This window comes from Sapajus apella, unplaced genomic scaffold, assembly GCF_009761245.1.
Source record: "Sapajus apella isolate SASKATOON/1434 unplaced genomic scaffold, GSC_monkey_1.0 scaffold32, whole genome shotgun sequence".
In the NCBI taxonomy this organism is placed as follows: Eukaryota; Metazoa; Chordata; class Mammalia; order Primates; family Cebidae; genus Sapajus; species Sapajus apella.
In genome coordinates, this window is record NW_022436972.1 from 4,353,259 (window position 1) to 4,424,644 (window position 71,386).

The 71,386-nt window shown below is 40.2% G+C and overlaps 1 protein-coding gene and 2 non-coding genes across 6 annotated transcripts; 2 read left to right on the plus strand and 1 right to left on the minus strand.

Moving 5' to 3' along the window:
• The first annotated feature begins 15,363 nt into the window (after nucleotides 1-15,363).
• USPL1 (ubiquitin specific peptidase like 1) lies at nucleotides 15,364-54,573 on the plus strand. Of its 4 annotated transcripts, none has more exons than XM_032294411.1 (9): nucleotides 15,364-16,070; nucleotides 19,404-19,571; nucleotides 20,095-20,223; nucleotides 28,423-29,062; nucleotides 35,051-35,164; nucleotides 36,917-37,046; nucleotides 41,184-41,309; nucleotides 47,382-47,539; nucleotides 52,379-54,573. In XM_032294411.1, exons 2-9 carry the CDS (start codon nucleotides 19,473-19,475, stop codon nucleotides 54,253-54,255), a joined length of 3,273 nt encoding a protein of 1,090 aa, XP_032150302.1. In that variant the 5' UTR covers nucleotides 15,364-16,070; nucleotides 19,404-19,472; the 3' UTR covers nucleotides 54,256-54,573. The 4 variants fall into 4 exon arrangements, with proteins under 4 accessions (XP_032150302.1, XP_032150303.1, XP_032150304.1 ...); XM_032294412.1 differs by having other exon boundaries at nucleotides 19,404-19,535; XM_032294413.1 differs by lacking the exon at nucleotides 19,404-19,571.
• Nucleotides 54,574-60,403: 5,830 nt separating this feature from the next.
• Nucleotides 60,404-60,543, plus strand: LOC116562549. Its single transcript, XR_004274004.1, has one exon. It is a non-coding gene; the product is annotated as a U4 spliceosomal RNA (small nuclear RNA).
• Nucleotides 60,544-69,042: 8,499 nt separating this feature from the next.
• On the minus strand, nucleotides 69,043-69,116 carry TRNAN-GUU. The gene has a single exon. It is a non-coding gene; the product is annotated as a tRNA-Asn (tRNA).
• Between the last annotated feature and the right edge of the window lie 2,270 nt (nucleotides 69,117-71,386).

A 71,386-nucleotide genomic window follows, 5' to 3' on the forward strand; every position in this document is an offset into this window, starting at 1 on the left:
CGTGAGAACAATAAGAAGAATGTGATGAAATTAACATTTTTTAGTATCTGCTAGGAATCAAGTATTCTGCTAGATATTTCAGAAATCATCTCAATTCAATTCTAAAAATTATTTTGTGTAACAGTACAGGTTGAGTATCCCTAATCCAAAAATCTGAAACTTTTTTTTTTTTCTGAGATGGATTTCGCTCTTGATGCCCAGGCTGAAGTGCAATGGCGCTATTTCAACTCACTGCAACCTCCACCTCCTGGGTTCAAGCAATTAGGGATACTCAGTTGGCTAAGTAAAATGCAAATATTTCAAAATCTGAAAAAAAACAAATTTGAAACACTTCTCATCCCAAACATTTCAGGCAAGGGATACTCAAGTTGTATTAATCCCATTTTACAGAAGAGGAAACAGGCTCAGATAAATGAACATCTCAGAGCTTGATGACAGCAAGGGAGACTGAAACCCCACCTGGTTCTGTGGCTTACCTGTTAGGGGCCTGTGGTCAAACTACTAGTGCTGAGTTTTACTGTCCTCACTTTAAAAATTAGGATTATAAGGTACCTACCTACCTTTTATAGCACTGTAGTAAGGTTGAAATGAATTAATCGAGATACATTATAATGTGGTAGAATGCAACAGAACTGATGATATGTGACTTCTAAGACTAGCTTTAAGAGACCTGCAGTTTTTGCTTTTGCCCTCTTGAACCACTCCTGCTGCCATGTTAAAAAACAAAAACAAAAACAAAAACAAAAATGGAAAGACTATGAATGAAGAGAGAATACTGGTGTTTTCGCTGTATTCGGAGATACCAGCCCCACAGCCTCAGACATGTCACCAGGGACACCAGCACCACAGCCTCAGACATGTCACCAGGGACACCAGCACCACAGCCTCATATATGTCACCACAGCCTCAGACATGTTGCTGGGGACACCAGCCCCACGGCCTTGGACAAGGCCCCGAGGCCCACTTAGACCCTTCAGTCCCAGGCTAGCTGCTGACTACAGACATGAACAGGACCAGGTGAGATCAGAGGAAACTTCCAGTCACCTACTAGATCATGAAAAATAATAAATCATGTTTTTTAAACCACAAAGGTTTGGAGTGGCGTTTGTTACACAAAATTAGACAACTATTACGGTTTGACTAAAGACATATTCGTTTACAATCCTAACTTAAATGTAAGAATGGGAGAAAAAGAACATTTTATACTTTTAAAAATCATTTTTTCCTCCAAAAACTTCCAACTTTGAAAAACTGATTTTTTAATGCATAAAAATTAAAATAACCTTGGAATTTATGAGTAGCATAGCCAGCTGGCTTTATCTGATGTACTCAACACCTCAATAATTACTGAGGTTTTAGAATTCTTCAGATTTAGAATTCTTTCCCTTGCTGCTTTAGTCTGGTTTAAGCTAAATAATTGTTCTTCCTCAAGAACAAATGACCTTATCTCCTTTTGTTTTCTTCATCTGAGAGAAACATATCAGCAGTCTCCAATCTTGTTTCTTTTTTTTTTTTTTTCCCTTTTTCTGTCTCATAGGCCAAAGGGCAGTGGTCTGATCATGGCTCACTGCAGCCACAACTTCCCCAGGCTCAGGAGATCCTCCCACCTCAGCCTCCCAAGTAGCTGAGACCACAGGCACATGCCACCACATCCAGCTAATTTTTGTACTTTTTTGGTAGAGATCGGGTCTTGGCTTATTGCCCAAGCTGATCTTGAAGTCCTGGCAATCCACCTGCCCTAGCCTCTCCAAGTGCCAGGTTTAAGGTGTGAGCCACTGTGCAGCCTTCTATTTTGTTTTTAATTTTCATCTTTATTTTTCTCTCCGGCAAATTGTTTAGGGAGTTTCTTTAGTTTATCAGACTAAATCTCAAGGTTTTTCTTCCAATTTTGACATGTAAATAGTCCCCATTTCTGTTTATCTACTGATTATTCCCAAATCTGTGTTTACAGTCTGACTGTCTCTCCTAAAATTAAGACTTGTTTCTCTTAACTACCTGACAGCAGAATCTTCTCTTGGAAGTATCAGGAAAACTGTTCAAAACTGAACCAGTCATTGGCTCCACTCCTTCTCCGTCTCCTTACTATTAATACCCTTTCTCTCCTACATGACCATGCTAAGTCTTATTTAGGCATCGTTTCTTCTGGGAGACGTTTGTAGTATCTCTGAGGTTACGTTAGGTGCTAAGCTTTTCTTAACATTCTCACACTGGGTTGGGTGCACTTCTAGCAACTTATCTTTTTACTAAAAACAGTCACTCGTCATTATCCGTGAGGAATTGGTTCTAGGATGCCCTAATACCAAAATCTGCATGAGCAGCCCAGGTGGGACCAGCCGAAGCACTTTACAGTCACCTACAGAATCATGACAAATAATGAATCATGTTTTTTAAGCCACAAAGACCTTTATATAAAATGGTGTAGTATTTGCATATACCTACACGTCTTCCTGTATACTTTTAAGTCATCTCCAGTTTAAAATATCTATACAATGAAAATACTACATAAATAGTTGTTATACTACATTGTTTAGGGAATAATGACAAGAATAAAAGTCCACACACGTTCGGTACAGATGTTTTTTTATCTTCTAGTATTTTGGATCCACAGTTAGTTGAATCCACAGATGTGGAACCCACAGATACCAAGGGCTGACTACATACATTTTGACAATTACACTTCTCATCTTACTATGCATTCAACAAATATAACATGTAAAGCAGTGATAATGCTGTGATGAAAAATAAAGCAGGGGGAGGGGCTGCCTCCATCTAGTGGAAAGGATGCCCTTTTCAATCTGCACAAAGGAAAAAAACTGCTCTCCAAAAGTTGGGGGTGGTGGGTGGATGAGGCATGTAAATTGGTTGGTAAGGGATCTGTAGGCACTTACAGATTTGACCCTAATGAGATGGGAAGCCACAGGAAGGTTTTGAGGAAAGAAAGAACATGATCTGATTCATGTTTTGACCCAATACATGGTTGCTATATGGAGCATAAGCTCTATGGAGGCAAGAGAGGAAGCTGAGATAATAGGAGAATATTGCTATAATCCAGTGGCCCATAACCCAATGTCCCCAGGGAACATTTTGGCAATGTCTGGTGACATTTCTGGCTGTCACAACTATTGGGACAGGTTGCTACTTGCATCCAGCAGGTAGAAGCTAGGGATGCTGCTAAACATCCTGTGATACACAAGACAGCCCTTCCCCCCAACGTTACTGGCCCCAAATGTTGATAACACCAAGGCAGAGAAACTGCTATAATCTATCCCGGAATGTAGCTTGGATTAAGATGGTAGTGGTAAGAGCTGGAGAAATGCTTAGCTTCTCAATGTTTTTAAAGTGCGGCTGACCATATTTGCTGATGGATTAAATGTAAGGTATGAGGGGAAAATAGGAATCAGACACCGGGGCTTACTGCCTGAGCAATTAGAATAAAGTTCCTCATATGGAGATGAGGAAGAATGTGGAATAGCAGGTAAATACCATGTGCTTGCTTTTTTTGGGAGTATGCAGAAGAGACTGATTGGACCAATGTGCTCAGTTCTGGATATATTAAACTGGAAATGCCTATTTGGCATCAAGTGAATGTATCAGGTAGGCAGGTGGATAAACGAGTCTGAATTTCAGGGGAGAAGCTGGGGTGGCAATATGAACTTGGGAGTCTCCACATCTAAATAGTATTTAAAACTATAGAACAGGATAAGGTGATTTAGGAACTAAACACAAATTGAGATGAAATCTGAGCCCAGAGGCACTCCAGTGTTTGAAAAAGAGGAGGAACTCCCAAAAGATACTAAGGAGAAGCCAAGAAGCAGAAGGAGAACTGAGAGTCTGAGAGAATCATCATACTCATTTGATTGACTGCATCAAATGCTGCTTAGAGGTCAAGCAAAATGAGGACTAAGCAAGGACCACCAGATCTGGCAACATGGAGGCCAATGCGGACGTGGAAATGAGAGCTTTGGTGGGAAGACAGGAATAAAAGTCTCACAGGTCTGAATTCAAGAGAGAGAACAGTAGAGGAAGGGTAGAGGTGGTAGCCATAAACAACGATACATTCTCTTGAGACCTTTTCTTCCAAAGCTGAGTGAAGAAACAGGATTCCAGAGAGGGATTTTCTCCCAACTTATTTTACATATGCAAACATAAAAAAGTGGAAAGAATTGACAACTACCCTTACTTTTACCATGGATTCAGCATTTAATGCCATATTATATTTGTTTTCCCTGCCTGTACATGTCAAAATTATTTGAAGATAACTTCCCCTCCAAATATACTTCAGATATATCTCCTAAAATAAGTCCATTCTCCTACATAACCATAATAACCATGAACACACCCAGGAAAATTAAAAATATATTCCCAAATATATTATATAGCTGGGTATATTACAATTTCCTCAATATGTGATTTGCAAACCAGGATCAAATCAAAGTCCGGCACGGCATCTGGTTGTAATGTGTCTTTGGTCTCTATTAATAATAACAACTTTTGAGAAGACCTGTCTTGTAGAATAAATTTGGCTGACTATGTCCTATCATTTAACTTGCTTCTCTATTCTAGAAGGGCAGTTTTTAGGGCAGTGAATACATTTGTTACTCTTAGCACAACAGTCTATAATTAACATTTCCCAAATTCCTTATATCTTTCTGCCCTTTCAGTTTTAGGACATCAATTATTCCAAGATTTTTGTTTCATTTTATCACTTAATAGCTCTGAAGACTCAACTGAGGAACTTTCAGGGTGTATATACTCTATATTCAAAAAAAAAAACCACTACCGTCTCTCATTTACCACAAGAATAGGAGCATGTCTTAAAGCTGATCAACAACCAAACAAAACATTTCATTGTTCATGACAAATTACATTTGGAAAGTAAAATGAATTTCCTAAAATTTCTTCCCCGATTAGCAAAATAGTGCCTCGTAACACTTGAGGGTGAAAGTTGATGTTAAATATGCCTACATGACTGGAAATTATGACATCCAAATGAGTTCACTGGGTCTGGTAATATCATGCTCTACACACTTATGTCTATGTAATAAACAGCTTACACCTGGATGAGAAAATTGATTATACAAACATTTGGGCTTCCACAACTGGTCATTGATCTATAAGCACTTAAAGCAACATAAAATGCAAACTGACCTAACAATGCTTATGGTTAGACTTCCAAAGACCGTTTAGGCATTGTCAGGCTATGTTAAAACATCTCCTGCCACAATCAAGTTATTATCCTTTCTATTGTGTTGAATAGCTATAGAGGACAAATGAATTGTGCACTCCTAAATTCAATGAACATTTCGTTTCCTCACTTACACTGCAATATTTTTTGCTATTTTACAAAACCTAAGATTTAGCATATTTTAATAAATAAATTATATTCTTAATCATTTTATTTCGCTTACTGAACTTCTTTTAAGCTTTGGCATCAGAATTTTAATCAAAGCATGGCTACTTGCTTACCATGATGCTTTTCAGCTCTTTTGGGCCTATGGACTATTTATTTCAATGACCTTCACTAGCCATTGAGTCTACCTTATGCTAACTATTACCACTGCAAAAAGAAACTCTCACTTGAATAAATCAGTAGATGGAAATCAGACTTCATGGGTCACCTTCCAGGAGACCAAAAGTAAATTTTTAACTCGTACTAAAATCAAGATTGTAGCTATTATCACTGATATGGTTTAGATTTGTATCCCCACCCAAATCTCATCTTGAATTGTCTTGAATTGTAATCCCCACGTGCCAAAGGAGAAGCCTGGTGGGAAGGGACTGGATCATGGGGACAGCCTTCCCCCTTGCTGTCCTTGTGACAGACTTCTCACAAAATATGGTGGTTTAGAAGTGTGGCACTTCCTCCTTCTTGCTGTCTCTCTCCTGCTACCATGTAAGATGTGCCTTGCTTCCCCTTCACCTTCTATCATGGTTGTTACTTCCAGAGGCCTCCCCAACCATGCAGAACTGTGAGTCAATTAAACCATTTTTCTTTGTAAATTACCCAGTCTCAGGTAGTCCTTTATGGCAGTGTGAAAACAGACTAATACAATCACCTTTTGGTAAGTCTGTCTATAGATCACCTGAACTTTCAGACTATCTGGAAGAACATGCAGAGTAATCCTTGACCATACTATGCAAATTACTGATTCAGAAACAGAACTAGACAGGAAGGGGCTGGTAGCAGAGAATCATCCTCTGGACATATTCTCACAGCCTAATTTCTAGCTAGAAAATTTTATAATATATAAAATACAATTATTTCACAAAATTACCAATTAACAATTTTATTGGGATATTAGACATTATTGAATTACTTGTTCTGTGAGGTATAAAGTGAAACTAACATGTTATAAAATTGTGGTAGCCAGCCTCCAAGATGGCCTCCAACAAATCCTATCTCTTTGTATTCATACTCTTGTGCAGGTACGTCTATGTAACCCATAAAATACAGCACAGTGACAGGTCACTTCTGAGGTTAGGTTATAAAAGACACTGTGGTTTCTGCCTCTCTCTCTCTCAGACCACGTGTTCTTGGGGAAAAGCCAGGTGCCATGTTGTGAAGACACGCAAACAGCCTTTAGATGACTGCAAACACGTAAGAGGCTCTGAACTGGAGCCACTCAGCTAAACCACTCCCAGATTCCTGACCATGTATGAAATGACAAATGTCTGTTGTTTAAGCTGTTTGGGGAATGATTTATTACATAACAAAACATAACTAATATAATAATATATACTGATTTTAAGTTGCAACTTCATAACTTATTTAGGTACTAAAAATCAGAGCATCCCGATGCAAGGTATTAAAAAAATCCATTAATAAATACCATTGAGTCCTGTTGAGGGCATGATGAAAACCTTTTCATTCTCCACATAAAACTTCCTTCCTGTAATATTCACTACTCTCTTAACTCCTTTCTAGGATAGGAGGGGCTAACTGAACTGATGGCAAGTTTGGGAGAAAAAATTCTGAGGCTCAGCCAACTTCCTCTCTCCTTTCCATTTGGGATTTGGCTGACTGAAGAGGGTCATCTGTTTTGACCTGCTCTGTCACACAGTAAATGTAGTGGGACAAGCTCTATTCTTATAATAGAAAAACTCAAATTTTAAATCTGCCTAATTCTGGAAAGCAGTACTTACCAGAATTCTGGAAGCTTGTTGCTGCAAATCTCAGCTACCTTTTCCAAACAACTTTTGCAGTAATGAAACTTACATTTCAATCTTCATCTATCTTGATTTAACTGGATCCAAACAAAGGCAGATAAAAAAGGTGGGGCATTACTTATCAACCTCTAAACTAAGTTTAACTGTGTACCCTCAGGGAGTTTATAGTTTAAAACACCTGAATGGTTTTAAATATAAACTATAAAAAACACACAATAAACAAACAGGTGAAAAACCATGACCATTGGTAAGCATAAGAAAATCTGAGGGAGAAAAACATATAGATGCCCAGGCCCCATGCCAAATTCATGGAATCATACATAGGACCCAAGCAATTGCAGTTTTAACAAGTTCCCAATATATAGCCAACCCTTGAACAATACAGGTTTAACCTGCATGGGTCCACTTATAAATGCATTTTTTTTTTCAATAAAAGTTACACTAGGTGTGCCTGCCTCTCCTCCCTCCCTTCCCAGAACAACCCGTCCTCTTTATTTCAATAGTTTCAGGGGGTGCAGGTTTTTGGCTACATGGATAAGTTCTTTAGTGGTGATTTCTGAGATTTTAGTGCAACTGTCACCTGAGCAGTGTACACTGTGCTCAATATGTAGTCTTTTAAACCTCAGCCCCCTTTCAACCTTCCTCCTCAACCCGAATCCCCAAAGTCCATTGTATGATTCTTATGCCTCTGTGTTTTCATAGGTTAGCTCCCACTTTTAAGTGAGAACATACTATTTTTGGTTTCCCATTCCTAAGTTACTTCGCTTAGAATAATGGCCTCCAGCTCCATCCCAAGTTGCTGCAAAAGACATTATTCCATTCGTTCGTATGGCTGAAGAGTACTCCACGGCATACATAAACATTTTCTTTATCCACTCGGCTCCTCTTCTTCACTCTACTCAATGTGAAGGTGACAAGGACGAAGGTCTTTATGATGATCCACTTGCACTTAATGATTAGTAAATATATTTACTTTTCGTTATGATTATCTTAGTTAACATTCTTTCTCTTATTGTAAGAATATAGTATATAACAGATGACGTATAAAATATGTGTTAATCAACAACATATGCTATCGGTAAGCTTCCAGTCATCAGTGGGCTATTAGCAGCTAAGTTTTTTGGGCAGTCAAAAGTTGTATGCAGATTTTCAACAGCATGGGGAAGAAGGAGGTGGTCTCTAACCCCTGTGTTGTTCAAGGGTCAATTGTAATAATACCCACTTAAGAATCCATGGTATATATGGTTAAGTGCAACAACTCTAGAAAAGGGCAGAGTGCTAGGAGATGACAAAGGAAAGGAAAAACAGAATTTAAAGCAATCTCTAAGGGACATGCAGGGTCTAGATGCGGTAGAAGGACGAGGGAAAACCAGCATCTGCTGTGAGGGCATATTAACTGCCAGATATTGTTCTACATCTTACCTCATTCAAGAGAGTTTCATTTCCTATATGGAAAAACTAAAGCTCACAGGGTTAAATAATTTGCCTGAAGCCACAAAATTAGTTAAATGACAGAAGTGGGATCAGTAGATATTTTATCAGTGAAACTGAGCCTCAAGGAGGTTAAATATTTTGTATGAAGTAACAAAATCAGGATTAATATAGGCCAAGTTTAAATCAGATCTGTAAATCTAATGCCTACACTTAAAATAAGAGTGGAAAGAAAAGGTCCATGTTGCTTAGCAAAACAGAGGCAGGAAAGCAAAAATAAAGTTGAAAAATCAGATTAGACCACCAAAAACAATCCACATTTTAACTTGTTAAGTGGTCACAGAAGCATATTTTAAAAACCAACAATGGCTTAAAAAATCTCTTTTTAAAAAATGAGTCTGTTTTCATTATTCAATAGTTTTTCTCTTAATTGATACATTTACTAAACAATTACTAGCTCCAATTAAGACTCAGTTACACTTCAATCATTAAATTGAACCTCAACTTAGCTGTCAACTAAGTCAAAGCTGTCAAAGTGATTTTACAGTTATCTTCAATTGCAGAAGCATAATGTTTATGGTTGGAGTCATTTTATTTTTAACTAATATTTTTAAAAAGATTGCTTTATAACAATGCATTATTTAAGAGTCCTTTGTGGTCAATACTGCTATTTTAAGGACTTTTTAAAAAGTAAAGCTAAACATTGATTCATCTCTATTCTCCACCTACAGGGACTTGTGTTCTGTTTTTCTTTCAAGACCAAAGCAAAAATTCACCTTTGTGAGGGCCTTCCTATAATTAGAATTAATCATTTTTTCCTCCATAGCTTCTACAAAACATTGCTTGTACAACTCTATTTAGCACTTATTTCATTCTGCCGTGTATGAAAGCTATTTGTTTACAAACGTGTCTACTTCTCTTTAGGGATAAGGACTATGCATTATTCACTGCTGTATTCTCCCTGCATTTATGGCAGTGCCTTGCACATTCAATACAAGCTTTTCGGCCCTGTGCATCTCTTCATCTGGCTGTTCATCTGTACACTTTAAAACATCCTTTATAAAAAAAAAAAACCAGTAAATGTTAAAAAAAAAAAAAAAAGCCATTGATAGGTTAATAGCTTTCTCAATAAGATAAACATATCACTTATGCATACATCTGAACTAACAAATATGAAGGAACTAGGCTGTTTAATACATTCTGTTCTAAAAGTAGGTTTGGTCAGTCATGTAAATTGAAAATTGGGAGCCACCAAGGTAATTAATCAACAAATATACACTATGTACTAGGTACTATACATACGATGATAAACCAAACAGATGTAGTCCTTGCCTTCATAGATCTCACAACCTAGCATGGAGCCAAAAACATGTGTGTTTACACATACACATATACGTGTATGTTTATATGTATATATAAATACACATATACATGTGTATATACATACACATATATACATACGAATACATACATGCATATATATATACACACACATAGATATACTATGAGAAAAAAAACAGGTGGTAAGGAAGAATTAGAGTCGGGGTAGAGGATAGAGGGCTCCTCAAACAGGGTGGACAAGCTTGACACAAGACACTTGTGCTAAGACTCCAAGGAGGAGAAAAGTCAGTTATGTAAAGAGAAGGGGACTAGCATTGTCAGCAGGCAGCTGAAGTCCTAAAGGGGAGGGTCATGTGCTGCAATGCCAGCTTCAAGCGAATACAGTTACTACAGCATATCCTCCAACCTTCCATGTGAATACAGTTTACTAAAGCATATCCTCCAACTTTCTATTTCAATTCTTTTTTTCTTGAGACAAAGTCTCACTTTGTTGCCCAAGCTGGAGTGCAGTGGCGTGATCTTGGCTCACTGCAACCTCCACCTCCTGGGTTCTCCTGCCTCAGCCTCCCTAGTAGCTAGGACTACAGGGATGCATCACCATGCCCAGCTAATTTTTGTGTGTGTGTGTATATATATATATATATATTTTTTTTTAGTAGAGATAGGGTTTTACTATGTTGGCCAGGGTGGTCTTGAACTCCTGACCTCATGATCTACCCGCCTTGGCCTCCCAAAGTGCTGGGATTACAGGCATGAGCCACTGTATTTTCTTTTGCTGTTGTTTCTACCACCACTTCTCCTTTTCTGGTGATAATTATTTTAAATTTCCTGGCTAAATTAAATGATGGCATGAATCTGGGGAATGTAAGACTACCTATTTACAAATAATCCTAAATTCCTTCCAGTACTTATGACTGATCAATTCATCTTGGAGTGACAACGAATATACCATTTAGGAAAGAATGTTTCATTATATGCATTTAATTTTTTGATTTGGAGGCTTCCTGATTGCTAATCAGCATGTTGTATGATTACTTCAACAAATACTTATAGGACGTTATTTTGTCACTGGAAAAACGCTCTGCTGCTTTCTTAACTTTAGGTTGCTCTAGAGTCTAGGTAGAGTGAATGTACCTAAAGCAGTTCCTAATTACCGGGCATTCTCAAATCTACTACAAGATCTCATGTCCAGTTATGAGAATATACTGGAAAAAGCCCTGGATTAGAAAAGAGAGGATGTAGGTTTTAGTACCAGGTCAGCCACCTTGTTAACACAAATTTGAGTAAACTGTTTACTTCTTTTAGGCCTTTTTTTTTTTGACAGAGTCTCATCTCTGTGGCCCAGGCTGTAGTTCAGAAGCATGATCTTGGGTCACTGCGGTCTCACCTCCCAAGTTCAAGCCATTTTCATGCCTCAGCCTCCTGAGTAGCTAAGATTGCAGGCATGTGCCACCATGCCCTCAAACTCCTGACCTCAAGTGATCTGCCTGTCTCAGCCTCCCGAAGTGCTGGGATTACAGGCTAGAGCCACCGTGCCTAGCCTTAGACCTTGTTTTCTTACTGGTAAAGTGAGAATATCTAGAAGTTGCATGTTACACAAATTCAACCATACACGCTTGGCAAAAAAATTTAAAGGAAAATATCAGCTTAACAGTACTAATTGAGTACGTGCCTTGGAATGAGCATGAGCTGGAAAGAACAAACTGTTGTTATAACAATCAGTTGCAGTTCTCATATGCCACTTGTTGTAAATCTTGCTCAGTGGCATGATTTTAGTGTTTAAACATTTATTTGTTTGTTTGTTTAGGACAAAGTCCCTATGCATAATCTACTTGTTTCATCTATATATGCATATGCATACTATGGGTGTATATATATATGTATGTATACATGCTATCAGGGGTCAAATGTAGAAACAGCCATTCAGGTGATGTGATTTATCTCATACCATACTGGCATATCTCTATGCCATAAGTCAAAGTACAGGACCCAGCTGTGCCAGTGGCTAGAGCATAAATATATTCATATATGTGGAGACTGATGTACGTAGAAAGTTATTCATTGCACAATACACTTTAATAAATATCTGAAAAAAAAAAAAAACAACGCCTAGATGTTCAAAAGGGTAGGGTTGATGAAATAATGGTACATTTTAAAATGGAATATTATGCAGCCATAAAAAGAATAAGAAAATACCTTATATAATAAAGAACAACTTTTAAGGCAAGTGAACCAAAAAGGTACATAATCACTATGCATGATATGTACCATTTATACAGAAAGAGGGAAGAAACATTATATATATTTATTTATTTGCTCATATATGTATAAAATTTTTTCTGAAAAATATACCAGAAACTGGTAGTGCTGGTTGCTTCCTAGGCAGAGAATGAGATGGCTGAGGAACAGATGTGGAGAAGACTTCACTGAGTATTCTTTTATACCTTTTGAATTTTGAACCATGTGAATGAATGTGTTACCTACAAACAAAATTACAAGTTTAAATCAGCAAGACAGCAGTTTGAAATGAAATGGGATCATATCATTGGCAGGAAAAACTTAAAATAAGCGGTACTCCTAACAGTAAATATCTGCACATGGAATGTTGGAACCGTAAGGAACTGTCCTTAAGAGATCCATCTGGGCTGGGCACGGTGGCTCATGCCTGTAATCCCAGCACTTTGAAAGGCCAAGGTGGGCAGATCATAAGGTGAGGAGATCCAGACCATCCTGACCAACATACTGAAACCTCATTGCTACTAAAAATACAAGAATTAGCTGGGCATGGTGATGCATGCTTGTAATCCCAGCTACTAGGGAGGCTGAAGGCAGGAGAATCACTTGAACCCAGGAGGTGGAGGTTGCAGTGAGCCAAGATCACGCCACTGCACTCCAGCCTGGCAACGGAGCTAGACTCTGTCTCAAAAAAAAAAAAAAAAAAAAAAAAAGAGATTCATCTATTCTAAACTTCTCATTTTATGTATCTGTAAATTGAGACCTTAAAAACTCAGTGACTTATGTAAGGTCACAAAGTAGATCCCATAGATGGGATCAACTTTATTACCATACCATCTTCTCATTTTCTGTGGGGAAAACAGAGCCAAGTTTGGGCTACATTATAAGTTGTCATGTTTTATCTAAATTTTACAGCCTAAACTATAAACTAACTTTAAGCCCTTAAACTACTAACTTCTTGTTTGGATCACTATACGGCTACACTTACAAATAAGCTGCGCACACGTCTATCATTTAATGTATACAATATGATAGATGCATGATATGACAGACACACAATATGATACATGCATTTTTTTCTATCCCAACACATCTAAATTTACTGAAAAAACTAAAATACCTTGTTACTTTAATTTTTTAAAATATGCACAAGTGTGTTGCCAAAAACATTAATACAGGTTTACAATTCCTTAACTAAAACCCAAGGGTTGGGTGTGTTTTAGAAATAAGAATTTCATACAGTTTTAAAATGTTACAAGGTATACAAACCATTATAGAACACCCCACATACTAGGGGCCAAGGGCAGCCCCCATAATCAAATATACTAATATAGTTCCAGCAAAACACATGGGACAAAGACTATATACAGCTTCTCAATAGTTCAGGTCATATTTTGCTATCAAATGACTTTTGCTCCTAAGCTTAAGAAGTTTTAGGTTTCCAGTGCTTTCTGAATGTTAAGATTGAGATGTGGGATTACAGATTGTATTCATAAGGGTGCTTCTAGAAAGTAAAGTCAATCACTTCAACTCTCATATTTTTGATGAGACTAGAAAAAGGAATCATAGCAAGTAGCTTTTATATCCCAGGTTTGGACCAAACACTTGTGTTGTGGTTAAGGAACCTAACTTCGCAGAGGGTGCAAGAGCTGACATCATGAATGGCAAAAATGAGGGAAAAAAAAAAATTCTAATTGTACAGCACTGAACTATTGCAGCTGTTTGTTAGTTATTAATTTAATAAAAGCTTTCTTCCTTTAAATCATGTGAGTTTTTAACTGGAAATAGGTCAATAAAATTTCTGTCCCACATCGCTAACAAGGGGAGGGAGGCAATGAGCTCTAGTCTCACTGGAAGGTACTGCGCTCTCTCTAGGACCAGGGTATGTAGACAAAAGCATTTCAAATATACAGAAATAAGCAGAAATGTATACAGTATTTTCAACTTGGGACCGTTACTCTATAATATAAACGAAAGGGGTTTTCTAGTCAATCTCTGCTGATCTCCTATATCAAAGTTCTTCCCTTTATCTTAAAAGTCTTGTACTACCTTTTCCAAGGGGAAAAAGCTCTGGAGATAAAACATTAAAATCCCTTCCTTTCTCTTTACATCTCAAGCCCCACCTCCACTTTGTTTGTTACTAATAATTTTTTTCTGAAAAAAATCAAATTTACACTAAAAGACTAAAATTCAACTTGGCAGACAATGTTTTTGAAACAATGTTTTAAGAATATAATCCAGTTCGGTGATGTTGTTTTGCAGTCTTACAATTTAAGCTACATTTTAACAGAACCAATTGTTTAGTTCAATTTGTAAGTTAATACTTAGCAAGTTTTTTATTTTTTTTATTACAAATAGCGTATTCCATTCTAAAAATGGAAATAGCAATGGTGAGCAAGAAAACCCTCTGAGTTCTGGCTATTTTACGAGAAAATACTACTTTCTCAAATTTTAATTACAATACATTTTCAAAACTAGCTAGATCTTAAATATACAAATACATTAGTAAAACAACAGAAAAAGGTAAACCAACTAACCAGCCTATTTTTATCTGGAGAAAGCCCAACAAACTGTTGGATTCCTTGGCCATTTGCATTCAGAAGTACCAAAAACTAAAATCCTTTTTACTAAAGAATTTCTTCTACACGATACTGGTTTCCTCCATACCACCGTATCCAAATTATCAGCATTAGCCCAGAACATAATCATTTAGTTTTAGACCACTAAAAACCCCACAGTACAAAATGCCAATTGTGGTTAGTCTGTAAAGAAATACAAAGTACAAATTGTTATCCTAAAGCACCGAACCAATCGACCAAAAGGACTTCTGGAATATGCTGCCCCCAAGATTTAGAATGCACATGCAGAAATAGCACAAGCGGTCACGATGTCCCTTAAGCCACATGACCTTCCTACGAAAGCAGAGGCTTAAACTTATCAAATGAGAACTCCCCCTTTCTCTGAAGTTAAAACAAGGCAGGGCAGCTGGAATTAGTGCAGCAGGGACAGATCGGCTGCTGACTAGTCAGAACGGGTCGTGGAATGCAAAGTCCCTGTGTTTTCGCTGCTCCCCTTACCGTGAGAAGATCTGGGAGGGAGGAAGGGAGGAGAAACACCCCAGAATCCTGGTAGAAAAGCCCCTGGCTCGAAGGTGGGCTCTAGGGAGACAGGGAGGGGCAGCTCCGTGTGTGATGACCCTTTGTGAACATGCACTCTGTAGCAGCTTTGGCTCCACCGAGGCTTTGGGAGAGCTGACTACGGATGCCCAGGGCGGCCGAGTTCCTAAGGCCGAGCTGGCTGAAAGCCTCCATGGCAGCCACGCCGGCTCAGGGAGCCCTTCCCTCTCCCACCTCCGCGGGTCACTCCAGGGCCCAGCGGTTCCCAACCACGCTCGCGCGGATCAGGAAACAGCGGAGCGTAAGCAAGTCTCTTTCCTTAGCGTAATCCCTCCGCAGCAGCCGCGCACTAGTTTTAATCACGCCCCACCCCCTGGCCGCTGGCGCCACCTCCGCCACTCGAGCGCTTTCCAGCAGCTTCCAGAAACGTCGCCTCCCCAAACCCAGCCACTCACACATGGCGGGCTCAGCAGTCACCGGCCCCGCCCCTACTTGTCGCCGCAGAGCAGGCAGCCACGCCTCTGCGGAAAGCGACCGGAAGTGCTCCCGTCTTCACTTTCCCTACCGCGCCCCAGTCCTTTCTGCCCCTGCGTGCAGCAGGAAGGGGGACTCTTTTGCTGCGGACTCAAGCCGGAAGCCGCCTTCCTAGTGGAGACGCGAGTGGGGGAGGAGCAGTCCGAGGGGAACGTGGGTTGAACGTTGCAACTAGGTGGTGTGGAGATTAAGCTGGAACAGGAGTTCCGAACGACCCGGTACGAAGAAGGGGAGTGCCCATGGCAGGTACGGGAAAAGAGGGAGAGGTTCCTTTCCGCTCGCGAAATAGGGAAAAGGGACAGAGCTGGGATGACCTACGGGGTAGTCGGCGCGCTGAAAGGATGGGCTGGGCTCGGACGGGGTTCAAGTGGGAAAGGTTCATGATGAAGGTACAGAGTTGGACTCACAGATCCGTTTGGGCGCAGAGAGGTGAACGCTGAAGAGAAACCAGAGTTTGTTTTCGTTTTCCAAGGAGCGTGGAGTTGAGCAGGGTTAACGGACTGTGCGCCTCCTTAGGCTTCTTAGGTTGGGTCGAAACTCAGCTCTTTTGGTCCTGTTCATCTCTGATTCAAGACAGTTGGGTTTGGTACCAGACAGGGCTCGGTGCAGAAAGCCGACTCTGTTCCTCGGCTTCCAGGTTGGTTTGGCCTCGCTTTTGACAGTTCACGTCAAAAGCTACTAGCTCTCGGAGGGCAAGCTCAAATGGGTGGTTATAAGGTCCCCTCTTCTAGTAGCTGTTTCCCTGGGTTTCTCCATTTCGCACACAGGAATGTGAATTAAGTTTAATTACATACCTTTTGCGATTCCCGGGGCCAGCTTGACACGTTCATTGTGCTGTAACTGGGTTCATGCTGGGCTAATAATTCACATTAGGGATTCTGGGTATAAGTGGCTCATAAAAGTATGAAAAGGGGATGTTAGAAGAAAGATGCTGGGGGTGAAGTAGAGTTGAAGATAAAACTGGAAAGCTAGGTTGGTTTCACAATACGAGTTTAGGTCATAGTACTACCTTTAGGTTATATTGGGCTGTTTGGACTGACTTTGCTGTAATCAGGCTGAAGTAAATAGAGAATTTTAAGCTGATCATTGACAGGCTCAGACTTATCTTACAGGGGCATCATTTTGACAGTGATATGGAAGGGGAAGAGGTGGGGATTTGAGACCTTTCCAAACAACTGTCCACAGAGTTTTGTGACTTACTGTGTGAAGAGGGAAATAAAGAATATGGAACAACTCAGACTTTATAGTCTGGGTGTTTGGAAGGATGGAGGCGCCCACATTTAAGTGAGATACGGAAAGGAGGAGGAGATTGCTTTTGAATGGAGAAAGAGCAATTACTTAGGGTCAGATTAAGTTGTAAAATCCACCCCAGGATTTTGTATGTAAGTCAAAGTGAATTGTATTTGGAAGAAGACCTGGTGAGCTCACCTCTGGTATTTTTTTATGTCCCCCATATGGACAAATAAACCTCTGGTATTAAATGAATTTTCTTTTGGGGGATTCTACATATTCAGGATTTCAACCACCAACCTATCTGTTTTTCCCGTTGAAATGTTGGGTGATGGAATTCAGAGAGCAGATTTGGAAGCTCTTTATCTCTTATAATTGAGAGAGACAAAGAGAAAACCGTTTGACTTGAAAAGGTTTTCTAAGCTCTCTCAGGTAGTTGGAAATTTTCATCAAAAACAGTTTATTCAGGGTACATAGCCTACTAGTTTCCCTTTTGAGAGCACCGCAGAATGATGCAAGTTGTACTGCTTTTTCTATACGCAGAATGAAGTATAAAATTAGTACCAAATAGTAGGCTTAATTTATCAGGTGCTAAGCTTTTTATGTGCTTTACATCATTTAATTCTTAGAAGAAACCAATTTTACAGGTAAGTTTCTGGACCAAAATCCGCAGGTACACAGCTTGTAAAGCAGGAGCCATGGGAGTTTGACTCCTACCGAGTTCCCTGTTGTTGTTGTTACTGCTGTTATTGTTGTTTTTGAGACGGAGTCTTGCTCTGTCACCCAAGCTGGAGTGCAATGGCATGATCTTGGCTCACTGCAATTTCCACCTTCTGGGTTCAAGCGATTCTCCTGCCTCAGCCTCCCAAGTAGCTGGGATTACAGGCGCCTGTCACCATGCCCTGCTAATTTTTTGCATTTTTAGTAGAGGTAAGGTCTCGAACACCGGACCGTGTGATCCGCCCACCTCGGCCTCCCAAAGTGCTGGGATTACAGGTGGTCACACCTGTTCTCTAGTTCCCTTTTGTAAGTAAATTATAAATAGAACCAGCCAAAGGTAGTAAGTTGTCTGTGCCTAAAAAGAAAGAAAAAAGCACCAGTAGTTCTCACCAGAAGGGGTGATTTTGCCTACCAGGGGACATTTGGCAAGTTAGGAAACATTTTTGGCTGTTGGATCTAGAAGGTAAAGATCAGTGATGCTGCTAAACATCCTTCAGTGCATAGGACAGCCTTCACAAATAATTATTTGGTCAAAGATATCTGTTCTGCTGCCGCTGAGAAACCCTGTCTTATGGTTATTTCTTCAGGAATAGGAAATTAAGATTCACTGATAACTGACTTTTTCAAAAAAGCAATTTTATTTTTGAAATTATTCCTTGGCTTGAAAGGTTTGTGAAGTTTATATAGCTGAACCAAAGTAGCATAATTAGTTTTTAAAGTGAATTGTGAGCCATCGATTCCCAGGAGATAGTTGTCATAGAATCATGGATTCTTGGATTTGGGAAAGACTTATGCCTAGAATTATTTTACAACATTTCTGCTAAGTGGTAATTCGCCTCTGCTCTAAAGGTCCTCTGTATTTTATTTCCCTATAATTGTAAGCCCTCAATTAAACTGCTCTTAATTATTTTTTGCTTACATTGAGCTCCAGTGTCTCATAATTTTGACTATTAAATATGGTTCTGTGACATGGGACTACACTCAAAACAAGCTGGCCACATGTGTAATTTGCACTAGGACAGTGTTTATATTTTTGTTTTGATAATAACAAAATAAGTTAAATGTGGTGTAAATTAAATCATTTAAAATAATTTGTTAGCAACTTTTAATAAGTAGTATTGTAGTATTTTCCCCAGCTGGTGAAGTGTTAATGTTCTTGGTAGTTGAAAACAATAGGAATGTATGGAATATATGGTTCATTGGTTCTTTTGTTCCTGACAAATAATGGCACAATGGATCTGGGATTTTTTAAGTACTTTCTCAGTATAATGCTGGCATATTTGTTTCAAATTGTACATAGACTCTAAAAAGTGAGGTTTTCAAATTCTGGTCGATGTAGTTTGCTTTAAATAGTAGCTACCTCTACTACAAGTTTTATTTAATTTGTTCACAAATGAGTCTGCTATGAAAACTGGTCCTGTTGCCAGTCACTACCCTCTGTCCACAAACTTGCTAGGTTTATAAATACCGGTATCATTTTCACATCAAGATTATACTTTTAGAATATGTTTATTCTAGGACATGTAGCCCTCAAAACCTACTTAACATATACGTCTTATAAAATAGCATGGTTCTTTTTTATAGTAAATAGAATTTTTATTTAATTGTCTATTAACTTCTTTTTTCCAGGGTTCATTGAAAAAAATCCTTAGTGATATTGACATGTTTCAAGTGACATAAATTAGCCAATGACTCGGAATGATGGATTCCCCGAAGATTGGAAATGGTTTGCCAGTGATTGGACCAGGGGCTGATATAGGGGTATCTTCACTCCACATGGTGGGGTATTTGGGAAAAGTTAGTGAACTTATTTTTTGCCTGAGTGCAAAGTGTTTTTTTTCTCTATTTTTGAGACTTAAATTCAGTTTTGATGTTACCAATTAACTTCTAAAAAATTGTATCTTCCACGGAAATCTTACAGTAATGGCGAAAGATTGTTTTAATGTGTTTTACCTCTCTGTCTTTTATTGATATATGAAAATAGAAATAAAACATAGACCTTATGATTTACTGCTCTTTGAAAATATGGAACGTAAGTTCTCCCTGGCAGTTGATGTTACTTTTTTTCTTGCAAATAAAATTGATGCTGTTCTTAACACTTAAAATTTAATATTTAAAACTATAACATAATTCTTTTTGGAATAATAGCTGTATTTAAAGGCTTATATGCATTTCTTTTATTTGCCATGTTTAAAATATCTTGCCAGGATGCTTATAATTGAAAATTATAATTTTTTCTGGTTACCTTTCCATTTAACTTTTAATATTTTGATATGTTCTAAGAATGTCTATATTTTAATTTGCTTTATTTATCTTTTAGAATTACGATTCAGCTAAAGTTCCATCAGATGGGTATTGCCCTGCTTGTAAAGAGAAGGGAAAGTTAAAAGCCTTAAAGACTTACCGAATTAGTTTTCAAGAATCTATCTTTCTATGTGAGGATCTGCAGGTAAAGTATTAATCTTTTATAGTATGTAGTTTTAGCCTTTTGCTTTTTTCTTAATTGTTTTAAAATTTTACTCATTTTTTATTTTTTAGACTAGATTTTTAATATGTAATCTCAGTTTCTAAGCCTGTCTGGTATACAATTTGAAATGTATGTTATTTTTCCACCTACTTTTCCTTGATTGCATAAAGATGTTTGTTTTTATTGCAATTTGACTTGTGAGAGGAGAAAATACATTTCAAGATTTTTTTCTTTTTTTTTTTTTTTTTTTTACCTTGTGGAGGTCCCTGTTAGCCATTAGCATATAGTCGTTACTCTGTCATCTCTTTGGTTTGCCTTGGAACTGATGGGAAAAGTTATGAATCTCTAATGTACCTAGAAGAGTATTTTGGAAATTGGTTAGTCCAAAACCAATATATATGCTCTGAACTAAATAGAGCATAGAATCTTGTAAATTCTAAAAGATCCTTTTAGAAGCTCTAAATATCTTTTAGAATTATAGTAATTTGTACCCACGGGTACAACTTTTATATAGCAGCTCATTAAATTCTGTGATACTCTACATTTTATTGTATTTGACTATGAAGCTGTCTTATACACGTTTAATTCTCAAAACTTTGCAAGATTGGTATTCCTATTTTATGAATAAGAAAATAGATTGATTTCAGAAGGTTTAGAAATACAAGATCCTGTTACAGTGGCAGAGCTGTAGTTGGAATGCAGACTTCTAATTTCAGATCTGTTTACTCCAGCAAAAAACTAGCAGTTCATCAGAATCACCTGGAGTGCTTTTAATAAATTTAAGTATCACCCCCAGATGCTGATCAGTAGAGTTGGCACAGAATTCTGTAACATTTGAGGATGAGTCTGATGATCAGCCAGGTTTGGAAAATTCTATACTAAATCACATGGTTCTTAATAGATACTTACACTGGGTATAATTTGAAGTAAGGTAATCCCAGGCATGTCTACAAATATAAACAAATTTCTTTATGCATACATTCAATAATTTTTTTATGAGTGCCACCATTTGGCACTGTTCCAAATACAATGTTAGGTAGGATACAGTAATAAAACAAAAATTTCTTGCCCTTAAGGAGGTGATGTTGTAGAGTGGAAAAGGCAACAAACAAGTGTGTGTTTTTGTGTCAGGTAGTAAAAAGTGCTGTGGAGAAAAATAAAGCAGTAGGGACTGGAAGGCCAAAGTAGGGGGAGTTTCCGATTCTAAATAGGGGGGTGAGGGGAACACCTCATTGAGATTGGCATAGAAGCCTGTAAGAGGTGAAGAGCAGTCAGCCTTCTAGGCAGGGGGAGCTAGTTCAGGAAGGCCCTAAGAGAATGGAGGCTGCCTGTCATGTTGGTGCTACTGCAATGAAACCAGCAGAGTGATAGAAGGTGGCAGAAAAATAATGGGGGAGCTGGGCTAAGTAGGGTCTTATAGGCCATTGTAAGCTTTCTGCCTCTTACTCTGGGTGAAACAGGAGCCATGGCAGAGATGTTGGCAGAGGAGTGACATAAATTGACTTCGTTAAAAGCATTACTGTGGCTGTGCTGTTGAAAATCATATGTAATGGGCAAGACCCAAAGCAGGGAGATTAGTTATGGTATAATATGAATTATATTTGGTCCTTGTCTCTGGTTTCCGTCACAGAGCCAAAACTCTTGGAATTTCCTTAGTGATAAGAGCATCCTGTTATTCATAATGAGCCTGTTTGCTAACACCGGAGTTCATACTAATGTGGTGATATAGGATGGAGCCCTGGATAGCCTCAGATGGGGCAAGTAGCTAGAAGGAACACACGGATTAGAGAATTAAGAGGTTAGAACTTTTAGCCCCACCCACAAGCCTCCAGGAAAGGAGTGGAGGGGCTGGAGATCAAGCTGTATAAAAATATCGAGATTTGGCTGGGCGTGGTGACTCTCGCTCGTAATCCCAGGATTTTGGGAGGCTGAGGCAGGCAGATCACCTGAGGTCAGAAGTTTGAGACCAGGCTGGCCAACATGGTGAAACCCCACCTCTACTAAAAATATAAAAGTTAACCAGGCATGGTGGTGGGTGCCTGTAATCCCAGCTACTTGGAAGGCTGAGACAGGAGCTCTGACACTGTCTCTAGGTAGATAGCATCAAATGGAATTGGATTATAGGATACCTGTTTGGTGTCCTCTGGAAGAATTGCTTGGTATAGGGAAAAAGCCCCCACAACTTTGGTCACAAAAGTGTGCTGGGAGGATAGAATATGTGAAAACTGTCAGAATCAAAATAGAGTCACTTGTATTTAAAAAAAGAAAAACATGAAAAATCCCCCAACTGGCCAGGCACAGTGGCTGACAACTGTACTCCCAGTACTTTGGGAGACCGAGGCAGGAGGACTGCTTGATTCCAGAAATTAAGAGACTAGCCTGTGCAACATAGTGAGACCCTGTCCCTGCAAAAAAAAAATTTTTGTAATTAGCTGGGCGTGGTGGTGTGCATCTGTAGTCCCAGCAATTTGGGAGGGGGACTACAGGCACACACCACCATGCCCAGGAGGTCCAGACTGCAGTGAGCTGTGATTGTGCCACTGTACTCCAGCTTGGATGACAGAGTGTGAGACCCTGTCTGTATTTAAAAAAGAAACAAGAAAAAAATAAAGCCAGGAAAGGCTATGAAGAGAGAGTTTTCATGCATAAATACCAAAATATCTCAAAAGATCCTGCAAAAAACACAACCTTGCACAAAGGTCATCATGACTTACACAGAAAATACCTTTGCAAGGACATCTGCCTAGCAACTGCCTGGTCCACCCTTGGACTGGTGTCATCCTTCTTATTGATGCTTATAGCCAAGGATAATTATCTCAAAACAAGTATGTAATCCTCCTCATTTCCCTTTAAAAACCTTTTGTCTTCCCTTAACCTCACTGAACACACACAGTTTACTATGGCATGCGTATTCCCACTGCAATACTTTATTCCTGAATAAATACCATTTCCTTTTCAAAAGCTTCTCCCTCTTTCGTTTTTTTTAGATTGGTAAGTAGAAAGGAAAAAAAAAAGCTTTTTTCCCTTTGGACTAGTTGAAGGCAGTTGCAGTATTCCAGGGGAGAGGGTGGTAGCAGAGGTGTTGGGACATTGTTGAAGTTTATTTCTATTTTGAAGGTAAAGCCAACAGGATTTGCTCAAAGATTGGGATATGGGATTGGAAAGAGGAATCAAGGATGATTCCAAGATTTTTGGCTTGAGAAATTAGAAGACTGGAATTGCCGATTACTAAGCTGGGAAGACTTGGAAGAGCAAGGTTTTGAGGGGAAGATTAGGAGGTCAGGGCCAGTCAGGCTTGAGGTTTACATTTAACATCTGCGGGTAGGTGGAGTAAACAGTAGGATTTATGCATCAGGCATTAGAGTTTGAGATGAGAGATACAGTTTTGGTAGAAATAAATTTTACTGAATCAGGCAAAAATTACTGTTTTTCTTGTTTTGAACAAGACAATATTTCAGTAGAGTTCTTCAACTAAGGACCATAAGAATAGAGAAGTCCTTGTCCTCAGGAGATAGATCTTGGCTGTTAAAGTTAGATGTACTACATGGATTTTTTTTGTTTTTTGGTGTATTCTTTTTTAAGTGATAAAGGAAAAATGTATAATCAAGAATTTTAAGTTTATACTTTGGAAATGTTAAAAAGGAGCTTGAGTAATTTATTATTAAAATTTCTATCTAGTTAGCAGTGAGAGCCCAGTGTACTTTATGAAGTAGATTAGTTTATACCAGGGGTGAGCAGACATTTTGTATGATGCATAAGCAAGGAATGATTTTTATGTTTTTTAAATGGTTAGAAAAATATCAAAAGAAAAATACCAGAAAAAATCAAAAAGAAGAATGCCCTTTCATAATACATGAAAATTAAATGAAACTCAAATTTCAGTGTTCATAAATAAAGTTTTACCGGAACATAGCCGTGCTCAATCATTTATTATTGTTCATGATTTCTTTTGCATACAACAACAGAGTTGGGTAGTTGTGGAAGACTGTAGCTCACAAATCTGAATATTTATTATCTAGCGTTTTATCAGTAAACTCTGCTGATCCCTGTTCTATAAGACCCCTGAATCAAATGATTTCCAAAGAGTTTTGTTACAAAATATGGAGTCTGCTGTGCTATAAATTGCACAGAACCATTTGGAAAACCCCTTTTTGTCAGGTATTTACATTAAAATGTTCCTTGATTTGTTAAAAAAAAAAAAAACCACTAATATTCAAGACTGGCCCAAAATTATACCAAATTGAAACTCTCAAGTGTATTTAAACAGTAGGAAGTTTTAACTTTTTTTTTTCTTGGAGTTGTCTGTCGTTCATTATTTACTTTGGAACATTTATTTAGGTTTTTTTTAAAAAACCCATGAAATTTGTAATAAAGTTTTTTAATCATTAGTGTTAATCAAAGAAATCGTTTTTTTTTTTTTTTGTTCATTTGTAAAATGAATACATTGTTGTTATAATTTGTCTTTGGCCATACCTTGTTGATAATTACTTATCCAAGTATAAGAAGACATGATATGTTTTCCTTATTCCTATTTTACAAGAATAAGTACAGGAATTTACGTAAGCTGCTCCAAAACTCAGTGACAGAGGCAAGATTAGGTTTTTTTCAGCTTTGGATTTTAAATGATACTAGATGGTTGTGCTGGGCTAAAATACTAATGGTTTGGGTATGTTTTTATGAATTTTTAAAAGACAGCTTAAAAGCTTTACGTATTCTAGTTATAAAAATCATACATGTTCATTGTAAATAGGAGTCAGGTATAAAGAGAGAGATCTTTAGAACATGTGGAAAGAGGCAACAAAATTTTAAAAAAGAAAAAGATAAAAATCTGAAATCATTAATTTACAAGAGGGAAAAATCAGAGCAAGGACCTCAAACTATATTCCAGATTGGCCCTGTGGTGGGAGCACAGATGATATAAAGAGAAGTCATTGAAGACGCTTGCAAAGAGTGTGAGTGGAAACCACTAAGTTTTGCAGCCCCAGGGACTCTTATGGTTTATTACTTTTTTTTTTTTTTTTTTTTTTGGTTTGTTTTTAATGTACATTGCTTTGGAACCAAAGGTTTATTACTGTTTTGAATAAAGTAGAGGCGTTGTAAGTAGGATGTGTACACCATGATCTTGACTGCTTGAGATTCACCAAGGGTTTTTGTCTCAGGACTTTTTTTTTCCTCTTAAAAAAAATTGTTTTAATTTTAAAATTGTAAAAAAATTTATCATCTTGACCATTTTAAAATATAAAGTTCAGGAGTATTAAGTACATTCACTTGTGCAACAGGTCTCTAGAACTTTTTTGCATCTTGCAAAACTGAAACTCTGCACCCATTAAACTACTACTTCCCATTTTCCTCTCCTCCAGCTTCTGTCAACCATTCTAGTTTCTGTTTCTTTTCTTTTCTTCTTTTTTTTGCCTTTTGAGAGAGTCTTGCTCTGTCACCCAGGCTGGAGTGCAGTGGCAACGATCTGGGTTCACTGCAACCTGCCTGAGGGTTCAAGCAATTCTGCTGCCTCAGCCTCCCGAGTAGCTGGAACTACAGGGGTGTGCCACCATGCCTAGCGAATTTTTATTTTGGTATTTTTAGCATTAACGGGGTTTCACCATGCTGGCCAGGCTGGTTCCGAACTCCTGACCTTGTGATCCACCCGCCCCGGCCTCCCAAAGTGCTGGGATTACAGGCTTGAGCCACCGCACCCAGCCTCTGGTTTCTGTTTCTATGAATCTAAGTACCTCATATAAATGGAATCATACAGTATTTGCCTTTCTTGTGGCTGGCTTATTTTACTTGGCATAATGTACTCAAGGTTCATCCATGTTGTAGCATGTGATAGGAGTTCCTTACTTTTTTTTTTGAAGTCTTAATCTCTAGCTTATTTTTATTTATTTTTTATTATACTTTAAGTTCTGGAATACATGTGTAGAATGTGCAGGTTTGTTACATAGGTATACACGTGCCATTGTGGTTTGTCGCACCCATCAACCTGTCATCTACATTAGGTATTTCTCCTAATGCTATCCCTCCCCTAAGCCCCCACCCCACAACAGCCCCGGTGTGTGATACTCCCCACCCTGTGTCCATGTATTCTCATTGTTCAGCTCCCACTTATTAGTAAGAGCGTGCGGTGTTTGGTTTTCTGTTCCTGTGCTTTTATCCATTCACCTGTCTGCAGATGTTTGAGTTACTTTCACTTATTGGGTATTGGGAATGATGCTGCAATGAACGTGGGTGTGCAGACATCTCTTCAAGATTTTGCTTTCAATTTTTTTTTTGGATATATACCTATTTATGATGCTTTGAATACGTAAATGCCATTTTTAAAGCATTCTCAGTTTTCTGACATATGGTAGGACTTAGGAAGTAATTTCAAAGCGTAATGTTGGCAGGTTGTTAGCTGTTGATGACTGCAGCTAGTTGGAAAGTCAGAAGAATCTAGAACTTGTCCATTTATGCTAAAGAATTTCATAGTAAGTGCAGTATTATGAGTGTACTGTTCAATTGTGTAGAAAAGGCTCTGTGGGGGGATTTAGTGCATTTCAGTTACCTATTGGTGTGAAATGAATACCTTAAAACTTAGTTGTTCAAAAATTTGAATGGCGGCTGGGCATGGTAGCTCACATCTAGAACTCCAGCATGTTGGGAGGCCAAGGCCGGCAGATTGCTTGAACCCAGGAGTTTGAGAGCAGCCTGGGCAACACGGTGAAACCTTGTCTCTATAGAAATACCATGGCAGGTGCCTGTAGTCCCAGCTACTTGGGAGGCTAAGGTTGTAGGGTCACTTGAGACCAGGAGACAGAGGTTGCAGTGAGCTGTGATTGTGCCACTCCAGCCTGGATGACAGAGCCAGACCCTGTCTCGAAAAAAATTTTAATGGCTTCATTTATTATTTCACATAATTATGTGAGTCGACAAGGGAATTCTTACACATCATACCATGTCAGCTGGGACAACTGAGACGTCCACATGGCTGGCAGTTGGTACTAGCTCCTGGCTGGCAGTTGAGATCAAGTAGTCAGCCAGGGGTCTCAGTTGTTTCCTATGAGTTTCTCTCCATGATGCCAGCTGGGACCTGGGACTAAGAAGGGGTGTTCCAGAAGAAGGGCTTGTGTTCTTGAGCCAGTGCTTATCAGGCCTCTGTGTGTATCATGCGTGCTAATGTTCCAGCAAAGCTAGTCACGTGGCCAAGCCAACTCTGTACAGTGAGGGGCCTGGGTACAGGAGGGCATGAATTACCAAGAGGTGTGGTTCTCTAGTTCACAGGAGGGCCACCAAGGTAATAGTCTACTATACTTGTATAAAAGAAGGCATTAATTAACTTTTTATTATTATCATTATTTTAGAGACTGGGTCTTGCTCTATTGCCCAGGCTGGAGCAATAGAGTGGGGCAATCATAGCTCATGGCAGCCTCCAACTCCTGGGCTTAAGCTGTCCTCCCACCTCCGCCTCCCAAGTAGCAGGAATACAGGAGTGTACTGCCATGCCCACCTGAAAAAGAAGGCAGGTTTTAAAAGCACACCTTTAGTGTAGAGGGTTCTTGAATTTGTTATTTAAAATATTCTGGTAGTTTTTAAACTTAGGAAAGATCCAGTGATTCTTTTAGTGATTTGTTTGCATTGTTGTTATTTGGCTGAAATTGTGTTAATGCACAGTAAGATGTGATGAAGTCATTAAAATTCAGCCAGTAGGACTTGATTGAAACCCAATAAGGATGTAAAACAGCAGTGCTCTGAGATGCATATTCAATTTCAAAATATAGGAAACCTAGAAATTGCTCCATGTATTTTTAATTTGAAAATACTTTGAAAATGTGTAGGGCTATGTGGCGTCTGTCCAAAAGAGTAACATTCATTATAGGGTGTTTCTTTACATTGTTGAAAATTTTAAATTCACTTAACATTAGATTTTTATTAAAGCAAAAATATGCTTTCCTTATTCGCTTACCCTTGTGTAACTCAGATTAAACCCTTGATTGTTCAGATTAACCTGAAAAAAAAAGATTCTTTTGGAGGCTACATTTTTGATTAAGTAGTTGTCTCTAATTTTTTCAAATTTATGTGTATAAATATAACCTATCTTGAAATTAATGCTGAAATTCCATACATATTTTTTTATGATATGAAAATTATAGTACATGAAGTTACTTGAATTTCTGTGGTTTTTACCATTTTATTTTTACTTTACAGTGCATTTATCCTTTGGGCTCTAAATCACTTAATAACCTAATTTCTCCTGATTTGGAAGAATGTCACACTCTACATAAGCCTCAAAAAAGGAGGAACTTGGAAAGCAGCTATAAAGATTCACTTCTTTTAGCAAATTCCAAAAAGACTAGAAATTATATTGTTACTGATAATGAACAAATTTTGAACAGCAAACATAATGGAGAAGTATATGATGAAACCTCATCAAACTTACCTGATAGTAGTGGTCAACAGAATCCAATTAGGACAGCTGATTCCTTGGAGCCGAATGAGATTTTGGAAGCTGAGACTGTTGACGTGGCCACTACAAAAGATCCTGCTACGGGGGATGTCTCTGGAACTGGCGGACCTTCCCTTCAAAGCGAAGGATGTACATCTAAACTGGAAATGCCGTTGGGGAGGAAATGTACATCATTTCCCCAGACTTTATGTGTCCAGTGGAAAAATGCTTATGCTCTCTGTTGGTTAGACTGTATCCTGTCAGCTTTGGTGCACTTGGAAGAGTTAAAGAACACTGTGACTGGACTGTGTTCGAAGGAGGAATCTGTATTCTGGCGGTTGTTTACAAAATATAATCAAGCAAATAGACTTCTGTACACCAATCAATTGAGTGACGTTAAAGGTTGGTACTAAAATTTTATTTTTATTTACTTATTTATTTAGAGACAGAGTCTCACTCTGTCACCCAGGCTGGAGTGCGGTGTCATGATCACATCTCCTTGCAGCCTTGACTTCCACAGGTCAAGTGAGCCTCCCACCTCAGGCTCCCAGATAGCTGGAACTACAGGCACACACCACCATACCCAGCTAAGATAGTAAGATGGGGCCTCACTGTCTTGCCCAGGCTGGACTCAATTTCCTGGGCTCAAGCCCCCTTCCTACCTCAGCTTCCCAAAGTGCTGGAATTACAGGCATAGCCACCGTTGCAGCCTATTTGTCTTTAATTCTTAAAAATATTAATGTTGAGTTTTGTGTCCCAGCATGTGGGAAAGATGTCATCTATTGTCTCTGTTTCTGGAGGCCTGGGAGCAAGGAGCCCAGGAGCAGTATCACGAAGCTTGAGATAATACCATTTACATTATCCTCACTGCCAAAAAGGCAGTCTTTTTCAAAACCGAAACCGTGGTTGTGTCTGTCTTAGCCTGTCAGGGTAATAGTGGTTAGTTTTAAGTGTTTAAACTACTGAAAAGCAGTTGAAGAAGTGAATAAAAATCACCTATAATCCCACAACCTCCTAAGAGCTCTTGTTACAATAAGGGGTATCTTTTTCATTTTATTTTCTGTAAAGTAGGATACTTATGAACCTACCTCCCAACATATGAAGAATTAAAACATTCCCAATAACTTACATTTACCTGTGTGTTCCTTCCATCCCATCCTCTACCTCCTCCCATAAGTAATCATTATCTGATATGTGTTTTATCATTCTATCTTTTCTTAGTTTTTCTTACATGTGTATATCTAAACACCATATAGTAAGTAGTCCCTCCTTATCACAGTTTTACTTTTCTTGGTTTCATTTAACCCGATGTCTAAAAGTAGGTAATTATAGTATAGTAATATATTTTGAGAGAGGGAGAGACCATATTTACATAACTTTCATTACAGCATATTATTATAATTGTTCTATTTTATTATTAGTTGTTGTTAATCTTACTGTGGCTATATGTAAAACTTGATCATAGGTATATAGATATAGGAAAAAACATAATATTTAAAGTGTTTAGTTACCATCCAAGGTTTTAGGCATCCACTGGTCTTGCAAGTTATCCATCTCAGATAATGGGGGATGGATAGTACTGAACCCTGTATATACCATGCATTTCCCCATATATACATAATTATGGTCAAGTTTAATTCAGAGTAAATTAAATGTGGACCAGTTGCAGTGACTCACACCTGTAATCCTAGCAATTTAGGAAGCTGAGGCAGGTGGATTTCCTGAGGTCAGGAGTTCAAGACTAGCCTGGCCAACATGGTGAAACCCCATCTCTACTAAAAAATACAAAAATTAGCTGGGCGTGGTGGCACACGCCTATAGTCCCAGCTAGTTTGGGAGGCTGAGTCAGGAGAACCGCTTGAAACTGGGAGGTGGAGGTTGAATAATCATTTGAACCTGGGATCACGCCACTGTACTCCAGCCTGCCTGGGTGACAGAGTGAGACTCTATCTCAAAAAAAAGAAAAAAAAAAAAGTAAAGTAAATGTGGCTCAACATGTTGCTGTCAATTGGAACATTTGTTTCTGATCGTGTTTTCCACCCACAAATTCAGTGCTTTTTCCATCTTAACACTTATCAGGTACTGTGGCCGTAACTTTAGCAGTTGAGATGCAACAGCTAAATTAGCACAAATTTATTTTTCCTTCTTCACAGTTTCATGGATAAGAGATTTGTTCTTAGACCTCAGCAATCTCAGCATATGATTTTTTTCTTTAAGTTGAGAACTTTGACTTTTCACTTAAAGAAGCATTTTACAGCTTCTCTTTGGCATATCTGAATTGCCAGCATCACTACTCTTGTGCTTTGGGGCCATTATTAAGTCACATAAGGGTTCCTTGAACGCAAGCATTGCAATACCATGGCAATAGATCTCATCATCAAGATGGCTGCTAAGTGAACTATGGGCGGGGAGTGTAGACAGCATGGATACACTGGATGAAGGGAAGAGTCACGTTGCCAGTGGAACACAGCATGACGACAAGAGTTCATGATGCCACTCAGAATGGCATGAAATCTAAAGCTGATAAATTGTTTCTGGAACTTTCCATTTAATATTTTCAGACCATGGTTAACTTCAGGTAACTGAAACCACAGGAAGCAAAACCACAGATGAGGAGGGACCACTGTATTGCCTAATTTAGTTTGTTTTGAACTTTAAACAAGGGGGCTGTACAGTAGGTCTTCTGGGACCCTTTTTTCTCTTTGTAAAAATTTATGAGGCTGTTTGTAGTTGTGGCTCATTGATTTTCATTGCTATATAATACTTCCATTTTGTAAATATAACAGTATAGTTATCTACCTGTCAGTGGACAGTTTTTTCCGTTATAAATGCATCTGCTGTGACCTTTTGGGGGACAGTATAAGCGTTTCCCTTCTGTATACCAGAGGAATGGAAAATCGTGGACTCAACTTCCTAGACTCAAGCACCCTTCCTGTCTCAGCCTCCCAAGGTGTTGGGATTACAGACATGAGCGAGCGCTGTAGCCTGTTTGTCTGTAATTCTTAAAAATATTAATGTTGAGTTTTGTCTTCCTGACTCTGGGTCCAAATTTACAAGGTAATGACAGTTGTTTTCCAAAGTGGTGTTACCAGTTAATTCTCCCATTAACAGTGTATGTAAGAGGTCTTCCTGATCCATGTATTCTCCTTGGCGTATTTTCACACTTTGAGATTTTTGCTATTTGAGTGGTATAAAATGGTCTGTGATCTTGATTTGCCGTTTCCACATTTTGAAGAGGTTGTTGGCTCTATGTGTATATATTTGTCGTATTTATTCCCTCTTCTATGAAATAGGTTTTTTTGTCTTAGCCCTATTTGTTCTGTTGATTGTCACGTTTTAATTGATTTGTATGAGTTTGTTCCTTGTATCCTTGTTGCTAGAGTTATGTCAGATGTGTTGCTGAATCTGCTCCCAATTTGCACCTTGTGTTTTTACTTTTTAAAAGCTATCTTGATTTTTAGGGAAGTCTTTATCGTTCCATTTGGAGCTAGTAATGTGTGTGGCTTTTTAAAGAAATTACTGCTATTCCTAAGGTCAGAAAATCAGAAAATTTTCACAGAAAAGTTACACCGTTTTGCTTTTGACATTGAAATTCCTCACTCAGTTGGAATTCATATTTATGTGTGGTATGAGGTAAGGATCCATCTTTTTTTTCCATTTGCGAAGCTCCACTTTATTTTCTCAGCTGATCTGGCATGCTACCAGCATATCAACATTTCATTTTTGTGTGTAGCCATTCCTTAACTCTCAGTTTCATTCTCTTCGTTACTTTGTCTAACTCAGCAACCATACTTCTTAAATTATTATGGCTTTTTAAGCCTTGCTACCTTGTAGGGCAAGAATCCTCACTTTTATTCAACTTCATTTGAAGTGTCTTGATACATCTTTTTTCTGATCTTCCTTGGGCATATATACTTTTTGGACAGATGTGACGTAATACCAAGCTTTCTTCACTTGACATTGTAGGTATTTTCCTATTCATTAATGTACTAAGAATTGTGAGTTTGGTCATACAGCCTTTTATATGCATCTTATACATTGATTCCCTGTTGTTAATCATTCAGGCTGTTACTAGTTTTTGCTGTTACGAATTAACACCAGGACAAATATCCATTTGTCTTTTGAGTTTATTACCAACTAGAATCCTAGGAGAGATATTAAAATGTGAATATTAAAGGTCTTTGCTGAACATAGTTTTCCAGAATGGTTGTGCCAATATATAACTCCATTTTCATTATGTAGAAAAAAATACCTCAGAGCTTTCTAACCACGTCTTTGGAACATTCAAGAAGTTGTGGTTTTGTTAAGTAAGAAATATGTCAAGTAAGAAATGTAGGTTTCTCTGAGACTGAATTTTTTTTAATGTCAGTCAGTTACAGTTTTTTGAAATTTTTCAAGTTCAGTTTCTCACAAACATTTTTGCCTTTGACTCTTCTTCTATTTCTGCTTTCTCTAATTACAGGAACCCCAGTGTTAAATAGGTTACAGTTCAGTTGTTTGTTACAGAAGAGCAGCAGTTCAATATCAGAATTAACTTTATGTTTGTATCTGTTACTAATTTTTTACAGAATAATTTCAGTTTTTATAATCTGGTTGTTAATTATATTTGTTTGAGCTGCATTACTTTGCAATGTAAGTTTTCTTTTTTTGGCATGGTCAGATAACAATTCTGGTTAATGCGTATTTCATATTACAGGAGAATCTAGATATTTTCATTAGGGAGGCATATAAGCAGAGTGTGATCAGGCTGTATGAATTATTTATAAGAGATGTGAGTGAAAAGATGGGTTTGTAGCTTAAGAGTAAGTAGAGACCGAAACGTGTGGAATCTTTTCTTCAAAATAATTTTCTTATTAACTTGGATAGTTTCTTGTCACAGTAATTTCATTTTTCGAGATGATTTTTACCATAAAGAAGTGATCAAAAACATAGATACATGCCCAAGGTGTTTATCACAATAGTATTTATAATAGTGAAAAAAGAAACAAATGTCTAGCAATAGCAGAATGATTACAAAGCAAGGTTTCAGCTGAATATAGTGGCATGCGCCTGTAAGCCCCACTAAGGAGGTTGAGGCTGCAAGATTGCTTGAGCCCAGGAGTTCATGACCGGCCCAGGCAACATAGCAAGACCCTGTCTCCAAACACACACACACACACACACACACACACACACACACACACACACACACACGTACACGTGTAAAAGTGCTGTTTCAGTCACTGTATAATAATAGCAACTAACCAGGTTTTTTGGGGTTTTGTTTTGTTTTTTGTTTTTTATTTGTTTGTTTGAGAGAGGGTCTCAATTGCCCAGGCTGGAGTGCAGTAGCATGATCACAGCTCACTACAGTTTGGAGAACCCTAACCCTCCTGGGCTCAAACGATCCTCCCACCTCCTGAGTAGCTGGGACTGCAGGCGTATACCACCATACCCAGCATTTTTTTTTTTTTTTTTTTTTTTAAAGAGATGAGGTTTCACTGTGTTGCCCAGGCTGGTCAGAGTTTTCAGTGAAGCAAATTTGTGTGGATAGAGCAGGATATGGAACTGAATAAACACTACGATGCCATTGAAGACCCCTTCAAACCCCTCAAAAATGACACAAAAGGGAAATATACGAGATATTAGTTTGGGAAATAATTGGAACTTTATTAAGACTCCTTATAAATTTATCTGTCCCTGGCCAGGCATGGTGGCTCACATCTATAATCCCAGAACTTTGGGAGGCTGAGGCGGGCTGATCACCTGAGGTCAGGAGTTTGAGACTAGCCTGGCCAACATGGTGAAACCCCATCTCTACTAAAAATACAAAAATTAGCCAGGCATGATGGTGTGCAACTGTGGTCCCAGCTACTCCGGAGGCTGAGGCAGGAGAATTGCTTGAAGCCAGGAGGCGGAGGTTGCAGTGAGCCAAGATCGTGCCATTGCACTCCAGCCTGGGGGACAAGAGCAAGACTCTGTCTCAAAAAAAAAATATTATCTGTTCCTATGACCTGGCTAAGTTCAATAAAAATTACACAGAATGCAGTAAATGACTAGACATTGTAGTATAAGTGATAATTGCACATAAAGAGGTAACTTCTTTAGCTATTTTATAGATAAACATATATCTGAAAGGTTAGTTATTTTGCTATGGCCTGTGATTATTTGGGCGAGAAACACTTTGATTGAGATTTTACCCATTCAGTAAGTACTAATGATATTGTGCTGATAACATACATTAAGGGAATATGTAATATACTACAGAGAAATTATTAAGGATCTGTTGTGTTTTGCTTTTTGTCTCTTGTTTGCAAAACTTACTCAGCTTTCATTCTTGGGAATGTCTCAGTTTTCGGTGGGAAGATATACATTGATGAGGTATTGATAATGTTCTCTGTATTTTCTTAGATGGAGATTGTAAAAAACTTACCTCAGAAATATTTGCAGAGATAGAGACCTGTCTGAATGAAGTTAGAGATGAAATTTTTATTAGACTTCAGCCCCAGCTTAAATGCACATTAGGTAAGTAATTGGTATAACTTACTTGTATTATACTCATCTACCATGTAGAAATATTCACATCATATGGAAATATAATACCTTTTTATTACCTTAGATTATCATATTCTTGGGAGAGAGAATCTGAGTAGTTTGACTTAGGAATCTACCACTGGGTAAGCTATTGTTGGGCAGAGCTGTTCCATATAAATACGTAGGCTAGTGTTTCGCCTCTTGAGAGTGGGTGCAGTTCTCAGAAAGAACCAGGAGAATATTTCGGTGGCATATCGTTAGTACTTCTCTAGTACTTTTCCCCATAAACAAATCTAGCATTTTTAACCTCACTTGTGCATTAAAAAGCACCAAGGGAATTTAAAAGTAAATGTCAATGCTAGGGGCATTTAAATGATAATCTCAGGGGTTGGGGCGGGGGGTGGGGGGGCTCAGGTAATCAGTAATTTTTAGAAACCCCTCATTGACAATAGGTGTTATTGCTAGGCAGTAACACTTACTGTCTGCCTTGTGGTCCTGCCAAGGTAACTGTTCCTGGCCATGTTCCAGGCAACTGTAGTTCCAGGCTCGGGGAAAACTGGACCATGGAAGTGAGGCTGTGAACTCAGACTCTTGGGCCAAATCAGTAAGGCAGCATCTAAGCTCCTCTGAGAATAGGAAGGAGAGAAACCAGTCGGAGAAAGAATGTAAGAGAAGTTTGTAGATTCTCCTCCTTAACTTCCCAGTCTCAAAGCTGGAAGCCAGCATTCAGTGTTCACTTTTTATTTTCAATGACAACGAAATTCAAATCTTCTTCAGTCAGAAAGTTGTTAAAGGAAAGGATTGGACTGAAAAGTTGAGAAGAGTGGTAGATGAAGAGTCCAAAGAGTTGAGGCTGGTCATTTAACCATTGTTTGGCCACGCCCTCCACAGGTGAAACAAGATGATCAGAATAGAAATGGCCAATTCTGACGTGTTTCTACAGTGTTTCACTGGTTATGTGTTTTTTTTTTTTTTTAACATCTGCAGCAAACCATTTCCATATATATATATATATATATATTTTTTTTTTAGAGAAGGGGTCTCACTCTGTCACCCAGGCTGGTATGCAGCAGCATGATCATAGCTCACTGCAGTCTCAAATTCCTGGGCTCAAATGAGCCTCCTGCCTTAGCCTCCTGAGTATCTTAGACTACAGGTGTGTAGCACTGCTCCCAGCTAATTTATTTCATTTTATTTTTTGTAGAGACAGTGCCCCACTATACTGGTCAGGCTGGTTGTGAACATCATAGAAATTGATCTGAAGTTTCTGGAGGCTGGTAGCAATTGTCAGAGGTAGCACAAGCAATCCTCCTGCCTTGGCCTCCCAGTGTGCTGAGATTACAAGGTGTAAGCCACTACACCTCACCAATTTTTGTTTTAATATACTCTAAGGCTATTGTAGCTCTGATGTGTTGTTTTTTGTTTTTTGTTTTTTTTCCTGAGAAAAGCTAGAAAGGTAGAAAACAATATGGGTCTTTTGTGGTTTTTCTGTCTTAAGGCATTTTCATAAATGTCTGCCAAGGAAAAGGAAAGAGATTGAAGTGGTAATTAAATCTCTAGGCTGGACGTTTTCAGAAAAATGCTTTATGTACTTTCCCTGTGCCAACTCTGACTTACTGTGTCATACAGTATTAACACATACTCATGCAGTAAATATAGTAAGAAAAGACAATAGTTCACAAATCTGGTTTAATTTTTGCTGTTATTAATTATGAGCAGTAATTTTTCCTTTTCTTTTTGAAGGTGATATGGAAAGTCCTGTGTTTGCATTTCCCCTGCTCTTAAAACTAGAACCCCATATTGAAAAGGTCTTCTTATCTTCTTTTTCATGGGACTTCAGATGTTCACAGTGTGGACACCAATATCAAAACAGGTTAGTTTCTTTTGTTTTTTAACATGGCTTCTTGTAGTTTCTCCACCACTAAGGTTAAGAGAACAGTTTGAGCACCAGACACTGCAGTTTGCTTGCTTCTTTAAACTGGAATGATCAAAACCTCATGGTTTGTTAGACTGCCAGTAGAAGTTTTAAGGAGTTCTTCAGTTGGAAATAGGGACCATGAGAGAATTAGTACACCTCCCTTCTCCAGAGTCCTTGCTGAGTAAGAATACCTCTCAGAATGCCGTGAAACTATAGACGTTTTGTTTATTCTATTAGAGAGGAGGGTTTTTGCTTGTTTACTTGAGGTTTCTAACATCATAGACACTGGTTTTAGGCCCTTGGAGGCTAGCAGCAGTTCTCAGAGGTAGTGCAAGCTTTCCCATTTCTTCCCTTAGTCCTGTGAAAGACCAGCCGCCTTCAGAAGCCTCCTACCCATGAGCTGAGCCATACTTTCTCCTTTCCTAATGCCTTTCGGCAGTGTATTAGAAAGGCCATGACTGATGTACCTGTTACCTTCAGGCTTTACATAAGATGTCTATGAAACAATTGAATTTCGTGTTTAGGCTCAGGTCCCATCTCCAAGATATCTCTTTATCTTGGAGATGCTTCTGATCCTATACATTTCAGATAAGAGATATTCGATCTATACCTACGACGCAAGGAGAAGAATAGGTTTTAGAAGAGGAGTCAGGGAAGCGACATATTACCAGAGGGATACTCTCACTTGGTCCATACCTAAGAAAATTTCTGGCTGGCAGTTAGGAAATGACCAAACTGGCTCTGTTGGTCATTTATTCAAATTATTACAATAGAAATATTTTCCACTTTTTTTTTTGAAACGGAGTCTTGCTTCCATCATGCAGGCTGGAGTGCAGTCGCACGATCTCGGCTCACTGCAACCTCTACCTCCCAGGTTTAAGCTATTCTCCTTCCTCAGACCCCCAAGTAGCTGGGATTACAGGCTTGCACCACCACACCTGGCTAATTTTTTAATTTTTAGTAGAGATGGAGTTTTGCCATGTTGACCAGCCTGGTGTCCAACTCCTGACCTCAAGTGATCCACCCGCCTCAGCCTCTCAAAGTACTAGGATTACAGGTGTGAGCTACCACACCTGGCCACACTTTTCTTTAACTTATGTGCTTAAGTTAGAAAACTTGAAGCCTCTGAAAGTTACTAACGTAAAATGTGAGATAAACATATTACTTAGAAGGCCCTGCGTCGTGGCTCACACCTGTAATCCCAGCACTTTGGGAGGCCGCAGTGGGTGGATCACGAGGTCAGGAGTTCGAGACCAGCCTGCCAACATGGTGAAACCCCTGTCTCTGTTAAAAATGCAAAAATTAGCCAGGCGTGGTGGTGGGCACCTGTAATCCCAGCTACTCAGGAGGCTGAGGCTGGAGAATTGCTTGAACCTTGGAGGCGGTGGTTGCAGTGAGCCAAGATCGCACCACTACACTCCAGCCTAGGCAACAAGAGTGAAACTCCATCTCAAATAAATTATATAGTAAAATATATATATATGTATTACTTCAATACTCATTATCTAAACATGAAACCCTTTTTAGGAATTTAAGGAACAGTCAAGGAGAGTTCAGTCTGGGAGGATCCTTCAGGGAATGCAAGCAACAAAGTAATTTTGGGTTTTTTAACCAGATAACTCAGATCTACTAGAACAGGGTAAGAGAAGCCACAGAGTAGACACCGTGAGCAAAGCTAACCCCCCTGAGTTGAAAAAAATTATAGACAAGAAGTTATCATTGAAATTAACTGTTGGCAGGCATATCCAAGGAATATCGCAAGGGTTTGGTCTCTTTCTGAATTTTGAGATAGATGAATGTGGGGAGTTGGCAGCTGGTGGGCAACAGAGCGATACTTTCATGGGTGGTGTTACAGGGAAATAGTTTCATCGTGTTAGAAGCCATGAAACAAAGATACATAATGGCTGCTCCTAGGAGAAATCCATGTCCCCTCTCCAAAGGGCCTGTTTTTCTCTGATAAAATTGGGTCAGATACATTTTCATATTAAACTTTTTGTTAAGTAAACTTTTGTAACAGTCGCCAAAACCCTACTAGAACAGGGTGAGAATTAACATTTTATTCATACCTAGGACTTAAATAATTTAGTGTAAACAAGTGAATATGAGAACACACCTGTTTCCAAGTCTTCTATCATTGATTTATATAAATTATCTGGTTTTCTCCTCACAGTAACTCAATGAGGAAGATCCTAGTGTCCTCATTTGGCACTTAGGAATACGACAGCTTGAAGGGGGTTAGATTGATTCCCAGATGATACACCGTCAGTGGCAGAATCAGGAGACACACTTAGGCTCTTCTGGCTTCTAAGACTTCCTTGCTCACTGTGGTATACTCCTTAATCACTACCTGGGTTTGAAATAACATAAATAAGCTTGTTGATTAAAATCAGCTTAATTGTAACTTTTCTAGAATCCATATCTTAGTTGTTTGACAGTTTTTAGTTGAGTATGTTCTGTGTGCCAGGAATTCAGGCACAGGAAATAGTCTCTATCCTTGCCAAATTCACTATTTAGGTAGTGAGGTAATACATGAACACGTAATAGAGGGCCAGTGACTTTGTAATTAATCTGTTCTTTGGGCTGCTTTACTTTAGCTTTGAATGCAAGATGATAAATATGTTTTAGAGATGTATAGCACAAACTATGAGAGCTCAAGAGAAAGAAGCCACCAGCTGCTTTGGTATGCTTTTTTGCTTTTTAAAAACAACCTTCCTTTGTCCTAAAAATGAAAGTAGTTATAGGGGGAAAGCTAAAATGAAGTGTTTTAATATGTCATAACTTAAAACTTATTTCCACTTAATCTGAAGGAGAACTATCCAGCAAATTCGTTTGTTTTTATGAAGGTGTTTTTAGTGCCAGTATAGGGTCTTTTTACTCAACTGGGAAAGTGTAACCTGGAGGCAGTAAAAACATAGTCTTCAGAGGCAGAGCTCAGGTCTGTTATTTATCATTGCACTCTATATGTCACTTTCCCCATCTGTAAAATGTGATGAGAAGAGCACCCGCCTCTGAGAGTTGTTGGAAGATGAGTATCCAGTGCTGTGCTCTCCTTGCACATAGCAAGTGCTCAGAAACATCAGATGGCATACGGAGAATTAACACTTCCTTGCTGAGACAGTCTCCTTTTTATAAACTAAAAAATAGGAGCCTTTACTTAACAATTATCTTTGAAAATTTAAGAATTTAGCAGAAATACAGTCAGTGCATTTGAGACCTTTATGTTGCTTTGCTTTTAAAATGTTAACTTCCAGAGTAGTGATCTGTTTTTAACAGAAGGTGCTTTCTCAAGGGATTTGTCAGTATTTGCAGTTGTTTAGAAGAGAAGCTTGTATCTCTTAAGTAATATGTAACTGCTCTTTTAATTAAAAACATTTTTATTAAAGTGGATACAGTTGAGGTTTAGTGTACATCTTTAAAGATCATCCTTTTAGCTGGCTGTGGCTCTCAAGTATTCAGACGAAAGTGCAAATTTAGAACTTGTGTAACCTGCGAAAACAAAATTTGTTCACAATTAATGCAGTATATTTTTAAGGATTAAAAAAAGTTAAGTTGTATGTATTCCTGATTATATATTTGGAAACACCCTTTTTCATTTTTCTTTGTCTGTAACGGCTAGCCAGTTTAAGTTATTTGAGTAAGGGGTGAGCTCTTAATAAATTTGACAACCTTAGAATGGCGGCTCTTACTAGGGGCTATTTTGTCCCCCTCGGGACATTTGGCAACTTCTGGAGACAACCAGATGCTGTTATGGCATCTGGTGAGTAGAGGCCAGAAATGATGCTTAACATCCCACAGTGCACAGGACAGTACTTCACAGCAGAGGCTCTTTGGTGAAAAATATCAGTGGTATTGTTGGGGAATCCTGTCTTTTTTTCCTGCTTCATGTCATAGTTGAAAGCTATGGGTAATTAATGTGGCACATCTTCACAGAACTTCTTTACTAGCGTAGGGGAGAATATTGCCATATTAACATGATTTGGGAAAATAAGAAAGTATGAATCACCAAAAAGGGGAGGAATACTTTCAGAAATTTATTTAAATTAATGTAAATGCATTTAACATTAATGAATTTATTATGTCATTTTTTAATAGGTGTATGAAGAGTCTGATCACCTTTACAAATGTCATCCCTGAGTGGCACCCACTTAATGCTGCCCATTTTGGTCCATGTAACAATTGCAACAGTAAATCACAAATAAGAAAAATGATATTGGAAAAGTGAGTTAAAATTGTCTTATAGTTTTTAGTATAAAATGAAGGTGGACTTACATTTTTCTTAATGTGTAGAATTGAAAATGGTGACAACAACCTACCTTTCTGAAATTTGAGTTAACATATATTTCCGAGTTGCCAACTGCCTCGCTCTATCTGGCTAGTCAGCCCACTGTCCCAGGTGAAGCCACTGAAGAGCCACTTAGGCTGACCCTCTGGCCCCACTCTCCTGGTGTCTCCTTCTTCTTGCCTTTTTTCTTCTTTAAAGGTATCAGGCTTCAGTTTTTCTCTCCTCTGCCAAGTGCCTGGAGTTTCTAGAATTCTGGGATTTCCTTGATCAGATTTTAAGAACTAAGGTGATTCAAAGATGAGCCACAGGCTCATCTGTCTGAATCTCCATCTTCTTCTAAGCATGCTAATTCCTCATCATCTTGTAAGCTATCTGGTGCCCTTGAGCAGATGTGTTTTCATTCTATTTTGCCAGCTTTTCTGTTTGTCCTCAGTGGGAGGTTGGTCAGCATCCCCTTTTCCAGTGTTACCAGAGCCCCATCTCTCTCAACTCACAGGTCACTTCCATCTTAGGCAGTTTGTCTCTCTCTCTCGTTAATGCACTCACACATGTACACATCCTCTTTACTCTTCATTGTCAGCCTAATTGAACATTAAGGAAATGTTTTGAGGTCTAATTTGATATAATAAAGAACCAGGAACATTAACCTTTATGCCCTTGAATGTGCTAGAAACCCCTCAGAATCTTTCCTAAAGATTTATTCTATTGAAGTAATAAATTCTCAGTTCATCAGTGCTCACAAGCTGAAAGGAACAAAGGGCAGTAGTCCCCTGTCCTCTCCTCCAGGTATCTACTTTAAATCTTCAAATTAAGATAGTATTTACTTTGACATTTCAAATTGATGTGCTTATTCTACCATAATGCAATGTGTTCTTTTATAGCAGTTGAGACCGGGGTTCTCACACCAACACCTGGGCCTCATCTTAGTTTAGCCTTTCCCTGTTCTTCCAATGCAGTTGCATATTTGGCTAAATCAGTATTCGATATTTGCATTGTTATTAACATATGTATGTTATTCCCTCTTCAGCCAAGTAGTATACATAGTTAGGTTGCACTTTTACAATTCTTTATTTTTCCTGGAATTGTTATTTGCCTTGTTTTCATTTGTTTTACTATGTGCTGTGAGTTTTTGCCAAATATTTTAAACACTAATACAATTCCAATACTCAGATGCTTCACAGTTTTTTACTCATTCCCCGCCCCTTTTTTTCCTGGCAGCACTTTCCTGGCACTTTGCACTCTCTGCTGCAGTCTGTGCTGGTTCCTCTCTGGGCCTAGAGCATAGGGTGAGCTTTTTTATGTACACACTTTGAGTCACCATCCTAGTTTTTAGCCCAAGGCCCCATCCCCACATTCTGCCACATCTGTGGCCGTAAATATCCACACTTTTAAGGGTTCTCTGGGCGAAATAAGCTCTTCTTTCTCGTCAGCACATGTATCCCAAAGCACTTAGTCTTCACTTTGTCCATTCTGTTGGGTAAGGTGCCACCTCTCTGTTTGCCTTCTGTCCTCTAAATATTTATCGACTCCTTGTTTGCTTATTTCCCTTTCTTTGTCCTTTCGGACTCGCATCTTTTTTGCCCGTCACTATTATTTGATAGCATTTGTGTAGGAGGGCAAAGTGGGAAGGAAGAGGAGGTGTCTGATCTGTCTGAAGATTACGGAAGTCTGTCATCTATCTTGGCTGCCATGTGTCAGTTTTGAGATGTAAGTGTTGATGATGAGGTGAGGAGAAGAGCAGCGGAGCATGGGGTCTGCCCTCCTGCCCTGGACCATGGACCTGCTTTAGGCTGCTTGATGTATATGATTTCATCTAGCTGTTCATACCTGCTTTTTCCCGTGCCCCAGCAGTGAACATAGAGTCGTACCATTGTTTTGTTTAAACTGTTAATTGGTTGCACTGTAGCATATATATTTTTTAACTGTATGAATAAGTTGCTTACCTTAAAGATTCATGCGCTGATCTGGAAATGGATCCATTAGATAAAACAGCCTTTTAATGGAAAATGTGTTTTGAGTTCCAGTGGGCTAATTTATTAGCAGAATTTATAATGTGGACATTTCCTATATTCTTCAAAAGTAAATTGAATTAAGTGTATGAAGTTTCACTTAAATTTTAAGTAACAAGGTCTAAGTCCTTTGTGCTTTTATTATTTTGAAATTTGTATAACTTGATTTGTTTGTGTCTATGGAATTTAGAAACAAATTTAATATAGTTTTTAGGGATAACCTAAAAGTAATTGGGCTCATCATGTATCATGTGTAATTAAGACATACAGCCTTCTAAAACTCATTTAAGTTCCTTGGACACCTTGTCTCAACCCACATCTCTAATGTCTCCCCATTGGAAAAGAGTTCATAGATAAATTCAGGTGAATTATGCCTAGTGGACCCAAATCTGCTACTTTACTTTTTTTTTTTTTTAAAGACAGAGTCTTGCTCTGTTGCCAGGCTGGAGTGCAGTGGTGCAATCTCGGCTCACTGCAAACTCCACCAGCCAGGTAGGTTCAAGCAATTCTCCTGCCTCAGCCTCCTGAGTAGCTGGCACTACAGGCACGTGCCATCATGCCCAGCTAATTTTTGTATTTTGATTTTTTTTTTTTTTTTTTTTTTTCTTTTTTTTTTTTTTTAAAGATGGGGTTTCACCATGACAGCCAGGTTGGTCTTGAACTCCTGACCTCAGGTGATCCACCCACCTCGGCCTCCTAAAGTGCTAGGATTACAGGCGTGAGCCACCGCGCCTGGCCCTTAGACAAGGTTTCATCATGTTGGCCAGGATGGTCTTGATCTCTTGACCTCATGATCTGCCCTCATTGGCCTCCTAAAGGTCTGGAATTACAGGCATGAGGCACTGCGCGCAGCCCAAATCTGCTACTTTTATTTAAGTAAGTTGTTTAGGAGTTACATTCAGAGCATGGTGACATGGAGCACCAAGAACGTAGAATCAGATTTCATTTTACTTCACAAACTCTTGAAAGGTTACTGCCATAATCTCTTTGAGTGCAAGGCTATGAGTATGCTTTGTGGGACAAGGACACAATATTTCTCTGCTGTCTTTGGGTAGCAGAGGTTAACACAGTTCCCTTGTGCTTTCTTTCTCTCTTTTCTATTTTCTTTTCTTTTCCTAAGGGTAGATTTTTAAATAAGAGATTAACCCCATGTTAGATGAATGCAAATAGGTCTTAGCTTGAAATCTCTTGTTCACTCTTGGTTCCAATTTGGTTAATTCCTTTCATCCAATTTTCCAGTGGTTGAGGGAGAACCTAACTTGGTCTCCTTAGCTCTGAGCATCATCCTTCACTGACACATCAGGCATTGTGGGTAGGAAGAAGTCTGACCACAAAACCTAGGGATAAAGTTCTACCCTCACCCGAGAGGCTGGAAATAAGACAAACTGGAATTGTAGGTAGGACGCTAGAGTATAGGGGAAACAAAGAGGAACAGAAAAAGGAAGGGGAAGCATATTATTTGATTGACTCCAAGATGCTACTATTTATAAGTTGCACCATTTAAAAAATATGCCATTAAGAAAGAAATGCTGGCTGGGCATGGTGGTTCGTGCCTGTAGTCCCAGCACTTTCGGAGGCCGAGGTGGGCAAATTACCTGAGGCTAGGAGTTTGAGACCACTCTGGCCAACATGGTGAAACTTCATCTCTACTAAAAATACAAAAATTAGCCTGGTGTGGTGGTACATGCCTGTAGTCCCAGCTACTCAGGAGGCTGATACATATGAGTATTGCTTGAACCGGGGACGCAGAGGTTGCAGTGAGCCAAGATTGCGCCACTGCACTCCAGCCTGGGCAACAGAGCAAGACTGTATCAAAAAAAAAGGAAAGAAAAGAAAAAGAAATGCTGCCTATTTAACTGTGTTCCATCAATGATAATGTGTATCCCAACTTCAGAGTTGAGAGATGTTAACATACAGGAAAAAAATTGGACTTCATTTGGCATTTGGGACTTAAAAAGTTTCATAGTTATAGAAAGTAGTATGGAGGACACATTGAGATTTTTGACATGGTAGTAAAACTCTACATTGTGGCTCTGTTCTACATCATTTCACTCCACATCAGGTCCTGGATAGCTTTGGTGTACTGGTTGATCTGAAAGGCCAGTGTAATTAAGAGAATATTTTAAAACTTAACATATAATTGTTGACTCTTTTTTTGATGGTTGAGAAAATCAAATTTCTATCTGAATCTCATAGCAGACTTTGGAGGTTTCTGACAAGTCATTTCTTACTACCTAGGGGAATGTGCTTGTACTCAGCTGGCATCTGAGTATCTTCTACAGCCAGGGAATTGGGCTGAGTGTGGATTTCGGTTTTGGCCGTTTTTACTTTTATTAATTTGCAAAAGAATAGAAGATTTGGAATGTACAAAAATCATAAAAATGTGTCAGGTGGTGTTACCTGTGTTATTTATCACATTAATATGTCTGAAAACATTTTCCATGTGTAAGCCCATATAAAAGCAGGAAACTAGTGAGATTTCATAGTCTAGGGATCAAGACATTTTTTAGTAGCTAGCCTTAGAAGATATATTGAAAGGTATTATATAAGGTCAAGGAACTAAATATTAGTAATTAAAAGAGTCAGGCTGGGTGTCAGTGACTCATGCATGTAATTCCAGCACTTTGGGAGGTGGGGGCAGGTAGATCACTTGAGGTCAGGAGTTTGAGACCAACCTAGCCAACATGGTGAAACCCTGTCTCTACTAAAAATACAAAAATTAGCCGGGCATGGTACCATGCACCTGTCGTCCAGCTACTCCGGAGCCTGTGGTGGGAGAGTCTTAAACCCAGGAAGTGGAGATTGCAGTAAGAGCTCAGAGTCCATCTCAAAAAAAAAAGGTCTGGTGCCTAAAGCCTACATATCCCGCTGTGAGAATACATCTCAAGTTTTACTGTGGATCATTGATTCAGACATACAGTTCATATTTTAACCTGTCTGAAATGGAAATACATGAAATTGATGTCATGATATAGTTTTAATTGGCGGCATGGTTTCATACTGGCATATTTTATAATCAGTGAAATCTTAGATTTGATGAAATAGGTATGATTTTTTAAAGTGAGAAAGAGTTTAGTGTTATAGACAGTTGGCAGGACTTTTTATTTTGTAGGTACTTAAATTTTGAGGACTTGATTATTGTCTAACAAAATGATTGACAAAGATTAATTTATAAATTATCCCTTGTCAGTCTGAATAATCTGCAATTTGGACATTGATTCAAGTTCATTTGGGCTGAATAAATTTTGATAAAGTAAGTTTTGACAGCTGTTTAAATATTGGAAAAAGGGATATTCAACATTTTTCTTACATCCTGAGAGCTTTGTTAAATTTAGTTATTTGAGACCCGTTGGGCTCTATTTTCTGGTTCAGCATGTTGCTGTAATGGTAAAATATATTTTTGAAATTATAGTCGTCTTGAAGTTAATAATAAATTGACCAATATATTGTATTTTGTCTCTACTTAGTTACAAATTGGACTTTTCCTAAGTAGAGCTTTTAATTTGACAGACCCCTCTGCTTCCTGAGATAACTGAAATAGGCCAAATTAATGCTTATTTTGAATATCTTAGGTTTGTTGCTTTCTTTCACATATTACCTACCCCACTTAGCAAAAGCAATTAATCTGAGCACTTGATGCCAAGGAAAATTCTAAAAGGTCTGGATGTTTTCCTTAGGTTTTACAAAGTAGCTGCCATGAGATCTTTAAGCCAAAGCTGCATTGCTGCTTACAGAGCAGTTTTTGTTTAATGGTCTGTGTTAGAGTCTTACTGCATGATGACTTCCAACTGTCTGGGATGCCATTCTGAAAAGGGTTTAGTGTTACATACTTAGAGTTCTCCATTTCTAATTAACGCACACATCTGGAGGCGCTCTAGAACAATTCATGCAGTTAGCCTTGAAAGTGTTATGTGTGACTAGTTCACTTCAGACATCTTTTGTATAACCAGACACATGGCATTAAATTTGTTTAACTTCTTTTGCTTTTCTCTCCCACAGAGTATCTCCCATATTCATGTTGCACTTTGTAGAAGGCTTACCACAGAATGACTTGCAGCACTATGCATTTCATTTTGAAGGCTGTCTTTACCAAATAACTTCTGTAATTCAGTATCAAGCAAATAATCATTTTATAACATGGATCTTAGATGCTGATGGTAAGTGTTTAGAGGTTTCCTTTTAAGATAATTGGCATGAAAACTAAACTCTAGTGTGTGGGGACTTGCTGTTTTTTGTTTTTTTAAAAAAAGACAAACTTTGCCCTGACTCTTTCTCTCTCCATTCTTGCCTTTGCGTTCTCCCCCTCCTTGCACCTATTAAAAATGGTGGTTTTAGTATCCTTCCTAATTTTTTTCTTTCCTTATATCATGTATTTTGGGTAAACACAGGTGCATGGGTGTATTTCTCTTTGAGACAAAGAATGAGATTACATACTACTATTTGCTTACAGTTCTTTTTCCTACTTAACGTCTTTGCTTTTATTTTTTAGACATATATTTCTAAGACTATTACACATTAGACTTATGTAGCCCTTCTGTCATTGTGAAATACATAGTTTGCTAACAGCTACTATCAAGATAAAGTCTTTATTTAAATAATTAAACTTCTTAATAGAAAGCTAAGTAAGCACAGTTCATGGATTTGGGGAAATTTTGCCTTCTGTTTGTCTGATGTAGTGTAATACTGAGTTTGTTTTTCTCATAATGTGCACTTTGTCTTAGACAAGATAACTCAATCTCCTTAAGGGTTGTATCAGGCCATTGATAAGGGCTCACTTTGATATAACCATTTTCTGTTATTTAGACACTCCTTCACACTTGATATTTTCCTCCTGGGGATGGTTTGAATGGATGACACAATACTGTATTATAAAAGCATTTTACAAACTGTGACTTATATTATAAATGTAATTATTACCTTAAGGTTTTACCCTCTTTCAAATTTGAGAGGAAGTAGTTCTTCACAGTATGAACCAACTTATTTTAACTTTTTTTTGCATTTCAAAGATTGATCAATCCACTTCAAGTTCAGCATGGTTCCTAACCCTGACAGCATATAAGAATATTTGGCTACCTTCTAAACATTTCCAGTTGTACCCTAGACCACCCTTGGTGATTAGGCCCAAATATCAATATTGGGTGTTTTTGGTATTGGTTTTTGGCTGGCCTGCCTTCCTGCCAGCCTGCCTCCCTCCTCTCTTCCTCCCTCCCTCCTTTACTTTTTCTGACTTTCTCTTTCTTTCTCTTTCTTTCCTTCTCTCCTTCTTTCATCTTTCTTTTTGAGACAAGGTCTCACTGTGTTGCCCAGGCTGTTGTCAAGCTCCTGGGCTCAAATGATCCTCCTGCCTCAGCCTCCTGAGTAGCTGGGACTACAGGCACTTGATGGCAATACTATTTTAAACATGGTTTTAAAAGCTTCCCAGGTGATTACAGAGTGGGTCGTGTGGTAGAGAACCACTGACACAGGCAAACAAAAGATAGATAAAGTTTTCTATTTAATGGGAAATAGCAGGTCCAGGTAGTAGGTAAGGGTGTAGCCACATTAACCACATGCTTAATGAACAGTTTTGTTTTGTGTGTATGTGGGGGATTAGCAGATCTCTGAGCATATTTTGTTTTCCCTTTTGAAACTTACCAGAATTCATGTCTGTTATGTGACTTATGTTCTCGGTTTACTTTTTTTATATCAGATCTTATCTTTTAATAAATATTTTAATTTGGTCTTTAGCTTTTTTCCCTTTGGGGAATGTGTAAGGAAAGGTCTCTTTTTCCTTTCTTAATCTTTGCATTCCTCAAGATTAGTTCTTTTTTTTTTTAGACAGAGTCTCGCACTGTTGCCCAGGCTGAAGTGCAATGGCACAATCTCAGCTCACGGCAACCTCTGCCTCCCAGATTCAAGCGATTGTCCTGCCTCAGCCTCCCAAGTAACCACACCAGGCTAATTTTTGTATTTTTAGTAGAGACGGGGTTTCATCATGTTGGTCAGGTTGGTCTCAAACTCCCGACCTCATGATCCGCCTGCCTTGGCCTCCCAAAGTATTGGGATTACAGGCGTGAGCCACTGTGCCCGGCCTCAAGATTAGTTCTTTATAGGAAGCCTTTGAAGCCTGGTGGCGAGTACTTTTTTTCTCTCATAATCTTAAGATATGGTCTTTTTCAGCATGAAAAAGTGACTATGGTAGATGTGTCAAATGAGTTTTCTTTTTTTTGAGACAGAGTCTCGCTGTGTTGCCAGGCTAGAGTGCAGTGGAGCAATCTCAGCTCACCACAACCTCTGACTGCCTGGTTCAAGCGATTTTTCTGATTCAGCCTCCCACGTAGCTGGGATTACTGGCATGTGACACCACGCCCAGCTAATTTTTGTATCTTTAGTAGAGACGGGGCTCCACCATGTTGATCAGGATGATCTCGACCTCCTGACCTCGTGATCTGCCTGCTTGGCCTCCCAAAGTGTTAGATTACAGGCATGAGCCACAACACCTGGAAATCAAATGAGTTTTCTATCTGTGTTCTTAGAAATCTTTCTTCAAAAACGAATAGGTGCACATGGACAAGGAAAAGAAACTGAGCACACTGTAAATATTTAAGATCAAGTGTCTCTAAACATGTTTTGCAACATAAAATGATGACCACTATGTTGGTCACTTCTCCACTGCTAAAACAATGTTTTCTAAAATAATATACTCCTTAGGAAAAATACAGTGCTTTGGGTGCTCACTATATAATCGAAGAAATAGGAAATGTTTTGTAGTAAATATGATGGTGTTTGACATCATGATTTATTAATTTAATATATTTGGTTTCGGTAGGCAGAGGCAGGAGGATAGCTTGAGCCCAGGAGTTTGAGACCTGCCTGGGCAATATAGCGAGACCCCATTCTCCACAAAAAGGAAAAAAAAAGACAAAAAAAGGAATAGAGTAAGCTACATAAATTGGTTGTGCCACAATTACCATGACATTATGCTTTTTGTATTGATTTTCTGTTTCATAGATGTGTAGATATTGATTATATAGTAGAAGCGTGGATTGTTTTGATAAGTCTCTAATGAAAGTACAGATATTTGTTGATTATTTATTAAGAAAGGTTGTTACTCATCTAAGCCTATGGTTAGCTTTTTTCAAATTATCATGTAGTAGCAAGTAAAATGTAGAGAAATATACCTTCCCTTGGCTAGGCACAGTGGCTCATGCCTGTAATCCCAGCACTCTGGGAGGCCGAGGTGGGTGGATCACCTGAGGTCAGGAGTTCAAGATCAGCCTAGCCAATATGGTAAAACCCCGTCTCTACTAAAAATGCAAAAATCAGCTGGGTGTGGTGGCACACACCTATAATCCCAGCTACTTGGGAGGCTGAGGCAGATTGCTCCAACCTAGGAGGCGGAGGTTGCAGTGAGCCACAATTGCACCACTGCACTCCAGCCTGGGTGACAGAGTGAAACTCCGTTTTTAAAAAAAAAAAAAAAAAAAAGAAAGAAAGATACCTTCCCTTAACCCCATAGCACCTATTAGCACCTAGCCACCTTTCTTTATTTCTCAGCTGTACTTTTTATATTTTTTGTTGTAGTGGTAAAATATATATGACATAAAATTTACCATAGTAACATTTGTAAGTGTACAATTCATTGGCACTGAATACATTCACAGTGCTGTGCAACCACCATCACCCTCAGAACTTTTTCCTCAAGCCAAACAGAAACTCTACTCATGGAACAATAACTCCGCATCCTCCCACCCGAAACCCCTGGTAACCACTATTCTACTTTCTGTCTCTGTGAATCTTGTCTATTATAGATACCTTACAGAAGTGAAATCATACATTATTTGTCCTTTTGTGTCTGGCTTATTTCACTCAGCACATTTTCAAGCGTCGTTTCTGTTGTGGCACATCACAGAATGTCATTCCTTTCTAAGGCTGAATAGTAGTGTATGTATTATCCATTTATTTGTGATAGACATTTGGCTGTTGTGAATAATGCTGCTCTGAACATTGGTGGACAAGGAGCTGAAAGTCCCTGCTTTCCGTTCTTTTTGGTGTGTACCTACACATGGAATTGCTGGGTCTCCATGGTAATTCTGTGTTTAACTTTTGGACGAACTGCCAGACTCTTTTCACAGCAGTTGTGCCATTTTACATTCCCACCAGCATTACATAAGGATTCCAATTTCTCCACATTTTTGCCAACATTTGCTATTTTCTATTTTTTAAACAATACCCATCCTAATGGGTGTCTTTTTTTTTTTTTTCTTTTTAAGGAATGGTTTAAACAGGTTACCTTCTTACTCTTCATTCATGCGTTAGTTGACTACTTAAGGGCCCCTGTCACTACTGCACCACCGAAATTGTGAAAGCAGAAGTAACTGCCAGCGACCACACTGCTATAAGTAATGGGCTTTTCCCAAGTTTTGTATTAATATTTCAGTATTTGGCAGTGTATCCTTCTCATTTCTCAACTCTTCTCTTGTCATCCATCATCTCATTCTCTCTTGACAAATGTGAAAATGCAAGGTCAGAAATAAAACAAGAATTCAAATGAATATTGATCCTTCAGGTAACAAGCTTCATTTATCATGAAAATTTATGTATATGAAACATTCTGTTTTCTGATGTTATTGGATAAATTAGGTGATAACCAAATTCTAAATTCCAAAAGTTAAATATACTCTGTCTAAGGACTTTAACACGGCAGATGATAGTGACAAGGTCAAGACCATGTTTTGTTTTGTTTTTTAATTTTTTTTTTTTTTTTTTTTTTTTCTTAAAGATGGGGTTTCACCATGATGGCCAGGCTAGTCTTGAACTCCTGACCTCAGGTGATCCACCCACCTCAACCCTCCAAAGTGCTAGGATTACAGGCGCGAGCCACCACGCCCAGCCAATTTTAGAGTCTTCTCCTTTGGTGGGTATTCAATGATAGAACAGTTGAAAAGGCCAGAAGAAAGTTAACCTAGGATGGTGATTTTTTCATATCTAACTTTCACTTCTTTTCCCTCCTCCAGGAAGTTGGCTGGAATGTGATGACTTAAAAGGCCCATGTTCTGAAAGGCACAAGAAATTTGAAGTGCCTGCTTCAGAGATACATATTGTTATTTGGGAAAGAAAAACATCCCAAGTGACAGATAAAGAAGCTGCCTGCCTTCCACTTAGAAAGACGAATGACCAACACGCTGTCGGTAATGAGAAACCAGTATCTTCAACGTCCTGTTCTGTGGGTGATGCTGCCTCAGCTGAAACAGCCTCAGTAACTCACCCTAAAGATACATCAGTTGCCCATCATACTCTTTCACAGGACTCAGCTGTAACCCATGGAGAGCACTTACTTTCAAGTTCAAAAGGTTTGGTCGACAATATTTTACCTTTGATACTTGAAGAAACTACCCAGGAAACAGCCTCCGTTTCACAGTTAAATTCTGAAGCTTTCCTGTTAGAAAATAAACTTGTAGCAGAAAATACAGGAATTCTCAAAACAAGTACTTTGCAATCACAAGAATCACTAATGGCTTCTTCAATATCAGCTCCATTGAAAGAAAAGCTTATCCAGGACCAATTTGTGAGCGTAAGTTTTCCATCTCAAGTTGTAAATACCAACATGCAGTCAGTGCAGCTGAATAGAGAAGGTACTGTAAATACTAAATTTGTGAATAACACTCATGCTACTGGTCTTATACAGGGAGTGAAGTCAGTAGAAATTGAGAGGGATGCTCAGTTAAAACAATTCCCTACACCAAAAACTGAACAATTAAAACTAGAACATGTCACATCTCAGGTATCTAATTTGAAGAAAAAAGAAACTACAGCAGATTCTCTAACCACATCTGGGTTACTACAGAATCAGTCTCTGAAAGAAAATCAGAAGAAGCCATTTGTGGGCAGTTGGGTTAAAGGCTTAATAAGCAGAGGTGCTTCTTTTATGCCACTCTGTGTTTCAGCTCATAATAGAAACACTATAACTGATTTACAACCTTCAGTTAAAGGGGTAAATAATTTTGGTGGCTTTAAAACTAAAGGTATAAATCAGAAGGCCAGCCATGTATCCAAGAAAGCTCGGAGGAGTGTGACTAAACCTCCCATCAGTAAGCCACCACCAGTTCCTCCATCGTCTGATGGCACAGCTGCTCCCCTGCATGCTCATGCTGCTTCAGAAGTTTTGGAAAAGTCTGGAAGCACCTCATGTAGCACTCAACTCAACCACAGTTCTCATGGAAATGGTGTTTCTTCATCAAACCATGAAGACTTGGTGGAAGGTCAGATTCATAAACTCCGTCTAAAACTTCGCAAAAAACTGAAGGCACAAAAGAAGAAATTAGCTGCTCTAATGTCTTCCCCACAAAGTGGAACAGCTCCAAGTGAAAATCTAGAACAGGTGTCCCAGGGTGGGTCTCCAAATGATTGTGAATCAATAGAAGACTTGTTAAATGAGCTACCATATCAAATTGATATTGCCAGTGAGTCTGCATGCACCACTGTTCCTGGTGTTTCCCTGTATGGTAGTCAAACTCATGAAGAAATTTTAGCAGAATTACTGTCTCCTACAACTCCTGTTTCAGCAGAGCTGTCAGAAAATGGGGAAGGTGACTTTAGGTATTTGGGAATGGGAGATAGCGATATCCCATCACCAGTACCAAGTGAATTAAATGATGTTTCCCAGAGCACACATCTGAGACAGGACCATAATTATTGTAGCCCCACCAAGAAAAATCCATGTGAAGTTCAGCCAGATTCTCTGGCAAATAATGCCTGCGTTAGAACATTAAACTTGGAGAGTCCCATGAAGAATGGTATTTTCGATGAGTTTTTTCCACCCTCATCATTAAATGCTTTAGCAAGTGACCCATTAGATCTACCTCATTTTGATGACTATCTGTTTGAGTATTGAATAAATGCTTGTTAACTTTTTTCAGATAATATTTATTATTCTTAGAAGAACTTAACTATATGTTCAGGTAGTGTTTATACACTGGACTTGTGTAATTACTTGTGTAATAACCATGAACAAAATGGAAGGCTTTACCTTTGGTTCTGCCCATGGAGCATGTAGTCTGTCACACAAATTAAAATCATTGAATGTGTTCTTTTTGGTTTTATTTTGTTCTTGTAAGAGTCTGAGGATTTCACAATGTTAATGATGAAAAGTGTCTAAGTTTTTGGCAGTTTGTACAATTGAGTGCATTAAATTTTTAGATTTGAAATTTTGGTTGTGTTAGTGTTATGGGTGATCTTTGGGGTGGGTGGTTTTCTTCCCCCAGAAGCCTGTTGCCAGTGGTGCCTTTCTTTGCCTGTGTTGCCCAAGTTCTTGTCCTGCATCCAGGTATGCAGACAAATGAAGGGTGAACAAGATGAAGCGGAGCTTTATTTAGTGTTAAAACAGCTCAGAAGGAGACGCGCGGTGCGTAGCTCCCATCTGTCGGCAGGCAGGTTGTCCCTCAAGTGTTCTGCTCTCAGCAGAGAAAAGGCCCTGGAGAGGGTAACTCCTCTCAGCTCTCAGCAAAGAGGAGGCCCTGGAGAAGGTAGCTTCCCTTTGCAGGCAGGTCATCCAGAGGTCTGCTGCTCTCAGGAAAGAGGAGCCCATGGAGAGGATAGCTTCTCTCCACAGGCAGGTTGTTCTGCCATGTCTGTAGCTCTCCAAAGCTCTTAGCAGAGAGGGTAATTTCTCCCTTCTGCTGGTCATCCCTCCCTCTTGCTGGTCATCCCTCCCTCTGCTCAGCTCTGGCTGAGACGGGGGCTTTTTATGGGCCTCAGAGGGGAGGAAGTGCATGCTGATTGGCCCATGGGTGGCCCCAGACAGGCTTGGAAAAGACACCAGTTCCCACTCCTATAGGTGGGACTGGTAGCCTGGCCCCCAGCCTTCAGGCCCTCCCTGTTCATGGCTTCTAGGTTCCCCCCGCTTTGATCCGAAAACCTGTGCCAGCCGCAGGGAGACGCCAGGAAGTGGGGGCAGGCCCCCAGAAGTGCAGGGATGCCTGAGTTTGCAGCCAAGATGATAGCAGATTGACTGGATCACCTGCCACCATCATTAGTTCAAGAGTTTATACAAATTTAAGTGGTATATGGTATATGAATGTATGACAGTTTTCCTTATTGTGTGTGGCCTTATATTAAGAGCCTACGCCTGTTTGTTACACCAGTAGAGTACTATGGCATGTAAACTTTCCCTATATCACTTATCTCCTTTATATCTCCATACAGAGGATGGCAGGAAACCTTATTACTTGAACTTTAGTAATGTTAAGTGATCAATAAATCTGTAAATAAATCAGTAACAGAAGGAGGTTACATATTTTTGTGATGATATACAACATTTCATGTTATCACAAATTCTCTCTTCCCAGGACATTGACTTCTGTAACAAAAGTGGGACACCATCTAACAGTTCTGTTTTGGGAGAGAATAATAACCCATGCTTATAAGGCTTGTTATATGTTGGTTGTTATATATGAGATAGATGTTATTTCATTTAGACTTCAACATTCCTGTGAGTGAGATACTTTCATCACACTTTACAGATAAGGAGACTGTACGGCTATTAAGTTGTAGAGCTGAGATTGAGTAGAGTGGCTACCATAGCAGTTGAGTGCTGAGCTTATCAATATATGTTCCACTTCTCAGGCTTCATTTAAAGTAGGATGCCCAAACAGCACCACTGCCGTGGAGATCTGAGTTAACAGCACTGCTTACTGAGGTTTAAGGCTGGCAGCCAGTGTCCTTGAGGTAAAATTCTCTGCCAGGGACTCAGTACTTCATAATTTATTTGTCAGATTTACTCCTAAACTTCCTTTTGTTTATTTTCCCCTGACAAAAGTAGTGCATGTTGTCAAGGAAAAACTGGGAAAAATATAAAAAACAAAGATTTTTGACTATGCATTTTAATACTTAGTGATCATGACTACGAACATTTTCCTATTTTATACATATAGACTTTAAATAAAAGTGAGATCTGGCTGGGTGCAGTGGCTCAAGCCTGTAATCCCAGCACTTTGGAAGGCCAAGGTAGGGGGATCCCAAGTTCAGGTGTTCGAGACCAACCTGGCCAACATGGTGAAACCCTGCCTCTACTAAAAATAAAATAATTAGCCAGGCATGGTGGTGGGCACCTGTAGACCCAGCTACCTGTGAGGCTGAGGTAGGAGAATTGCTTGAACCCAGGAGATGGAGGTTGCAGTGAGCTGAGATCAGGCCACTGCACTCCAGCCTTGGCAACGGAGCAAGACACCATCTCAAAAAAAAAAAAAAAAAAAAAAAAAAAAGTGAGATTCTGTTGTATCTTTTTATGTATAACCATTGTTTCACTAATCTTTTAAGATTCTGGGGTGATTTATACTGTCTTGCCATTGTTAATTGTGCTGCAGCAGTTATCCCTGTTGACAAATTTTTGCAGGGATCCAAGTTTTGTTTTCCAGGAGTGGAGTTGCTTGGTCAAAGGATACGCACATTTAAGGTTTTTTGATGATTGCATGACTGACTTCCCTGGGCCCTCACCAACACTACATGGTAATTTGGGGAGAAACGGGGAGCCAGCCCTGGCTCCTCCATGATCACTGGTGAGCTTGAACATTTTCTATATTGACGTGAGTTCTTTCGGTGGGCAGGAGAGGGGCTTAAGAATTGCCCATTCTGGCTGGATGAGGTGAGTCACACCTATAATCCCAGCACTTTGGGAGGCCGAGGCTAGCAGATCACTTGAGGTCAGGAGTTCGAGACCAACCTAACCAACATAGAGAAACCCTGTCTCTACTAAGAATATATAATTAGCTAGGAGTGGTGGTGGGCACCTGTAAGCCCAGCTACTCGGGAGGCTGAGGTAGGAGAATTGCTTGAACCCAGGAGGTGGAGGTTGCAGTGAGCCAAGATTGCACCATTGCACTTCACCTTGGGCAACAAGAGTGAAACTACATGTTTAAAAAAAAAAAAGAATTGCCCATTCTTCACTTGCACTAATTATCTTCTCAACAAATATTTCTAGACTGTTGCTAGAAGGACCAAGCACTGTTATAAGCCTGAGGTAAGGCAGTACAATAGAAGGAAATCCTTGCTCCTTTTGAGTTTGCCTTCTAAACAGGAAACATATAATGTTAGGTAGTCATAGGAGATATATACAGTTGATTCACGTCATTTGTAATAGTTATGGTCAATAAAGTTGTCATGAACACTGAATTAGCATAAATTGAAATATTGTTCCTAGGGGAAATAGGTTCCTACTAGCCTGTGGTCATGACGTTTTTGTCAAATAATCACTATATAACCTTTTTTGTTTCTGTTTAAAAACATGTTATTGGATCTTTATAGTTGATTCTTTACATTAACATGGCCAGCAGCACTGTAACTCAGCCTGAATGAAGCTCATCTAATACTGGAGTTTCTCCATAAGGCACATCATAGCCTTCTGTGTTTAGAGGAACACTAGACTGCACTTGAGGACGTGCAGTATTGACTTGTTTGACCTCGGCTGGGAATGTGCACATCAGGTGACTCAAATTTTTCTCTGCTCTGTGCATGCATGTCCACGAATGGCCACAGGAAGCACTGAACGCATTGATTTGGGGGTTACAAATTAATTTTAGCAAGTGGGTGAATTCACAAGTACAGAATCTGTGAGTAATGAGGATCGACTCTATCATGTCAGGTGGCACTAAATACTATGGAGAAGAGGAGTGGATGAGAGGAGAAGTATTTTAGACTAGGAAGACTTGGAAGGCTTCTTGGAGGTGGGTGATGTTTGTGAAGAGAATTCAATAAAGTTAGGGAGTTTGCCATGTGATTTCCAAAAGGGCGTTCCAGGAGAGCAAAAGTCGTGAAGAATGAATGCTAGGCATGTGTCTGGTCTGTTCGGGCTGCTATAACAAGCCTTAGACTGGGTAAAATGTATAAATAATAGAAGTGTATTGCTTATAGTTCGGAAAGCTGGGAAGTCCAAGATCAAGGTATCAGCACATTCTGTCTGATGAAAGTAGCTCTGCTTCACGGGTGGCTCCTCTCACTGCATCCTCACATGCGTAAGAGGGGCATAGCATCAACCTAACCGTCTCCCCAGTGGCCCTATCTCTTAGTACTGTCAGATTGGGGATTTAGGCTTCAACACTAATTTTGGGGGGGACACTCACATTGAGACCACAGCAGCATGACTGAGGACAGGGAGGAGGCCAGTGTGGTTGAGCAAAATGATGAGGGAAGGCAAGTTATGACATAAGTAAAGAGGCTGGCAGACAGCAGATCTCATATGGCTTTGTAGGCCACAGTGAGGACTTTGTCTAAGATGAGAATAACAGCCTCAGGAAGGTTTCAGGCAAGAGGGGAAGGTGATCTGGTCTGGGTTTTAAAAGGATCACTGAGTGGGGAGGCTCTCTGCAGATGGTCTGAGTAGGAGTCCTAGTCTATTACAATCTCCTTGGAGTTTAGGGTGGTAACTGGAGGTATTCAAGAGGAGTTGGATTACTGCTGCATTTCAAAAGTAGAGCCAACACAATGTGTGCATTGGCTGTGTGAGGCAGAAGAGGAGTCAAAGATGAACTCCAGGTTTTAATGACTGAGCAAATGTGTGGTTTGCTGAGATGGGTCAGACTCGGGAAGGAAAGAATTTAAAGGGGATAAGATAATTCCATTTGGAGTGTGTTAAGTGTGAGATTCCCATAGACTTCCAAGTGGAGACAATTTAGTAGGAAGATAGGTCTGCAACACTGGAGCTTAGCGGAGAGGCACACACTGGAGATACTCATTTTGGAATCAGGAATGCATGGATCATGTTATAGGATGGGATCATTTAGGGACTTAAAGCAGCTCCAGAGAACAAAGTGGTGCCTTGATCTTGGACTTCCTGGTTTATAAAACTGAGCAATTTTTTTTTTTTTTTTTTTTGAGACAGAGTCTTGCCCTCTAACCCAGGCTGGAGTGCAGTGACATGATCTCGGCTCACTGCAACCTCCATCTCCATGGCTCAAGCAATCCTTGTGGCTGGGACTACAGGCGTATGACAGCATGCCCGACTACTTTTGGTATTTTTTGTAGAGACAGGGTTTTGCCATGTCGGCCAGGCTAGTTTCAAACTCCTAACCTCAAGTGATCTGCCCACCTTAGCCTCCCAAAGTGCTGGGATTATAGGCATGAGCCACCATGCCCAGCCTAAATTTCTAATATTTATAAATTATCCAGTCTAAGAGAGTTGTAATAGCAGCCCAAGCAGGCTAAGGCAGGCCAAGCACACTTGCTTCTCCTGACCTTCGCTCTTCCTGGAATGTTCTTTTAGTCACATGGTTGCCTACCTAGCTTCATTCAATAGGAGTATGGTGCCCTGAAAATACAAGGAAGAATGCCTTTTTGTTTTTTAAAGAAGGGGATGATTATCTGTCAGATGCTGCTAAAAAGGAGTAATAGGAGGACTGAGAATTGGCCACTAGCTCTGGCAATGGGGAAGTCCCTGCTGACTCCACATGAACGGTTTCACGTGAACAAGTGTGAGCGGGCTCAGGTGAAGGGATGGTGAGAAAGTGGAGCTATGCACTCACCGTTTTTTTTTTTTGTTTTGTTTTGTTTTTGTTTTTTTTGAGACAGCGTCTGGCTCTATCGCCAGGCTGGAGTGCAGTGGCGCGATCCCGGCTCACTGCAACTTCCGTTTTCCGGGTTCAAGCAATTCTCCTGCCTCAGCCTCCCGAGTAGCTGGGACTAACAGGCGCGCACCACCACGCCTGGCTAATTTTTTGTATTTTTTGTGGAGACAGGGTTTCACCGTGTTGGCCAGGATGGTCTCGATCTCTTGACCTCATGATCCACCTGCCTCGGCCTCCCAAAGTGCTGGGATTATAGGCGTGAGCTACTGCGCCTGGCACACCCACCCTTAAAACATTTTTTGGTGCTTTGTGGGGCAACGTGAGGTCAAGGCTTTTGCTCCTATTTTGAAGATGGGAGAGGCTGACACACGGATGTAGGTGAGAAAAGGGCACTTGCAGGAGCACACTTCTCAGGGATGGGATTCAGTGTCTAAAAGGAGGTGGTGTGATCTTAAGAGCTAGAAAACTCATTTTAATACTAGGAAAAGCTTTGCGCAGTGGCAGTATCGTAGCCAATGAGGTTTATCCAAGGCGCGATTGTTGCTAATTGAAAACTTTTCCCAATGCCCCCTGTGACGACTTGCAATACAGTCGGCACTGCCAATTTTTGACAGTCTCTATGGAGACTGGTTTTTCTTAAAAAAAGAAAAAAAAAATACTAGGAAAGACAAAGTACGTAGGTTCAGATGTTAGGAGATTTGGTGATAAAAGAATGAGAAAGGTCTCTTCTGATTATTTCCTTGGGGAAATAAATAGATCATCAGCTGAGGGTGTGAGGGGAGGAGTTGAACACGGAGGAAGACAGGTGTGAAATATGGGTCTCAGAGACTAGAGAGCTAATTGAATAGGGGCATGGAGTGGGCTTGCTAAGCTGTGCCAAGAGCCCATGGGGAGATTATAGTCATCAGTTTAATAGAGACCAGCTAAGATGGTGGTTGATTTTTCTCCAGTCATATTTAACTGCTCAGGTGCGGGACAGAGAGAGTAAGCGTGAAGTTAGTTTCAGCCGTCGTAGAGGAATTGTCAGGCACATGGGACAAGGAGAAAGAGGAGAAAAGGAATTAAGGCTCCCTGCAAAGGTAACGATTGTAGGGATGGATAAGTGAAGGACACAAGAAGTGGCTGTATGCTGAGTGGTGGCAGAGCTCAGTGGATTGGAGCAAGGTTCAAAGAATGGCAGAGAGGCACTCGTGGAGGAGGTAAGCTGGCTTGAAAGTAGTGTGCTTGAAATTAAGCTTCCAGAGATAGCAAGGTTACCGGGGATGACAAAGTCTGAAGCATGACAAGGAAACTTTAGGGCCAGAGTTGGCAAGAATCCTTGAAAAATGAGGAGAAAGAGGCACCAAGAGGCCAGCGGCACATGGATTGTCTCCATGGAAGGCAAAGTCATCTAAATGGCAGCGGGAGCTGTAACAGAAAGAAATATATAGTGAGCCAGAACAAAAATCCTCAAGGACAGGCAGAATGCCATGAAAACAGCAGATGACAGCCAAAGGAGCAGGGGCAGGGGTTCAGTCCAAAGTGCTTCAGAGGCACTGGAGGGTTGAGCAGGCAGGGGAGGAAGTGGCTGAAATGGCAACAACGAAGAACCTCTCTCATCGCCAGGCCCAACAGTATGTGGGATGTGGGAGATAAGACAGCCACCACTGGCCAGGGCTATAGAGGGACATTCAGCGAATATTCAGGTTTCACTTAGCACGAGGGCAGGGAAGGAACTGTTGGCAGGAAAAAAAGACCACACATTCCAAAAGGCACTGTGGAGGGTCCGGGGGTAAGGTCAGGTCTAGGCTTCAATGTCCTGGGAGGGTCAGCCTTCACAGGGTGTCTGCGATCAACAAGAGTGCCACTTAGGCCGGGTGAGGTGGCTCATGCCTGTAGTCCCGGCACTTTGGGAGGCCAAGGCAGGTGGATCACCTGAAGCCAGGAGTTTGAGGCCAGCCTGACCAACATGGCGAAACCCCATCTCTACTAAAAATACAAAAATCAACCGGGTGTGGTGTCATGTGCCTGTAATCCCAGCTACTCAAGAGGCTGAGGCAGGAGAATCGCTTGAACCTGGGAGGCGGAGGTTGCAGTGCATTGAGATCACGTCATTGCACTCCAGCCTGGGTGACAGAGTGAGACCCTGTCTCAAAAACAACAACATTAAAGAGTGCAGCTTATGACGGGCTCTCCTGGGGAGAGAGTTTTGGGATTCTCCTGCCTCCGCCTCTCAAAGTGCTGGGATTACAGGCTTGAGCCACAGCACCCAGCCAAGGGAGGCTGAATTCCAATTGTCATATCTCTCTTGGGATTGGCCTCCTGGGCAGTTTAAAAGACAAGGCAAGGAATCTTCTGAAGAAAGCGGCTGTGGGCAGGGTGTGTCTGAACAAGATGTGTGAGGAGCTCTGTGGCCCTCCCTTCAGACCTCAGGTGGTTGAATTGGGGTCTCATTCATTTATATCAGCTCTAACTGTAAAGATATTAAACCTTCCCTGTCATTTGCCAATTTTGGTTTATGCTTGACCATCATTTTTAATGTTTTGACATGTAGAAGTTTAACATCATTTTACATTCTTTTCCTTCTGGCATCATGTTTTAGCAAGATTGTTTCCATCAAAAAAATAAACTATATATATCTGCTAATGAAATTGTTTCCTTTTTTCCTTTGCTTTCTCTTTTGATGTGTGACTCTTTAATTATTTGCAATGTATTTTGATGTGCATTGAAGTTTCTATTTTGCAGTAAAATACTATTTGGGAAAAAATAGGAAACTAATTGTTTACTTATTGAACAACGTTCACTATTCTTTAACCATTCAGAATACACAGTCACTTATCTTTCACACTACATTTAATAACTTTTTTTATTAAAAATTTTTTATTCTACTGATTTATTTATTTTGAGACCAGGTTATGAGACTGGCTATTTTTTTGTAATTTTGGTAGGTACCGAATTTTACTATGTTGCCAAGGCTGGTCTCGAACTCCTGGGCTCAAGCAATCCGCCTGCCTTGGCCTCTCAAAGTGCTGGGATTACAGGTGTGAGCCACCGCACCAGGCCAACAAATGTTGTTATTACATTTAATTCCCATAGTACGTTGAGATTATCAGGGAAAATTTTTTATCTATTACTGAATGTCAAACTAAAAGTGTAAATACAATGATTCAATACCAATTTTTCAGAAGAATAAAGGCCAGGAGGAAGGTCTATTAAGTTGTAGGCAATTTTTCGTCCATCTAACATACCACGATCATGCACGGTGTAAGTCAGGAAAGAGTAAGAAAAGTGAATGATACAATTGATTAGAGAGTTTTGCTGGGTACTGTAGAAGAAAACAACACAAGATGGAACAGCCTCTTCAAGCTGAGAGCCAGAGGCTGTAGTCCAAAAGACTGTAGTCGGAGGCTGTAGGGCCGAAAGACATGTTACGGCAGGGAGGAAGAGGTTGCTTTGGGAGTTCGTGGTAGAAGAGGCGGAAGCAATCTGGTGGATTAAAGAAAGCACCCCAAAGTGACATTAAACTAAAGCATCCCAAAGTGACATGAAATTAATGATTAAATTTTGAGCGGTTGTCAGAGGCAACGCCTGTTAGGGCACCCCTGCCACATGTAAAGAGCCACTTGTGGTTCCTGGGCTCCCAACAGGCCGGCTCAGTGAACAGACCCGGGACTGTTTCTCTGGGCCTTTTAGCTTTATTGAGTAAAATTTAAAGAGACCATTGTTTTGGCCTAAGCTCCTGCCCCAGGCCCAAAGAACGGGCCAAACCTGAATGGTTTCACTTGTCCTAGGTGCTATGGCCTCAAACCCAACTTTGAAACAGGTCAGTTTTTCAAAAAAAGCAAAAGATTCACAGCAACCAATTAGGAGAGGCCCAGTCAACCTGAGCCAGCATGAGGAGGCTCCTCTGCTTTAATCCTACAAGGAAAGAAACTTTGAATTGACCAGTCTGCTTTCATTCTTGGTTTCTGCTTTCTTTGGTCTTTTTCTGCCTATGAAACCTATCTCCTCTGCTCGGCTCATTGAAGTATCCTTCTATTTATAGATGGGATGCTGCCCGACTCATGTATCACTAGTAAAAGCCAATTAAATTATTACAGTCGATTTGTTGGAATTTTGCTGTTTTGACAGCTTTTCAACACCCAGAGGTTCACATCCCTACTTCCCCAACCGGTGTTCCCTCAGGGAACCAAGGAAAAAGCAAGGGCGGCTGAAAGGATGTTTCTAAGTACGGCACATCCATGAAAAGACACTCATTAACATTAGGATAGCAAAGCACTGCAGTGATTAAATCTAGTATTGGAGAAGTTCAAAATAATCAGTAGATTAACACAGAAGCAAGAGGTCATAGGGAGAAAAAGAACCTTATGATATACTTCACATCTGAAAATGAACACTAGTTTAGTTAGTGCAGGCATGTAAAAGCTTGGTAAAGGACCTTTCTTGCCAGCTTTCTCTTTCATACAGCCTTTTCACTGGGCTGGGAGGCTGACATTATCTAAATATGCTGAGGAGGTTCAAGTGTCTCCACAACTCACCCAAGAGTGAATCTCCCCTCTGCCCTAAGGCAATGTAAACCAGCCAGCCCTGTTCAGCAGGATGGCAAACGTTTGCAGTTGTAAACTGGTGTCCCACTGCCTATGGCACCTGTGGTGTAAAGAATCCCTGTACTTGGCCATTAATAGAGAAATTCTACATTTAAAACTTCAGTTGTAACTGTAATTCTAGCACTCTGGGAGGCTGAGGCGGGTGGATCACCTGAGGTCAGGACCAACCTGACAAACATGGAGAAGCCCTGTCTCTGTTAAAAATACAAAATTAGCTGGGCGTGGTGGCGCACGCCTGTACTCCCAGCTACTCAGGTGGCTGAAGCAGGAGAATCGCTTGAACCCGGGAGGCAGAGATTGAGCTGATTGCACTCCAGCCTGGGAGGCAGGAGCAAAACTCTGTCTCAAAAACAAACAAACAAAAATCTTCAGTTGTATATTGGCTCTTATTTATGGCAGATTTTTATCTGTGTGATATTTATTACAGTGAATTCCAATGAACAGACCTATACTCAAGTATAAGTGAATATATCATTCAATTAAGTATAAATAAACCATCATCATGCTCATATTCACACATATGATAATGCATTCAGTTTATTGCTAAAGTAATTCAGAATGTCCTTATTTTGAAGTGTGCATTTGATATACCTATTTGGGAATAACTAGTTTGTTGTCTTTGACAGACAATAATTTTTGTTGTTTTGTTTTTACTAAAAAAAAGTGGTGAAAAGGGGCTCCATTTCTATGAAAGGTATCTAAAACATGGCAATTTGCTGGGTGTCATTAAAGTAACTCACAAGGAAAACAAATGCAAATTGCTATCTACTGCTAGAGTGAATCTCCGCAGAAGTGACCCTGAAAGGATCAATACATTAAAGCCCTTCCCAGCCGGTCATTCCAGATTGTAACAATAAAGCATTAAGTGTTAAAACCTAGAGGAAGCTTTTTTTTTTTTTTTTTTTTAATTTTGGCTCAAGTCCTTTATTATTAATTTTATAGACCTACTTAATTACTAAGCCAAAAAAAAAAAAAAATCAAACCTGTTTCTCTCTGTGACTTGTGAATAGTGTTAAACTATTGTGGTTTTTTATTTTTGTGTTACCTTAAAGTCTCCAGTTTAGTAACGTTTCTGTACCTAAATACTTCAGATTTGACATGCTTTGTGGCCTTTATCAGTAGTTAGAATGTAAATCCAGTAAATAAAGTAAAAGCCAGGTCTTCAAAATCTGGGGGCTGAGACCCTGCTTTAGAGGGCCTGTGACTCTCTTGGACTTTGTGAACAAAATCTCATCTGTGAATAGGTATATTTTAGGGATAGAATCTTTAGGTTGTCATTGGATTTTCGCAGGGCTCCATGAATCTGTAAGGTAGTCTCTTGGGAAGTCTGACTTCCATAAATGAAGTTTAGCTCAAACCTAAAATGAAATTTAACTGAAAGACAAAAACATTGGAAGCTGCTTTCTTTTGCATTTAAAAAAAAAAAAAAAACCCAAACCAAAGATTATTTCTGAAATTAAGTTCTAGGTTCAAGAGCAACTCCATGGTAGGGAATCAGCCACATGTAAGGTAAGCGAAGAGTCTGGACAATTTGTAATGTTTACTCCTAGGTTTCTTTAAAACCCTTTCAGATTTTGAATTCCTGTTAGCAGAGTCAGCCAGGCTCTGCATATAGACATCACCATAGACATGGCCCTCCTGTTGTAGTCTCCAAGGCTTGCCCAATTTTCCCTTGAATTGCACCCATGCTGCCTTCTCTAGACCCATTTGAGTCCAGAGCCTCATTGTGCCTCCTTTGAAATATAATTTCCTCCTAACTAGTCTCCGATCTATTATTCCCCCTACACTGTTTGCCACATCAATTACCTAAAATAGACCTTATTTTATCCTGAAACAGGAACCTCTAATAAGTGACTCCCTTCTTTTACAGGGTAAAGTTAGCTGCATCCTGGGTATTCAAGGACCTTCCAGGAGCTAAGAACATTGCCCCGAACCTTCCTGAAGTACATTAGTAGATTTAACCTCTGTACTGGCTATGTTCATTTCTTGCCCCCACTCTTATTTTGTCTTGAATTTTCCCTGGCCTTAAATGCCTCTCACCTGCCTGTCCATATCTCTCAGAGTTGTTTCAAATCCTCCATGAAGACTCACAACCCCAGTCTAGGTTGGCCGCTTACTTTGTGGCCTGGGAGCATGTTTCTGTGGCACTGTTGCTGACACCCTATCAGATGCATTTTTATCTGACTGTCCATCTGCGAACCATACCCCAAGAAGGCAGGGAGTGCTTCTGCACTGAGCACGTGCTAGGGGACAGGTCTGTGCTGGAGGGGCAAGCACTGGGAATGAAGAAGTGGTCCCTACTCTCAAGGAGTTCATATCTCCGTGGAGGTGACAAGCAACTCAGTGTTTCAGGGGGCTGTGGTGACTGCCTGGAAAAGGGGTATTTACATCAGGGGAGTTTCCCTGAGAAGGTGACGCCTCAGCCGATGTCTCCCAGGTAAGTGGGGCGGAGGTGGACATGGGCAGAGCGGGGAGAGGCATCTAGGTGGGGCATGGAAGGTTGCATCGGTCTTTCAGGGAACCCTTTTTTTTTTTTTTTTGAATGGAGTCTTGCTCTGTCACCTAGGCTGGAGTGCAGTGGTGCGATCTTGGCTCACTGCAACCTCTGCCTTCTGGGAGCCATTCTCCTGCCTCAGCCTCCTGAGTAGCTGGGATTACAGGCGCTCACCACCGTGCCTGGCTAAATTTTGTATTTTTAGTAGAGACTGGGTTTCACCATGTTGGTCAGGCTGGTCTCAAACTCCTGACTTTGTGATCTACCCGCCTCGGCTTTCCAAAGTGCTGAGATTACAGGCATGAGCCACCACGCCCAGCTGGGAACCCCTGGTAACTGCATGCAACTGTGTGAAGCTTTCATGAAGGAACACAATAAGGAGACTAGGGTGTGGACCATACAAACCCTTTTGCTAAGCTCAAGAATTTGAAGTGTATCCTGAAGGAAATCACCTGGAGCCTAAATATGATCATTTATAACAGAAAATGATCTCTGCCCCTAGGAGTTTGTCACCTAGGGTAAATATATTCAGCTTCAAAGTGGAAGGACATGCTTTCTAAGTCCCTGCAATTGTAGTGATGGCAAATATTATGCTCTGCATTTTGAAATGTGAGACTAGGTTTGAACAGTATATAAATGATCTTATGACCTAATTCCCCCTCATTTTGTTGTTTCCACTGTAAGCTACCCAGAAGCATAGAATTTGATGGGCATCAGAAAGATTCCTACCTAAGAACATTTCTTTTTTCCAAGACGTAGTCTTGCTCTGTCACTTAGGCTGGAGTACAGTGGTGCGATCTTGGCTCCACCTCCCAGGTTTGAGTGATTCTTCTGCCTCAGCCTCCTGAGTAGCTGGGACTACAGGTGTATGCCACCATGCCCACCTAATTTTTGTATTTTTAGTAGAGATGGGGTTTCACTATGTTGGCTAAGCTGGTCTTGAACTCATGACCTCATGATCTTGCCACCTTGGCCTCCCAAAGTGCTGGGATTACAGGTGTGAGCCACCACGCCCAGCCTCTAAGAACATTTTTGAGAGCTACCCGTTCTGTTGTCTGGAATTCCACCGTAAGTACAACGTTGTGTCTCCTTCTCCAGGGCTACTTAACTAAACAACAGAGGGTATTGTGTTATCAACAATTATTTGATTGAAAACTATATGCGAACATTTGCCAAGGCATTCCCTTAAAGACAGCCTAGTGACTCTGTTAATATATTCCTTCTTCCAGGCCTCTAAGTTCTGTCAGAGGCAAGTAGATCCCAGAGACAAGGCTCCTACAGCATGACCTGAATCTTGGTAGAAATAAATTATATCATCATGTTATCATATTGTCATATGTTGTTCTATCTTTACTTAAATCTTATGTGACTATTCTACTTGAAAAATATGTGTCCTCTGTTAGATCAGAGTTGATAATATGTCATTCAAGATCTGGTAACAGGAATCCGTACAATTTCTGCAGGAGTTTAATTTCAGGGTTAATTCTGTCCTCAATCTAAGGTAAACATTAACATTTTCCCTAGATTCAAGTCCGTTGTCCAAAAACTGTAACAGAGCTTAACTGAACAGTTTCTTAAGATGGTAAGCTTCCATATGCTTTTAAATGACTCCTCTACACGTTTTCATCTGGAAGCCTGCTCATGTTTTTGGAAGGAAATAAGGCAATCTTAAATAACTACATTTGCTTTTCGGTGGTGCCAGATTTTTTTGAGACACCAATAGAATTTATAAATTAACCGGTCATTGGGCAACCGAGTTGCTGTTTTGCTATTACAACGACTGCCGTTTGTGAGCATTGTTGGGAAGGATTCCTGAAGCACACGTTCAAGTTTCCCTTGGATAAGAGGTAGGAACAGAATTGCCAAACCATGGCTTCCAGTGTAGATGCAGCCTCTCCCTTGGGCCCAGCCACGTTAGGCACCACACATTAAGAGGATATTGTCTGTCCCTGTCCTAAAAACGTGGTGGCGTCGCACTCCTATTCGATTAAAAAGCTAATTATTGCAGTTTTAAAACGAACCGTCTCAGGAAAAGAAATGCCGATCGTCCCTGGGTGGGCTCGAACCACCAACCTTTCGGTTAACAGCCGAACGCGCTAACCGATTGCGCCACAGAGACCCAGTTGCTCAGGCCGCGCTGCGTTGTGTACAGATTTCCGCGGCGTCGGCGGCGGCTCTCGCCACCCTGGGCGTCGCCACCCCAGACACGGGCGGAGGAGCCGCAGGGCGCGCGGAGGAGGCGGCGGAAGTGGCCGAGGTGCCCGGCGGCCTCCGGGGGCGGGGTGAGAGGGAGAGGCCCAGCCCTTGCGCGCGGGAGGGGGCGGGCGGGGCCGCGTGACCCCGGGCTTCTCTGGGGACGAAGAGCGCCCCTCGTGGCGGCAATGGCCCGTGGTCTGCAGCCGGCCGGGACTCGGAGTAGGAAAGATCCTCCCGGCAATGGCCGCGCGCAGCGCCTGCTCTGCAGCAGGGACCGTGCCGGCTGGGCGCGCCACCGGCAGCCGGGGACCCAGTGGAGAACCTGCCAACGAGAGCAGGTCGCACGGACAGAGTACGACACGCTTGGAGGGAAGAACCACGTGCGGTACAGGTTTAAAAGATGGAGAGTCACGTGCGCGTAGGCCCAAACTTCAGGGGCCTCACCCGCTTTCTGGGTTGCTGCGATTGCCCCTTTTCCTTAGTTTTTTCTCTCATCCCTTCCCACCCCATAAAATGCAACGAACACAGATAGGCAGTGTATCAGTGTATACTGTATGTATATCTGTGCTTCGTACATAAAAGGAGTAAGATTTTTGCCACCTCCTAAGAGCATGTCTGCATCCCTTTTTGGGGGATATGGCCCCCGTTGAGAATGGATGGTTTTAGGGGACATGAAAAAAGACGGAGTGGCAATTAAGATAGCCTTTCCGTTTGAAATGGTCATTGAAGCCTTCTCCCTTTCCCTGTCTTCTGCATTTTTTAAAACTTATTTTTATCTTACTATTTGATATGGAGTACCGCCCTGTAGCCCAAGCTGGAGTGCAGTGGCGTGATCCCGGCTGACTGCAACCTCCGCCTCCCAGGTTCAAGTGATTCTCCTGCCTCAGCTTCCCGAGTAGCTGGGACTACAGGCACCCGCCACCACGCCCAGCTAATTTTTGTATTTTTAGTAGAGACGGGGTTTCACCATGTTGGTCAGGCTGGTCTTGAACCCCTGATCACATGATCCACCCGCCTCGGCCTCCCAAAGTGTTGGTATTACCGGCATCAGCCACTGCGCCTGTCCTGACTTCTGAATTTAAGCCACTGAAATCTAGGAGGAGGGTAGGGGACTTTAGCATTGTCCTGCACTTTTAAGAGAATGAAACTGTCTTCTGGATAGCCCAATCACAGGAGCTCATTTGGGTGTCTCCCCTCTTCTTAGAGTGAGTGAATTCATTCTAGTTCTCCACGGTAAATCCAGTCTTGTGTGCCTTGATGTTCCTATTGCATTTGATCTGTGAGGGACTCTTTTTCTTCTTCTCTTCCTTTTCCTCCTCTTCCTCCTCTCTCCATCTCTCCCTCCCCCTATTCTTCTATTCTCACGATTTTAACCATTTTTTTTAAGGCACATAGTTTAGTGGCACTAAGTACATTTGCATTTTTTTTTTTTTGAAATGGAGTCTCACTCTGTCTCCCAGGCTGGAGTGCAGTGGCCTGATCTCAGCTCACTGTAACCTCCGCCTCCCGGGTTCAAGCGATACTCCTGCCTCAGCTGCCCAGACTAGCTGGGACTACAGGTGCAAGTCACCACACCCTGCTAATTTTCGTATTTTTAGTAGAGACGGGATTTCACCACGTTGGCCAGGCTGGCCTCGAACTGCTGACCTCAGGTGATCTGCCCGCCTTGGCCTCCCATAGGGCTGGGATTACAGGCCGTGAACCACCATGCCCTGCCATAAGTACATTCACATTGTTACGCAACTATCATTGCCTTCCATTTCCAGAACCTTTTCATCTCCAGAAACAGAAACCCCCTACCCACTAAACAATAACTCGCCATTCCTCTAGTTCCTCTAGTCGGAACAATCACCATTCTACTTTCTGTCCCTATGAAGTTGACTGCTCTTAGAGACCTCGTGTAAACGGTGAGGTACATACAGTGTTTGCCTGTGGCTGGCTTATTTCACTTACTATATGTCTTCAAGGTCCATCCATGTTGTAGCATGTGTCAGGATTTCCTTCCTTGTTAAGGCTGAATAAACTGCACTGTATGCAGGAACTGAATTTTGCTTTTTCTTTTCTTTCTTTTTTTTTTTTTTTGAGACGGAGTTTCACTCATGTTACCCAAGCTGGAGTGCAATGGCGCGATCTCGGCTCACCGCAACCTCCGCCTCCTGGGTTTAGGCAATTCTCCTGCCTCAGCCTCCTGAG

Bases quoted from the DNA above. Each gene is read 5' to 3' on its own strand.
- USPL1 (XM_032294411.1), top strand. From the start codon at position 19,473: ATGATGGATTCCCCGAAGATTGGAAATGGTTTGCCAGTGATTGGACCA. The intron at 20,224-28,422 runs GTAAAGTATTAA...TTTACTTTACAG, and splicing joins TTCTATGTGAGGATCTGCAG to TGCATTTATCCTTTGGGCTC. The intron at 47,540-52,378 runs GTAAGTGTTTAG...TCCCTCCTCCAG, and splicing joins ATGGATCTTAGATGCTGATG to GAAGTTGGCTGGAATGTGAT.